This window comes from Rutidosis leptorrhynchoides, chromosome 5 (genome assembly GCF_046630445.1).
Source record: "Rutidosis leptorrhynchoides isolate AG116_Rl617_1_P2 chromosome 5, CSIRO_AGI_Rlap_v1, whole genome shotgun sequence".
Classification (NCBI taxonomy): domain Eukaryota; kingdom Viridiplantae; phylum Streptophyta; class Magnoliopsida; order Asterales; family Asteraceae; genus Rutidosis; species Rutidosis leptorrhynchoides.
This window is the reverse complement of record NC_092337.1, coordinates 137,776,019-137,848,107: the sequence shown is the minus strand read 5'-3', so window position 1 is coordinate 137,848,107 and position 72,089 is coordinate 137,776,019. Positions and strand designations below refer to the sequence as shown.

Here is a 72,089-nt window from a genome sequence, read left to right as displayed (position 1 = left end):
ATGAACCCTATAAATTTTATTACTTAATATATATAAAAGTATATTTTATTATATAAATTTAATATAAAATTTTATTTATTAAAAAATAAATTATATTAGTTACTCAAATAAATCTTTTAAAAATATTTAAAAATATAAAATGACGATATTTAAAGTATATATTAATCATGTATAGACTTTTGAAAATTATTTTGAGTCAAATTTACTTTTGTTGACTTTTGCATACTAGTCTCGAGCATTAGGATTGTGGTACACTATGACTTGACCTAATTTGTTAGACAAATATTGACCAACACATAAATATATATAATTAATTTAGGTTCGTGAATCCGAGGCCAACCTTGCACTTGCTCAATGACGTTATATGTATTTTTACTACGAAATACAGTATGGTGAGTTTCATTGATCCCCTTTTACTCTTTACATTTTTGGGGCTGAGAATACATGCAAATGCTTTAGTAACTGTTTTACAATAATTATATGCGTGAGTTTCATTTGCCTTTTTACCCTTTATATTTTTGGGACTGAGAATCCATGCGCTTTTATAAATGTTTGACGAAATAGACACAAGTAATTGAAACTACATTCTATGGTTGAATTATCGAAATCGAATATACCCCTTTTTATTAAAGTCTGGTAATCTAAGAATTAGGGAACAGACACCCTAATTGACACGAATCCTAAAGATAGATCTATTGGGCCTAACAAACCCCATCCAAAGTACCGGATGCTTTAGTACTTCGAAATTTATATCATGTCCGAAGGAGGATCCCGGAATGATAGGGGATATTCTTATATGTATCTAGTTAATGTCGGTTACCAGGTGTTCACCATATGAATGATTATTTTTGTCTCTATGCATGGGACGTATATTTATGAGAACTGGAAATGAAATTCTCGTGGTCTATTAAAATGATGGAAATAAATGATTATGATAAACTAACGAACTCACCAACCTTTTGGTTGACACTTTAAAGCATGTTTCTTCTCAGGAGTTAAAGAAATCTTCCGCTGTGCATTTGCTCATTTTAAAGATATTACTTGGAGTCTTTCATAGCATATTTCGAAGAACGTTGCATTCGAGTCATTGAGTTCATCAAAGATTATTATTAAATCAATTTATAGTTGGATAGTGGATATTATGAAATGGTATGCATGCCTGTCAATTTTCGATGTAAAGAAAGATTGTCTTTTAAAAACGAATGCAATGTTTGTAAAATGTATCATATAGAGGTCAAATACCTCCCAATGTAATCAACTATTGTGAATCGTTTATAATGTATATGAACGAGTCCTTTCAGTTGGTATCAGAGTGGTGGTCTTAGCGAACCAGGTCTGCATTAGTGTGTCTAACTGATAAGTCAATAGGATGCATTAGTGAGTCTGGACTTCGACCGTGTCTGCATGTCAAAAGTTTTGCTTATCATTTTGTGTCCAAAATTAACTACTTATCATCCTCAGGAAATTACCTGCTTATCATTTTTAGTCTAAGACACATCTTGCTGCATTGATTGCATGAATAATGTATAGACAAAATTCATATCTTAGCATATCTGCTAAATCATATCTTATCGTATCTGTTACATTAAACTTTGCCTGACATATCCCGCAAAGTCCTCAGTAATCTACGAAATCTTTTGATCTATATATATATATATATATATATATATATATATATATATATATATATATATATATATATATATACACATATTTTATGTAATTAGAATACCATCCGTTAGCCAAAATCATTTCATATCGGAAAAAAAAAATCCTTTATCCAATCGTATGAAATGGAATTCGTCATCAGTTCAAGTCACTCAGATTCCGAAATGGAATCCCATTCAAGCTCCGAAAGCAGTGTGACCGGAATAGATCAACCAATCAGTCATCACCTATTCTGGATGAATTGGGGATGGGTTCGTAGCCTCCTTAATCATTGGAGACAAGAAGAAGGTGATCCCTTCCATCCACCACATTGCCCTCTTGACGAAGAACCTGAAGCACTTACCAGCGAACCTGTCCGAAACACCATTTTCTCACTCATTTCCAGAGTATCTCGTCATGATTATATATTACATCAAATTCTAGATTTTATTTATCCGCTCGTCCGAACCGACAACCACCCCGGTGTAATAGAAGAAGTCAACGAGCTTCGCGCTCGGGTAGTGGCTTTGGAGAATATGGTGCAGAGATTACAAACTCCAGCAGCAGCACCAGCAGAATAACCAGTACCACCATCATCAACGCCAACAGTACCATTACCACCTCCAACCACAACCACGTCGTAAACCTCAACTTCACAATCTGTCCCACGAGCATCAACGTCATACGCACCATGGATACCAAGGAGTACCAACAACAATAACTGGCGAAGTATTAATTCATAACTTCATTGGAGAAACATTCCGCGGTGATTATGTAATCTCTAAAGTTTTAGAGATTATCTAATCTAGCCCTAACCATAAATCAGTTAAGCAAACCAAAATGATAGAAGGAAGAGTAGAAACCCTGACAAAAATGGTGTGTGATTAATAAGCTAAACTTGTTTTACCAACAGCATCAACAGTATCGTCAGCGTCATTAGCATCGTCAGTACAGTCAACATAAGAATCAAGAACACCTATAATATCACAAACTCCGTCAGTTCAAGAATCACTGTGGACATCACTACGAATCAATAACGCGTATATTGCATCAACGAGTAACGAAGAGTTAACTCATTCTCTCTGAAGAAATTATATGTATATTTTATATATATATATATATTTTGAAATAAAAATAAATCTTTCCATGCTAAGCTATTGTGTGTGAATCTTAACTACTCGGTTAATTCATATTACAAATATGTAATAATGTACGTCCTTCGCCCGCAACTTAACCATCATTAACTACAATCTCTGTTTTAATTCAATAAATTCCATCTCATAATAAATCAAGTATATTATTCAAATATATGTTTGATTTTACACTTTCATCATCGATGTACTCGAAACTTTTCAAATAACATCATTCGTACTTTGCGAAATTCACAAGAATTCCACGAACCGAACATCATACATCAACAAATAACGAAGTATTGATTAATAATTTCAATATCATTAAAGAAATACTCCGTAAAAGTTATGTAATTTTTTAAAGCCTTTAGGGATTATTCAATTGTAGTTTCAACCGTAAATCAAATGAGTTTAATTTAACATTAACTCATTAAATCTATGTTACACCTAAAGAAAATATACATATATATATTTTCATAAAGACTGTAATAAAATTCTTTTGTACAAAATATTAATTGTGAAATTTTTTTTTAACGGGTAGGTAATACCCGAGAGATATATAAATTCACAATTAATATGTTACATTCTTCGAATCAGATTCAGCAAATCATCCATTATACTCCCTACTTTCACAACAATATACATTCTTTTATAGAAATCAAAACAACCATACTCATTCAAAATTTAATTACATATTTTGATTTTGAAATCTCAGAATTCAACTCGAGATATGACCAAAATCATCACTCTTAGATCGTTAAATCTTTCACAAGCTATACTTTGACTTCAAAACTGTGTTAGAACATCATATGTATATTAACGATTACAATCTGTGTTCAAAACCCTTAAAAATTCCTGAAGACACTTCAAATAATGAAAAATTGAGATGATGATCCAACCACATATTAACCACAGTCTTGCATCTGAAAAGCTCTCGAAATCAGAGTCATAATTTAACACGTATTCATGTCAGACCCTTTGGCATTTATTAGCAAAAATAACTTTGCGATTCCTTTTCAAATTAGTCAGTTTTGTCACAGCTCCAACAAGTCAACTTCGACTTTTTAGTTGAAACAGTCTTATTATAATCTTGATATAGACGTTGCCCTTTCGTCATCATGACCGGAGAACCTTTTATGTCTCACCACATTAGAAATGAACTTACCAACAACTTCACTGATCTTTGACTTTCCGAGTCATTATATTTATCGAAACCCCATCATTTACTCATCCGCATCTTGTAACAAGAATTGTCATGCCAATTACTGGGAATCATCAATCAGTATTTTGAAATCTTGCAGCATGTCTCCGCCAACGGTTATAGGTGTATATATAACGTCTATCTCCTAGACTTATATACTTTGAATGTGAAGTTTCTGAAAAACACCCTAAACTGCGAACTAGTTCTTCGAAGTTTGGAAAATGCTGATGAAGCAGCAAAAACTGTAAACGACCTTAACAGTCAAAAGTTTGATAATAAAGGATAGTGTGTTGGAAAAGCTCAGAAAAAGAGAAGGTTTGGAACTGGAAAACGGATTAAACAAACCATGAAGGAGGCTATGGACAAATCACAAAGACTAAACCTGTCTTCAAAGAATCCAAATGATTCAGTGTCTGCTAAAATTATTATCAAATACCTTACTCCTGACTCTAAACTCTTGTGAATAATATTCTTCATAATTTTATGATCTTAGATATTCTAAGATATCATCATATCTTTCATTATAAATATCTTCAATGTTTCTGAAGATATCTTCATAACTATTGTTATTCGAAATCATTTATCTCTTTGCGCTATCTGTGTTACATCATAAAAGAAACTATTTTAGTTTCTAAATTCTGAAAAATTCGAATTTAAAATATGTATACTATTGAAGTAGTGTTGGGAACTGAAGCATGAGTTAGTATAATATAATGACACTTGATCAACGTGATTATATTACAGTAAGTTATGCTGAGTTTTTAAATGGAACGTGATGATTCACAGATCATAACATCATCATGTGCCATGTTACACGACTCTTGTATTCTATTTAACCTCTAAAATATTAAGAAAATATTTCTTGATGATTCGGTCTTTTCCAGGGTATTCTGGTAATTTAACAAATTAAGACCGTGCCATTACCATTTCCTTCTTAGAACATTAACAATGTTCATTCTGAAATTTATATCTACGAATTATGGACCATTACAAGCGATGCTTAATCGCAAAAAGAAGAAACGAAAGGACAAAGCTCCAAAATAGAAATCGGAGTATAAATCGCAGCAAATAGGAGGGAGTATTAACTGTGGATGATAATGATTATAGAAGACAGAAGCACGGACTTTGAAGTATAAGGGAAGATATAAAACCCAACAACAACCCAGAAATTACAAACCATATATATCGATGCATATAGCAATATAAAGACACGGGAGAACTAAAAACACAATAAAACCAAGAGTATAGTAGAAGTAAATAGATTCTTCTGGCGGTAGATGAAAAAGAAGAATGACAGATATGAAAGTTAGGAGTATATCAAGAATCAGAACTGGATGGAGCATATTAGCGAGTGCTATAAAGTATGAATTGAGGGAGAAAGAATAAAAGGTGTGAGTTGTGGAAATAAGGAAACGAAGGGGTGGATATATAGTAAAATATCCGACAGAGAAATCAAAACAGATTATCGCATTTAATCAAAGCAGATCCTAACTTCCTTAATTACCGAAGAACCAAATCTTATTACGAAGATTTTCTCTAAATTCCTTGAATTCCGGAAATAAACCGTGACTATGTCATTGGTTAAAAAGAACGTTCATTTACTCATTTCATTCTTTTGTGATAACTTCACTCGTAATCTTCACAAAAATCAAATTGCTTTATCTATATTACTTGATGATAATAAAACTCTAAATTCCAACTCGTATACGTCATGAAAACATACTTATTGTCAGCCATGACCATCCCATTCAAATTTCGGGACGAAATTTCTTTAACGGGTAGGTACTGTGACAACCCGGAAATTTTCAACCAAATTTAAACTTTATCTTTATATTATTCCGACACGATAAGCAAAGTTTGTTAAGTTAAATCTCAAGAATTTTAAATTGTGTTCATACATTCATTATAACCTCGACCAAATTCCGACGATTCACGAACCTTTATATATAAATAAATATGTATATATATGTATATATATATATATATTATTACTTGAGAATATTAATAAAGTATTAAACGTATAATACTTTACATGAACGTATTTGTTTCAATATGTTTATCGATGGAATTAGAAGATAATATCAAATGATTGATTTATCAGATACATTGTGATATGATTACGGGTCTATGTTATGAGGTCCACTGTGATTTAAGAAATCTATTCTTTTTGACAACATTCGGAAAATGGTAAAGTGATTTATAAGTAAGAACGTGGAGTGTAAATAACTTAGATGTTGGATATCGACAAGTTAAGTAACTCGACATTTTTTATTAAAATAATTTCATACATTTATTTAACCTTTGAACTTTATCGCATGCTTCACCAACAGACTGTAATTTAAAAACTTGAAATCTATTATGAATATATATGATTCTACTTTTCTAAAACGTTTTATGATATAACGATTTCCATTATTTTAACCTTTAAACAAAATGATTCTTAAATATATTTAGTTTTGGAAAACAAAATTATCATATTTATTTGATTTAGTTCCAAACGTACAAAAATGTTTTCAGTTTAAAAAGAACATTATTATTAAAACATATATAACTTTTATAAATATCTAGAACCACTTTTGATAACTCATTACTTAACCAGTATGATAAAGATAACGATACTTATATTAAATATATATAACGATTTAAATTAATATTATATATATTTATACGCATATTATACGTACATAGTTTTATACTTTTACTATACTTAAACTTTACCTTTACTTTATTTTTACTTTACTTTAACTTTAATAATTCACTTTAATAATTCATACTTTAATAATTCACTTTAATAATTCATTCTTTAATAATTCACTTTAATAATTCATACTTTAATAATTCACTTTAATAATTCATACTTTAATAATTCACTTTAATAATTCATACTTTAATAATTCACTTTAATAATTCAAAAATCTATTATAAATAGAATTCAATAGGTTTCATTATTTCATAGAAACTTGAAAATATTTTTCTCTAAACTCTCTCAATCGATTTACATATATATATTTACTCCGTATTGTTTCAAGATATTATTAGTATACATAAAATATTGCGACGGAGTGATGTCCGAGTGATTTCGAAATTGTTTTTCGAGCGGGATAGAGCTAAGGAAATTATGGGTTATAGCTATGAAGGTTATGGGTATGGTTCGGGAGTAATGCTCGTGAGTCAAACTAGTGTTTATCATCTCCGTTGCGTCTACGTACCTTTCCTGCAATATTGAATCTCAATATTGATACGTGAGTACTCATAATTTAACTTTTACATACTAATAGTGTATCCCTGACTAGTGCTCGAGTATATAGGATTATGCATCTTTGTACTTTTAATATTGACTTTAGTTAGGTTATGTTAAATCCTGAATTAGTTATATATGCGACTGAGATAAGGTATAAGATATGCATGTCGTTGGAAAGCTAGCGAAAATTTAAGAATTTTTCATTTGCATATCGAATGATTTCGATGAACGGATTTGAAGTTATAGTCCATTGAATTTTTGTATTATTATTAAAAATGATTATTATTATCGTCGTTATTATCGTCGTTCTAGTTTTATCTTATTATTATTATTATTATTATTATTATTATTATTATTATTATTATTATTATTATTATTATTTTTATTATTATTATTATTATTATTATTATTATTATTATTATTATTATTATTATTATTATTATTATTATTATTATTATTATTATTATTATTATTATTATTAATATCTTTATCAATAAAAGAATTTATCATTAAAAATTGTTATTTTTATTATTATTACTATCGTTATTATCGTTAAAGTTATAATTAGTATTATTATTATCCAATTATTATTATTATTATTATTATTATTATTATTATTATTATTGGTATTATTATTATTATTATTATTATCATTATTAATATATATATCATTATTTAAAAATGGTTATTGTTATTGTTATTATTATTATTATTACTATATTATCATTAAGATAATTATTAGTATTATCGTTAATAATGTTATAGTAACTATCATTATTAATATTAGTGTAATTAAAACAAATATTTGTAACACCTAATTATTTTGATTACTATTATTATCATTATTATGAACACGATATAAAAGACGATTAAAAGCTATTAAACGAAATGATTAGAAAATAATGAGTAAGAGTATCATGATGAAATTAAAATATTATAAGATATTGATTTAGATAAAATTATCGTTCTTATTATTTTTATCATTACTATTATTATTAAAAGTATCGTTAGTATTAAAACTATCATTTTAACAAAAATTGTTATTTTAATAGAAATATCATTGTTACTATAAAATATCATTATTATTATTATTTTAAATAGAATTATTATTTTAAAGATAATATTAAAAATTATCGTAAATATTAAAGTTATCATAATTAGAATTATCGTTTTATCATAATGTCATCTTAGTAATTATAAATATTGATATTTTTATAATAATAATTATTATTACAAAATAATACAACTTTTACTTACTATCATTATAGATATTATTTAATCAAATAAATATGTAATACAAACATATTTTACTACGTGTAATAACTTACTTTAATAATACATATCATATTATCTTTATGATATTAAATGAACCCTATAAATTTTATTACTTAATATATATAAAAGTATATTTTATTATATAAATTTAATATAAAATTTTATTTATTAATAAATAAATTATATTAGTTACTCAAATAAATCTTTTAAAAATATTTAAAAATATAAAATGACGATATTTAAACTATATATTAATCATGTATAGACTTTTGAAAATTATTTTGAGTCAAATTTACTTTTGTTGACTTTTGCATACTAGTCTCGAGCATTAGGATTGTGGTACACTATGACTTGACCTAATTTGTTAGACAAATATTGACCAACACATAAATATATATAATTAATTTAGGTTCATGAATCCGAGGCCAACCTTACACTTGCTCAATGACGTTATATGTATTTTTACTACGAAATACAGTATGGTGAGTTTCATTGATCCCCTTTTACTCTTTACATTTTTGGGGCTGAGAATACATGCAAATGCTTTAGTAACTGTTTTACAATAATTATATGCGTGAGTTTCATTTGCCTTTTTACCCTTTATATTTTTGGGACTGAGAATACATGCGCTTTTATAAATGTTTGACAAAATAGACACAAGTAATTGAAACTACATTCTATGGTTGAACTATCGAAATCGAATATGCCCCTTTTTATTAAAGTCTGGTAATCTAAGAATTAGGGAACAGACACCCTAATTGACGCGAATCCTAAAGGTAGATCTATTGGGCCTAACAAACCCCATCCAAAGTACCGGATGCTTTAGTACTTCGAAATTTATATCATGTCCGAAGGAGGATCCCGGAATGATAGGGGATATTCTTATATGTATCTAGTTAATGTCGGTTACCAGGTGTTCACGATATGAATGATTATTTTTATCTCTATGCATGGGACGTATATTTATGAGAACTGGAAATGAAATTCTCGTGGTCTATTAAAATGATGGAAATAAATGATTATGATAAACTAATGAACTCACCAACCTTTTGGTTGACACTTTAAAGCATGTTTATTCTCAGGTGTTAAAGAAATCTTCCGCTGTGCATTTGCTCATTTTAAAGATATTACTTGGAGTCTTTCATAGCATATTTCGAAGAACGTTGCATTCGAGTCATTGAGTTCATCAAAGATTATTATTAAATCAATTTATAGTTGGATAGTGGATATTATGAAATGGTATGCATGCCTGTCAATTTTCGATGTAAAGAAAGATTGTCTTTTAAAAACGAATGCAATGTTTGTAAAATGTATCATATAGAGGTCAAATACCTCGCAATGTAATCAACTATTGTGAATCGTTTATAATGTATATGAACGGGTCCTTTCATACTATGGCAAAATACTAAGTTTAAAACTAATTACGAACGATAAAAATACAAATATTACGAATAAACGATTAAAATATACAATTTATAAAAAGAAATAAAAAGTAATAAAATTACAATTTTATAAAAATATTATTTTTATATTTTTATTTTATAAAAGTATTAATTTTATAAATAATAAAACTAATTGAAACTTAAAAATAAAAATTTAATTTAAACTAAACTAAATTATTATTAAAATAAACCCTAATTAAGTAATTAATTAATAATAATTATTATTAACTTAACCCTAATCCGTACCAGCTATGTTTCAGACCTGTCAGACAGGGTCATGCGATCGCATGACTTTATAACTGAATCCTCATGCGATCGCATGAGGGTCAGGTTCAGTTCACATGCAGGTTCAGATCGACAGGTTCAGTTTCTATTTTTTTTTTTATTTTTTTTTCTTTTACGTTTTACTTTTTTTTCAAAATATTACAAAATATTTATAAAATTTAGAATAAACTTATATTTTAAAATCTGAAAATAAAAATATTTTTTATTTTATAAATAAAGTTTTAAATATATATATATATATATATATATATATATATATATATATATATATATATATATATATATATATATATATATTTAACACTTATTATAAATACAAAATATTTTTATGAAATAAGAAATAATATATTTTTACAAAAATATAGTTTTACTAAAATATAGCGTAAAAATATAGCGTTTCGCCGAGTCCCCGGCAGCGGCGCCAAAAACTTGATGTGTGCGAGGTGTAGTACGAAATAGTATTATTTTTAATATGAAATATGGCGTAATATGATACGAGTTTTATTTATTTATATAGATGGGATATACCTAAACCTTGCTACAACACTTATAGGCAGTGTACATAATCGTACAGTAGTGTAGTTTTTAGTAAGTCTGGTTCGTTCCACAGGGAGCTAGCCAAGTTTAACGCTATATTTTTTAACAACTATATTTATATAAAATATATATAATTATATATATTAACATTATTATAAAAGGGAATTTTTACCGTTTAATGACCGGTTTGTTGATTTTAATTAAAGCGTAAAGATAAATGATAATAGGATAAATGACAGAATTTAAATTGCGATAAATTGCAGTAATTAAAATGACTGTAGATAAAAGTACGATGAAATATGATATAAAAGTATTATACTTATTTAAACTTCCGTAATCATGATGTTTGACGTTTTGATTTTAATTAATTGTTACCCGGGTTAATTGTCCTTTGTCTTGGTTTATTTGATACCTATTTGGTTTTTGTCCATAATAGTCCATCGGTCATAATTATAAAATGCTCGTCAAATTAACCTTATTCCCGAAGTCAAATATTCCAACTAATTAGGAATTCGAACTGTAACAAGGTTTTAATACTTTGTTTAATGATTACACCAGGTTATCGACTACGTATAATCCAAGGTTTTAATACTTTGTTAACAATTACACCAATTATCTTTGTATGTAATTCACCCCTGTTTTAATGAGATATGAATATTAATTTACCCACTTGATCAGAATAAATAATCAATTACCCAACCCGAATAATTAATTAAATGATTGTAAAAGATGTCGTATAAACGTCACTAAATAGAACATACATAAATAATTATTAGATTAACTAATTTGAAGATAGGTTCGACAGGTTCCAATGAGTTGTCGTTCAATTAGACAATACCCCCTATCTATTAATAGTCAATAGTCCAATGTCCACAAGTGTCGGTCTTTTGTCCAAACCTTAATTATGGTACAAAATCTAATAACCCCGTCTTAATATTTAGTCTAACATCACGATTACTTTGGCTCAAATAAGCATAATAATAACTTAGTTACGAGACATTAATTTAAAAAGGAAGAACATAGCTTACAGTGGTGATTAATCGTGTAGCGTTACACGGACAGAATTTCGACTTTAAAACCCGTAAAACATTCCTTACAATAACCCAATTATTATTAAACCTAATTTTAAAATTAAAATTAAAAATATAATTATGATTACAGAGGAAGAAGAAGAAGAAAAAGGTATATATTACTCGTCCAATTCGCTGGCCTTTTATAGATGTGAGCTGATTTTGGGAGCCATGCGATCGCATGGGTTCCCTTTGTTATTTCCATGCGATCGCATGGACAGGCTGGCCAGCGAACATTCCTTTGTTTTCTAGTTTTGCCAACGTTTTATTATATAATATTATATATATATATAATATTAAGAATTATTTATATATTATATTATATTCATGTGCATAGTTGACTTGTCATTTTAGCTCCGTTGTGTCGCGCGTTGATAGTTGGTTCATGTCCCGGTTCCGGATTTTCGAACGTCCTTTCGTACGCGGAGATATCTTGTACTTTGCGTTTCGCGGCTTGTACTCTTGTAATTTTTAGACGTTTCTCATCAATAATTCGAACCACTTGGATTGTACTTTGTACTTTTTAGCTTTTTGGTCATTTGCGTCTTCAAATCTTCGTTTTCTTCTTTTGTCTTCGCACTTATTTATTTAAACGAATATTACATAAAAATAGAACAATTACAACTAAAAGCTTTACATATTGGAAGGATATTGTGCCTAAATATATGTTCATTTGGAGCACTATCACACGCCCTTAACATATCTTTCAAGGTTTGATTAGTACGTTCGGTTTGACCATCCGTTTGAGGATGATACGCCGTGCTCATGTTCAACCTCGTACCCATATCTTCATGAAACTTTTTTCAAAATTGAGATGTAAAACGGGTGTCTCGATCCGAAACAATAGACACGGGAACACCATGTCTCGCTGCCACTTCTCTAAGGAACAACTTTGAAAGTGCCTCCGACGTAATTGCTTTACGAATCGGAAGGAGCAAGGCACTCTTCGTCAATCGATCGACAATCACCCAAATAGTATCATATTGGGTCCTTTGCCGTCTTCGGCATCTTTGTAATAAAGTCCATGGTAATATGCTACCACTTCCACTTCGGGATTTCTAATGGTTACAATTTACCATAAGGTTTTTGATGTTCGGATTTTACTTGTAAACACGTAACGCATTGTTCAACATACTTCACCACATCGCGTTTCATTCTGGGCCACCAATACTCTTTCTTCAAATCAAGGTACATTTTCGTTGCACCCGGATGAATGGAATACTTTGACTTGTGCGCTTCATCAAGAAGAACCTTTTGGTAATCGCCCATCTTAGGTACCCACACTCGTCCTTGTAAGGACAACAAACCATGCGGGCCTAAGGTGATAGACTCTGTTTTCCCCATGATTTGTTCTTCACGCTTGTTGTTAACAAAAGCTTCGATTTGTATCTCATGAAGCTTTACAAGAAAATCGTTAGTAATAGTCATGCGTAATGACCCTACTCGTATCGCCGAATGTTGATTCTTTCGGCTCAACACATCCGCGACCACATTCGCCTTACCCGAATGGTAAAGTATCTCACAATCATAATCCTTTACCACATCGATCCACCTACGTTGACGATAATTCAGATCTCGTTGGTCAAAGAGATGCTTTAAACTCTTGTGATCCGAATAAATCGTACACTTGACACCATACAAGTAGTGGCATCAAATTTTCAAAGCATAGACCACCGCCGCTAATTCGAGATCATGCATCGGGTAATTCTTTTCATGTTCCTTTAATTTCCTAGAGGCGTAAGCGATAACTTTACCCCGTTGCATTAGAACACACCTGATCCCATTTAATGAGGCATCACAATAAACTGTCATATCTTCTACACCTTTTGGCAACACCAAAACCGGAGCTCGACACAATTTCTCTTTCAACAATTGGAAAGCAATCTCTTGCTCATTTTCCCAATTAAACCTCGCGTTCTTCCTCGTCAACTTTGTCAATGGAGAGGCGATCTTAGAAAAGTCTTGGATAAACCGACGATAATAATCGGCCAATCCGAGAAAACTTCGGATTTCCGTAGGTGTAGTCGGTTGTTCCCAACTCTTTAACGTCTCTATCTTCCCCGGATCTACTTAAATGCCTTCTTTATTCACAATATGGCCAAGGAATTGCACTTCCCTTAGCCAAAATTCACACTTGGAGAATTTAGCATACAACTTCTCCTTTCGCAACGTCTTCAACACCTCGCGAAAATGGTGTTCTTGTTCCTTCATACTTTTGGAATAGACAAATGTGTCGTCAATGAACACAATTACTGACTTGTCCAACATAGATTGGCACACTCGGTTCATAAAATCCATGAATGCCACAGGCGCATTCGTAAGACCGAAGGGCATAACTACAAATTTAAAATGCCCGTAACGAGTTCGAAAGGCCGTTTTCTCAATATCTTCTTCACGGACCCGCATTTGGTGATAATCGGACCGTAAGTCAATTTTAGAGAAGTAAGTCGCACCTTGGAGTTGGTCAAACAAATCGTCAATCTGAGGTAATGGATAACGATTTTTGATCGTCACCTTGTTCAACTCCCGATAGTCAATGCACATCCGCATACTACCATCCTTCTTCTTCATGAATAAAACCGGAGCGCCCCATGGCGAAGCACTCGGTCAGATGAAACCCTTTTCAAGCAACTCTTGGGTTTGGTTCAACAACTCTTGTATTTTCGTTGGTGCTAAATGATAAGGAGTTTTAGCAATGGGGCTAGCCCCCGGAACCAACTCAATGCGAAATTCAACTTGTCTCTCCACCAGAACACCCGGTAACTCATCCGGAAAAACGTGTTCGAATTCATTAACCACCGGAATTTCATGAATGGATGGTGGTTCTTCACGAATGCCAACTACATGTGCAAGAAAAACCATGCCACCACTATTAAGGAAACGACTCGCCCGTGCATAAGTGCATAAGGGTACGAGTCTCCTTCGCTTATCGCCATGAATAATTAACTCTCCCCTACTTGGGGCCTTTACATGAATAAACTTTTCATAGCATGCAATATCGGCTCTATAATCGAGCCAATCCATACCCACAACAATATCAAATTCGCCCAAAGTCATCGTGATAAGATCGATTTTAAAGGTTTCAGCACCAAACACAACATTACAATCTTTACACACATCAACCCCTAGCACCGTCTTACCATCCGCTATTTCAACTTCTACTGGATGACTTAACTTAGCTAGCGGTTTATTAAGCTTAGACACAAATCGTGGAGACACAAACGATAAATTAGCACCACTATCAAATAGTATCCTTTTCGGATTAGAATTAATCATGAAAGTACCCGAGACAACTTCATTGGATTGTTTGGCTTCATCGTTGGTCATCAAGTAGTTTCTTCCCCTAGTCGTACTCGTCGCCTTCTCAAAGCTTCCTCACTTGGTCACCTAACAATTCACGACATTCCGACTTCTGGTGTCCCGCTTTTCACACTTCTGACGCTTTCGGACACGCCTTTGCTTTTCTTGTTGGAGTAACTAGATGCTTCAAATTTTCTTTTACTCGACACATAACCAACCGCACTCGGAGCTTGCACTTCAAACCCTTTCGCAAATGCCAAGAGCTTAGAAAAATTCTCAACATGACCAATACTAATCTTACCCTTCAAGTCATCTCTAAGGGTCGCATGAAAATCTTCCATCAATAATTGGTCATTCCCCACATACTCAGGGCAAAAACGCGCTTTGGCGAGAAAGTTGGTTTTAGGAGTTTTTAGGTCCAAAGACCCTTGACACATGTTTCTTAACTCGTTCCGCAATTTAGAAAGATCCTCTTGCGTACGATACTCAAGGAAAAACTCTTTCTTGAACTCCTCCCAAGACAACCCTACAAAAGCCGCTTCACCCACCATGTCAATTTTACCATCAAGCCAATCTTTAGCATTGCCCCTCATCAAACAAGTGGCAAGCCTTGTATTCTTTTCGGGTGGGCATTCGTTAGTGCGAAAACAACCTTCAACATCGGAGATCCAAGTCGTACTCTTCATGGGGTCGGGATCCCCGGAAAAGTGAGGAGGCTTAGTCGCCATAAAATTTTTGTAGCTAAACACCATCTCGCCCCCATTTTGAGGTCTAGGAAACCTCCTTTTAACTTCTTCTTTCACGGTATCAGCCATTTGTTCTCGAATCAAATCGACCAGTGTTCCGAAACCGACTCTTCGAGTATTTGTTTAACCTTCCGGGAGAAAACCGAGACGTAGTTTTCTAGAGCGGCCTCTCTTTTGGTGGTCATTTCGTCCACTTCCTCATGTTGAGGACCACCACCGTTGATTGTCTCCGTTCCATTTTTCGTCTTCATTGTAAAGATCGAAACGGATTAGACATCACCAACAAAACAATATATATATATATATATATATATATATATATATATATATATATATATATATATATATATATATATATATATATATACACACACACATATACATATCACCGCACGCACATCACACCTAGCTCAATACTTGTCGCACGTCCTTGCTTGACTTAACTTGCAACCGTGATAGTGGTCGCGAATCACTATTACGTTCGCACACCGTGCCACTCTCAAACGTACCACAACCATCTTGCTCGATGTTCAAAACAATAAAGCACGATTAGTAACATCATAACATTAGCATAGTTAGTCCACCTATTCACCAGGGCACTAAACAAAACTCGTACCAACCCGTAATCCTACAAGTCCCGCATATAAAATAGCCACACAAAAGTCTAAGTCTAGGCGCCTATCTCAAGTCACCTAAATCCCTTAGACCATGCTCTGATACCACTTGTAACGACCCAAGCCGTTATATTAAGAAAAACGTACATTTTTTTTAAATATAACATGTCGTCATACTCGTCAAACCATCACATCATGTTAAATTGTTACAAGTTCAAAAGGCGCATACAACATAGTTTAAAGTTTACATTAACATTCGGGTTCAAATGATCCATTTTACAATTCCCAAAAAATATAAGTTTTGACCAATTAGTTTAAGTTCCAAACATCACTAGAGCATGGGTTTGGGGTTAAACTACCCAAACATTAGGTCAAATTTCCAAAAGAATTCCACAAGGCACTAAAGGAGAAAAGCCTAGTCCACAACTTTACCCTTACCACGATTCGCTCGCGCATCTAAAAATGTAAACAACGAGAGGGTAAGCTAAAGCTTAGTGAGTAAAATAAATATGTACATGCATATACAATTTACCTACTCGCATCCACGACTCATGCAATGCATATAATCTCATACCATTTCATAACAGGGGCTGGTATCGTCAAATCGTACAACTAGCAACATCATTAGCATAATAATCATAATAATAATGAAATGCTAAACATCAACAAGTATAAACCATGGTTGACCAAAATCGCAAGGGAATGACCTCGCAAACGATTCATCGGTGTTCATAACAACCGTTAGCGCCCAAAAAGGGCTATGGTATGCTAACCCCGAGGTGTCCCAAAAATGGCTATGGTATCACCCCAAGTATACAAAAAACAGATATCGTAACACTTAATCAACGTGTGAGTAAAACAAGGTTATTACTCACAACCATGTGCACAAACACGGCTATGTGCACAATTAATACGGGCAAATAAATCATATACATACATACATACATAGATATTCCACACACCTTATCGTCTTGGTGATATTTCCAACAACAACTCGCAACCTTCAAAGCAAGTCACCTAATACAATTAATGCCCAATTAATTCATATAACAAGTTGGACTATTTACCAACTAACCTTACTAGTGCATTTATGACCCAAAAAGGGTATTTATGACCCACTTGCACTAGAATCACTCAATCGAGGTCAAAGTCCACAACTAATCACTAAAAGCTATTGATTAAGGTTCTAAGACTTTCATTAATACAAGTCTAGGGTATTTTCATACCCAATTTATCCCACTAGATCAAACTTACCCATTTGACCCATTTTAAAGTAAAGACCCACAATTTGGTCAAACTCGAACCCCATTAACAAATCTTTGCCTAACACATAAGTGTGTTAGTGATTCAACAACATAATTAACCCTACAACTTCAAATCACATGGCTAAACCCTAGATTACAAACCTTAGGGTTTCCATACATCAAGTTCACCCCAAATTCGCCCATTTAACCCTAAAATGGGTCTTACAAGCTACACATAAACAAACCCTAGCTATAAATCAAATTGAACTTGAAACTCGAAGTTAAAACTTACCAACACTATCAAAACATAGCTAGAGATGTAGAGAACAACTTTAAAACTTGGACTCGGGCAAGATCTGGTCTCCTTCTTCCCCAAAATGAGCTCTCTCTCTAAAATTCTAGCTCTCTCTCTAGAATGAAAGTGTGTAGGTGAAAGAGTAAGAAATGGGATAAGGATAAGCTTTGGATCAGTTCTTATAGCGTCAAACCGTCCACAAAGTGAAAAGACCAAAACACCCTCAAAAGTGCTCATTAAAAATGAATTAAAAGATCTGGGCACCTGTCGTGTTTCGCGGCGGAGTGTCGCGATCCGCGATGCACTCAAACGCGATACATACTTCCAAAATGCAATAGGTTGATCAAGGATGGGGGGGTTTTTGAGTTGTCGCATTTCAATCATACATGTCGCGTTCCGCGACACACCAAAACGCGATACACCCCTTCGATACGCGACAGATTACCAGATTTCACCCCAAACACAATTTCCAACCATTTTAAGTCATATGTAACTATGTAGATGCGTTTTAAAGATCAAATTACATACCCTTGGACTACGTGAGACGCTCCATGCGATGTAACTAGAAAAATGGGTGTTACATACGGGCTATAAAATAATTATTATACTTTTTTTCTATTTTTCATTATCGCTATTTAAATACCAATATAAACTGAAAATTACATTTTTCACAGTTTTTTACACAATCGTGCAACGCACGTGTATATATATATATATATATATATATATATATATATATATATATATATATATATATATATATATATATATATATATATATATATATATATATATATATATATATATATATATATATATATATATATATATATATATATATATATATATATATATATATATATATGGGCAAGATCAATGGGGAAGTAACCAATCGGGGGGAAGCAAATTTTTTTCGTTTCTTTTGGAATTTTCTTTTCCATGCATCAAGATCACACAAAAATATGAACATTTAAAAAAGACACTTCGTGATGAATGTTATTATTTAGATTGGAAAACGATCGACAAAAATAACATTCAAGATAATATTGATCGTGAAGAATGTTAACATTTTTTTTCATGTTTTGTGAAGTAAAATTTAGCCCGATTTAGAGTTTAGGGTTTAGAGACTAAACCCAAAACCCCAAACCCTTAACCCTATATTTTAAACCGTTCGTGTTAAAAACTCAATCTAAATCCTAAATCTAAACCCTAAACTCTAAATTTCTAAACCCTAATATCTAAACCCTATAAACCCTAATATCTAAAACCTCAACATACGCTCGAAAAACACGATAATTGTTATATATTACTTCTTCGAGCGTTTTCCTGCTAAAATAAAACATTTATCACAAAAAGTCTTTATTAGATGTTCATAGTTTCATCCAATCTATATTGTTCGTGAACAAAGTTTTTTCAAAAAACGAAGAAAAATTTTTTGCTTCCCCCCAATTAGTTACCTCCCCCTTGATCCTACCATTATATATATATATATATATATATATATATATATATATATATATATATATATAGTCTAATAAACATCTAAAATGATGACATCATCATTAAGCTTAATTACTCTTTACTTTTCATAATGATGATGTCATAATGATGATGTCATAATAATATATTAATTTAATTAAAAAAATAATACAAAAATTTTTATAAAAGAAAATATTAATCTCTCCTAAATTGTAATTTTATTTTTCTAAAAAAATAAAAGGCATTTATTATTATTATTATTATTATTATTATTATTATTATTATTATTATTATTATTATTATTATTATCATCATTAAAAATATAAATATAAATATTCAACTTTGAGCGAACTTTGTGTTTGTAAAATCAACAAGTTTCTTAATCGGAATTCGTGATTCCACGGGGCAATAAACTAAATGACTTAAACATTTACATTCAGTTAATACGTAAAACATATTATTAAACTGTTTCGTTTAAAAACTCGTATTTTCACGGGTCATTTCACAAGTGTATATATATATATATATACATATATATATATATACATATATATATATATATATATATACATATATATATATACATATATATATATACATACATATATATAGTAGAGGGATCAAATGAGAACTTTTTGTATGTGAGAACTCTGAAAACTCACGCAGCCGAACAAAAAAACATCATGGACGAACAAAAACTGTTTGATTCGAACAATTTTGGTTTTTCCCTAATTTTACTGGAAAAGGGTAATTTCGTCATTTTACATGTGTCTAACCTATATATACTTTGATGTTTAAATCGTTTAATACAAAAATTAGGGTTCTATGTTTTTTCCCAATTCTACGAGTTCATTCTTTTACGATTCAATATTAGGGTTCTATCGTTCAAATTGAATTTCATTTTTACATTCTTTATCTTTTTTAGGTCATTTGATTACATTATTCAAGTTCTCTGTTCTGAATTTTAAAAAAAATTGATAGGAAACAATGTCGATCGGTGATAAAAATGTTCAAGTTGATGACTTGATTCATCGTAATGATCAGTTTCATGTCAAAGATGATTTTGTTGTTAACGACGGCGATGACGATGAACAATCTCATATTTCCTGACGTCATTGTTGAATTTGATCATATCAAGATCTTCGAACATCATAATACTGGCGGAGAATATACGTTTACATGTTTTAATTAAAAATCATTCTTTATTTATTTGAGAAATTCCTACTGTTAGAAGCAATATCTTTTTTCATAACTAGATGCAAGATGATGCATCTATGCATTCTAGTTATGTATGCATCTTTATTTATTGTTTTTTTTGCACACGTGTGTTCTACATGATGCATTTAGTGTTTTCTACATTTAATGAATCTGTGTTTCTACATCTCTGATGTACATGTACAAATGTGTTCTACATCTGTGATGTACATGTGTATGTTCTAAGCCATTTAGGCATATAGATTTACATGTATCTGTTGTAAGTTATTGTTATGCTTTTACAATTTTGTGGTATAAAATATTTGTTCTACATATATTTTTTTCGATGCACCTTTATGCATCTTTTTTGATGGATTATATTTATATTTATGTTTTTTTATACTTTTTCACATGTGTTGATGTACCCAAAAGTTTCTGTGTTGGTTCTGAGGAAATTTCGTCTTCTGGTATAAAATCGTGGACACCTAACGTAGACGAATCTCTTTTACCATCTATCGGAATGGTTTTTGATTCTATAGATTTAGCATATAATTTCTACAAGGAGTATGCAATTAGTGGTGGGTTTGAGGTAAGGAAGTCTTCATCAAAGAGAGGGTTTGATGAATTTGGTAATAGTCTAGTCAGATATAAGTATTTTCTATGTAGCAAGCAAGGATCTAATCAAGAGATTTTGCATAAACCTGAGGATGTTTCAGCTACTGATGATATATTTGATATGAATGTGGATTGTTTTGCGGAAGTTAATACATTAACGTCTGTTGATGATAATGTTGGTTATAGAGTTAAACAAACGCTGCCTATTCGAGTAGATAATAACAAAAAGAAGAAGAAAATAAATAGGCCATCACATAGGACAGGATGTCTTGCTTCTATTGGTATTGTGTTGAAGAGATACAATAAATTTGTCATTCAAAAGTTTGTGAAAGCTCATAACCATATATTGGTTCATCCTCATCACATAAAACATTTAAAATCTTAAAGACGATTAAATAATTCTCAAAAATCGTTTTTATTCAAGTTGAATCTAGCTGGGATTGGTCCTTGTAGAGGTTATCGAATTTTGGGGAAAGTGAAAGGTGGTGATGAAGATGTTGGATGTTCGAAGGTTGATTGTAAGAATTGGAAAAGAGATGTTATTAAGTATATAGGAGAGGGAGATGGTGAAATGTTTATTCAACGGTTAGAAAATAAGAAAAAGAGTTTAAAAAACTTTTCATTTGAATATTTTACGGTGTTCAATAATGATAAGTGGGAGTTAGCTGGAGCATTTTGGGCTGATCAAGCTTCAAAAGAAAATTACAAAGTTTTTGGAGATGTAGTTTCATTTGATTCAACCTATCGAACAAACAAGTACTGTTTTTATACTTTTTTATCATTATATTGTTATTTTATTTTTTCATTTATTATATACATTACTAAAATAAATGTAATTGTTATTTTTTTGTTGTGGTTTGTTGCAGATATGATATGAAGTTCATACCATTTACTGGTATTGATAACCATAAGAAGTATGTTACTTTTGGTGCTGCGTTATTAGCAAAAGAAGATGCGGATTCGTATAAGTGGTTATGTGGAGCTTTTAAGAAAGCATTCCCCGAAGGACCGCAAATAATATTGACCGATCAAGATCCCTCCATGATAGTTGCTATTGAAGCTGTTTTCAAGAAAGCAAGACACAGACTTTGTATATGGCATGTAACTGAGAAAATTACAAACAAGGTAACATTATTTTATTTATCTAATTAATGCATATAAACATATCACATTAAATGCATGATTTGCAAATTTTAGTTAATGCATATTTTTTGCATTATGTATTGATTCTGTTTTGTAAACGATGTCTGTTTGTGACCCTTTCCTGTCTCTTTAGTAAACAGGTCAATGATCAAAAGTAAGGTTAAATCCATCAAAAGTTCGGTCAATGCCGGTCAATAATTTAAAATTCAGTAATAATCCGTCATAAGTTGGTCAAATCTTTCAAAATAGACGTAGGATAGTGTTCTTTTTTGTATAATTCCTATCTCTTTAATAAACAGGTCAATGGTCAAAAGTTAGGTCAAATCCATCAAAAGTTTGGTCAACGCTGGTCAATAATCGAAAATTCAGTAATATTCCATCATAAGTCGGCCAAATCTATCAAAATAGATATAGGTTAGTGTTATTATTTGTATAATGTTGAATGATTATAAATTTGAACAAATTGTATTTCTACATTTGTTATGTTCTGCATTCTTATTTTTTCTATGTGACAACCCGAATATTTCCAACCAAATTTAAACTTTAATCTTTATATGTTTCCGACACGATAAGCAATATTTGTTAAGTTAAATTGCAAGAATTTTAAACTATGTTCATACATTCATTCAACCTCGACCAAGTTCCAACGATTCACGAACCATTAAAAGAATATGATTATATATGTATATGAGTATATATATTATAACTTGAAACGTAAACAAAATATTAGATTAAATACTTTATATGATTGTATCTGTTTCAAAATGTTTATCAATGGAATTAGAAGATAAGATCAAATGATTGAATTATCAGATATATTGAATTATGATTACAAGTCTCTGTTGAAAGGCCCACGTTGATTTGAGAAATCTTTCCATTTTAACAATATTCGAAAAATGGTAAAGTGATTTATAAATAAGAATAAATTGTCAATCATTGAGAACTAGACAAAGGATAGTGGAAGATTGAATCTCATAAAGACTCGATTGATCTATTTAGTTTCAAACGTACAAAAACGTTTTCAATTTAAAAAGAACTTTATTATTAAAACGTATATAACTTTTATAAATATCTAGAATCACTTTTTACAACTCATTACTTAACTAGTATGATAAAGATAACGATATTTATATTTTATTTTATTAAATATATATAACAATTTAAATTAATATTATATATATTTATACGCGTATTATACGTACATAATTTTATACTTTTACTATACTTAAACTTTACCTTTACTTTATTTTTACTTTACTTTAACTTTAATAATTCATTTTAATAATTCATACTTTAATAATTCACTTTAATAATTCATACTTTAATAATTCACTTTAATAATTCATACTTTAATAATTTACTTTAATAATTCATACTTTAATAATTCACTTTAATAATTCAAAAATCTATTATAAATAGAATTCAATAGGTTTCATTATTTCATAGAAACTTGAAAATATTTTTCTCTAAACTCTCTCAATCGATGTACATATATATTTACTCCGTATTATTTCAAGATATTATTAGTATACATAAAATATTACGACGGAGTACTGTCCGAGTGATTTCGAAATTGTTTTTCGAGTAGGATAGGATTAAGGAAATTATGGGTTATAGCTATGGAGGTGATTGAGTATGGTTCATGGGTATGCTCGTGAGGTCAATATAGTGTTTATCATTTCCGTTGCGTCAACGTACCTTTCCTGCAATATTGAATCTCAATATTGATACGTGAGTACTCATAATTTAACTTTTACATACTAATAGTGTATCCCTGACTAGTGCTCGAGTATTTAGGATTATGAATGCTTGTATTTTTGATATTGCCCTTAGACAGGTTAGGTTGAATATTGAATTAGTTACACTTGCGATTGAGATAAGGTATAAGATATGCATGTCCTTGGAAAGCTAGCGAAAAATTAAGAACTTTTCCTTTAGATATCGAATGGTTTCGATGAACGGATTAGAAGTTATAATCAATTGAATTTTCGATATTTTTATTAAAAATGATTATTATTATCGTCGTTTTTTTATCGTCGTTCTAGTTTTATCTTATTATTATCATTATTATTATCTTTATCAATAAAAGGGATTTATCATTAAAAATTGTTATTTTTTTTATTATTACTATCGTTATTATCGTTAAAGTTATAATTAGTATTATTATTATTATCCAATTATTATTATTATTATTATTATTATTAGTATTATTATTATTATTATCATTATTAATATATATATCATTATTTAAAAATGGTTATTGTTATTGTTATTATTATTATTATTACTATATTATCATTAAGATAATTATTAGTATTATCGTTAATAATGTTATAGTAACTATCATTATTAATATAAGTGTAATTAAAACAAATATTGGTAACACCTAATTATTTTGATTACTATTATTATCATTATTATAAACACGATATAAAAGACGATTAAAAGCTATTAAACAAAACGATTAGGAAATAATGAGTAAGAGTATCATGATGAAATTAAAATATTATAAGATATTGATTTAGGTAAAATTACCGTTCTTATTATTTTTATCATTACTATTATTATTAAAAGTATCGTTAGTATTAAAACTATCATTTTAACAAAAATTATCATTTTAATAGAAATATCATTGTTACTATAAAATATCATTATTATTATTATTTTAAATAGAATTATTATTTTAAAGATAATATTAAAAATTATCGTAAATATTAAAGTTATCATAATTAGAATTAACGTTTTATTATAATGTCATCTTAGTAATTATAAATATTGATATTTTTATAATAATATATTTTTTATAATAATAATTATTATTACAAAATAATACAACTTTTACTTACTATCATTATAGATATTATTTTATCAAATAAATATGTGATACAAACATATTTTACTACGTGTAATAACTTACTTTAATAATACCTATCATATTATCTTTATGATACTAAATGAACCCTATAAATTTTATTACTTAATATATATAAAAGTATATTTTATTACATAAATTTAATATAAAATTTTATTTATTAATAAATAAATTATATTATTACTCTAATAAATCTTTTAAAAATATTTAAAAATATAAAACGACGATATTTAAACTATATATTAATCATGTATAGATTTTTGGAAATTATTTTGAGTCAAATTTACTTTTGTTGACTTTTGCATATTAGTCTCGAGCATTAGGATTGTGGTACACTATGACTTGACCTAATTTGTTAGACAAATATTGAACAACACATAATTATATATAATTAATTTAGGTTCGTGAATCCGAGGCCAACCTTGCACTTGTTCAATGACGTTATATGTATTTTTACTACAAAATACAGTATGGTGAGTTTCATTTGCCTTTTTACCCTTTATATTTTTGGGACTGAGAATACATGCGCTTTTATAAATGTTTGACGAAATAGACACAAGTAATTGAAACTACATTCTATGGTTGAATTATCAAAATCGAATATGTCCCTTTTTATTAAAGTCTGGTAATCTAAGAATTAGGGAACAGACACCCTAATTGACGCGAATCCTAAAGATAGATCTATTGGGCCTAACAAACCCCATCCAAAGTACCGGATGCTTTAGTACTTCGAAATTTATATCATGTCCGAAGGAGGATCCCGGAAAGATAGGGGATATTCTTATATGTATCTAGTTAATGTCGGTTACCAGGTGTTCACCATATGAATGATTATTTTTGTCTCTATGCATGGGACGTATATTTATGAGAACTGGGAATGAAATTCTTGTGGTCTATTAAAATGATGAAAATAAATGATTATGATAAACTAATGAACTCACCAACCTTTTGGTTGACACTTTAAAGCATGTTTATTCTCAGGTGTTAAAGAAATCTTCCGCTGTGCATTTGCTCATTTTAAAGATATTACTTGGAGTCTTTCATAGCATATTTCGAAGAACGTTGCATTCGAGTCATTGAGTTCATCAAAATTATTATTAAATCAATTTATAGTTGGATAGTGGATATTATGAAATGGTATGCATGCCTGTCAATTTTCAATGTAAAGAAAGTTTGTCTTTTAAAAACGAATGCAATGTTTGTAAAATGTATCATATAGAGGTCAAATACCTCGCAATGTTGTAATGACCCGCACTTTTTCGATCATTCTATACTTGTAAGATTAATATTTACATAAATTAAACCTTACCAACATGATAAGCAATCCAAATTGTTGAGATTTATGTTTTTGAAAAGAGTTTTACACAACGTTTGACCGTCTAGTTTGACCGATAATATCATGAACTATATAACATATGATAATTATACGTTTGTGTATATATATGTATATATACATATTTAACATGATCTAAGAATGTTTTAATATCTCATTTTGTATTAATAACAATAAGCTATATGTATATTTTGAAACTACTAACTTAAGTTTTCAAAACGATAACCATACGCAACGTTATTTGACTTAAATACTTATGACCTATAATGTTTATACATATATCGTATAAGTAATGAATTTAATCACTTTTAAGAACTTAAATACATAAAACCATATAAGTGTATTCACAAAAGATAGCTATGTTTGAATCCTCATTCCATTTTTCACAAAATTTCTATACGTATATCTAGAGTATATGTACTCGTATCATACGCAGCTTCTAGATGTATTTACTATTGGTATATACCAATAAAAATCTGCTCCTTAGCAGCCTTAAATGATTAAGAAACATGTGGAACCAACCATTTGTCAAGTAGCATGAATTATTTAGCAAGAAAACAAAGTTAGGTATCATTTTTTTCCTTTATAACCTAAAAACGTTTTTATGCATGCACACCATTTCTTCACCCCATTTTCTCATACTTACACTTCCATTTCTCTCTCAAAATACTCTTAACTTCATACTTGATCATCTCCAAGCATTTTCTCCATCATTTAGCTTCAAAAACAATACTTAAATCTCATAAGAAAACCTTACAAAAACACTTCAAGAAATCCTTCCAAGAACACAAACTTACTTCCAATCTTTCATCCAATTCCATCACCCTTTTGGTTCTAGGTTCTTACTCCTCTTTTACAGAAACCTTGTCCAAGGAACTTGAGGTAGTATCTATGTTCATAACCTTATTCGATTCATATATATATAGCTATCATATTTTGTGGTATACAATTTTAACAACAAGAACATAGTTTGAATGTTTTCAAACTTTTTTGCAAACTAAATAGATCCTTCTAACTTAACTTTTAAAATACTTCAAGACCTATAATATAACTTAAATATATGCTAATTTAACAAGGTATAACTTGGTTTTTCAAAGAACACCTTAAAAACTGTTTTTACGACGTCGGAGTGTAACCGGGGGCTGTTTTGGGTTGGATAATTAAAAACCATCTTAAACTTTGAATTGAAGGTTTATGTTCTGGAAAAATGATTTTTACTATGAATATGGTAACATATAAAAATTTCATGATTTAATTCAAAGTATAAGTATTTTTAGAAAAATAATCATTTAAGGTTGCCTACATAAAGGAAAAGGTTTAACTTCATAAGTTTCACTAAAGTTTCACCTATGCCGTGTGATTTTGAATACAAACTAAGATATTTACAGTTCATAGTCTTAAAGAGGAACTCGATCCAAGGAGATGGCAAGTTGAATCAACGAAAACGGAGTTGTAACGAAGAAACTATGACCGAAACAAAATTGGCTATCCAAGACTAGTTTAACTTCGGGACTAATTGGAGAAAATTAAAATAAATCACATCTTTTTAAGATAACATGATATTTTATATATATGTACTCATAATTCAATTTTATATGGTTCAGGATCACCCGTAAACAACACGAGAAGATTAATCATAAGATCCCATGTTTGTACGCAACACGTCATTTGACAACACCGGTACTTTATGTACGCAACACGTCATTTAACAACACCGGTACCGTGGGTCAAGATTAATCTCGACCAATACATATACGTTGGGGGTTTTATTTATTTCATTGGGGGTTTATTAAACATCTAAATATGAACCATTAAAATTGAATTACTAACAACGAACTGCTAACTACGGACTAAGGAATTATAAAAAGTATTAAAAGTATAACAAGTATATATATGTGACGTTGTTTAAAAAGAAAAGGTATTGATATATTATATATGGATAGGTTCGTGATATCAACCGGGAGACCAAGTCAAAATATATATATCTTCAAGACGAAAGTGAGTATATAGTCCCACTTTTAAACTCTAAATATTTCGGGATGAGAATACATGTATTTTATGTTTTACATTATGGACACAAGTAACTGAAAAATATATTCTACGTTGAGTTGTACCACTGGCATACTTCCCTGTAGCTTGGTAACTAATATTTACAGCGGTATTGTAAACGCGAATCCTGTTGATAGATCTATCGGGCTTGACAACCCCAATCGGACTGGACGACCAGTATTCAACGGTTGCACAGTACTTCGTTTCGTGACTACACTTGGTACAGTGTAGTAAGATTTCATATTAAAGGGAATATGCGACGTGATTAATTGTTAAGTATGGTTACCAAGTGCTCAACCACTTAGAATATTTTTATTAAACTGTTTATATACGAAATCTTGTGGTCTATATATATATTGCTGCCGGCACTAAACCTATATCTCACCAACTTTATGTTGACATTTTAAACATGTTTATTCTCAGGTGATAATTAGAAGTTTCCGCTGCATTATGTTGAATTTGAGCAGGATCTTGCGTACGCATATTTGTGTCAAAAATAAGACTGCATATCCAAGAACTTGTGTTGTAAAATATGCTAGAAATCGTGTTGTTATCATCATTTGTAAAGTTTGTAAGTCGAAGATTATCGCTAAACGATAATCATCTTTATTTTGTCCAAAGCTTGTATCAAAAATAAGAATCATGGTTTGTAATGTATAATATATGCAGTTTTTCTTTTAAAAATGTCGCATATAGAGGTCAATACCTCGCAATGAAATCATACGTTATCTAACACGTTCTTACGGTTAAGGACGGGTTATGACATGTGGTATCAGAGCGGTGGTCTTAGCGAACCAGGTTTGCATTAGTGTGTCTAACTGATAAGTCGTTAGGATACATTAGTAAGTCTGGACTTTGACCGGGTCTGATTTAAAAACCATTGCTTATCATTGTTGGTTAAAATTTATATGTAAATATTATGTAGTACTAATGGGTTAGTTGTTGTGTGATAGATGTCGGGCTCAAAACTTGTTATCACATTCAGCGACTCCGAACCAGAATCTTCAGATGGTGTTCCAGTCATTAACCTATCCGATGACGAAAATAATATCTTTGGGGAAGACTCACAAATTCCGGATGAACCGACTATAGAGAACCCGGAAAGTGAACCCGAGGAGGAAAGTGAACCCGAGGAGGAAAGTGAACCCGAGGAGGAAAGTGAACCCGAGGAGGAAAGTGAACCCGAGGAAGAAATACAGGAAATTACAAAAGAAGAGTTCGAACTAGGAAAGAAACGAAAGGCTAATGAATTAGAAAATTCAAATCCTGAGTTTAATAAGGATGATGTGGCACCAACTCCACTAGACACTACCACCCCTATTCCCGCTATTCCTATTCGTTCTATCCCGGCATCCAGTTCTTCAGTCCCACAGCCAAAATATAGGCAGACAGCCAGGATAAGCGTTAAGCGATTCTTTGAACCTAAACGTCCTAGAAAATAGACCAAATGATGCGCTGCCGTATTAAACCATGGGATCATATAATGTTTTGTATAATATTATTAGTGTGGTTTGCTTAATGTTCGATGTAAGATAAGCATATGTAAAATAGTGAAGTGTGAAATGCAATAATTTTCCATGGTTAAGTATTATTTAGATGGTAGTAATTGATTCTGTACTAAGCTATTAAGTATGGACATTAACGGGTAGGTACTACCCTAGATATAATTATAAAACGCTAATAAGAAGAAAAGGCTTTTATAATAATACCTGGTTCATATTATTAATAAGCTATAATGTACTGTAAATATACACTACATCTATAATATTCCATGTGAATAATTATTTTCTTTTCATTCTTATAGAAGAATATGGCGCGATTGAACCGAATGACGGAACAAGAAATCCAGGAACTCATCAATCAGCGAGTGAACGACAGAATGTTATGGGTCGAGGCTGCAAGAGGTGCTGCAATTAACCCAAATCCTCGTGTGGGGTGCACTTACAAAACTTTTCAAGCTTGCAAGCCCTCGTCATTCAGTGGAACAGAAGGACCGATCGGTTTAACCCGGTGGATAGAAAAGATGGAAACTGTGTTCAAAATCAGTGGTTGTGTTGAAAAGGACATGACCAAATACGCATCGTGCACTTTACAAGATAGTGCACTCACGTGGTGGAAAAATTATGTGAAGGCTGTAGGAGGAGATGTAGCTTATGATACTCCGTGGGAAGAATTCAAAACAATGTTAATCAACGAATATTGTCCAAGGAACGAGGTTAGGAAGTTGGAAGATGAGTTACGAAGTCTGAAGGTTATTGGTACTGAAATCACCAACTACAATCAGCGATTCATGGAATTAGTTTTGCTATGTCCTGAATTGGTTCCAACCGAAGAACGGAAGATTGAAATGTACAAAGATGGTTTGCCCAAAAAGGTCAAGGCAAATGTTACAGCATCGAAACCTAAGACAATTCATGAAGCTATAACCATGGCAAACGAGCTAATGGATCAGGTCATCATGGATAAGAAAGTATCCAATACTGATGTGAAGGTATCAGGTAACAAAAGAAAGTGGAATGGAAATTATGATCGAGGTAACCAACAACAATCTTTTAAGAAACAAGAAAACACGCAAGGTACGGGTAGTGGCTTAAGCTTTGGTTATAAAGGACAAAATCCTTTATGCAACCGATGCCACAAACATCACTCTGGTTACTGTAATGTGGTATGCAACAAATGTAATCGAAAGGGTCATCTTGCTGAAGATTGTAGGGCTCTCGTTACAAATACAAATGGTACCAAGACTCCTGCCACCAATGCAAATAGAACTGCTTTGGCTACCATTACTTGTTTTGGGTGTGGAAAACAAGGTCACTATAAGAGCCAGTGCCCGAATCCAGATAAGAATATCAGACCTGCACGTGGAAGAGCATTTGTTATTAATGCTAGAGAGGCATGTGAAGACCCGGAGCTTGTTACGGGTACGTTTACCATTAATAACTTATCCGCATCTATTATATTTAATACTGGTGCTGATAGAAGTTACGTGTGTAGAGACTTTCACGCTAAATTGAATTGTTCATCATTACCTCTCGATGCTAAGTACATGATTGAGTTAGCTAATGGTAAACTAATTAAAGCCGATAAAATTTGCCGTGATTGTAAAATAAATTTAGCCGGAGAAACGTTTAAAATTGACTTGATACCCGTAGAATTAGAAAGTTTTGATGTAATAGTCGGCATGGACTGGATGTCCAAAATAGGAGCTGAAGTTGTGTGCGCCAAGAAGGCAATTCGCATTCCTCGTAAGGATAAAACGCCAGTAATGATTTATGGAGAGAAGGGTAACTCAAAGCTAAAACTCATTAGTTATTTGAAAGCTCAAAAGTGCTTGAAGAAAGGGTGCTATGCTATCTTAGCACATGTTAATAAAGTCGAAACAAAGGAAAAAGTGAAGAGCATCAATGACGTGCCTGTGGCAAGAGATTTTCCTGAAGTCTTTCCGGAAAAGTTGCCGGGATTACCTCCATTTAGATCTGTAGAATTTCAAATAGATTTAGTACCAGGAGCTGCACCAGTGGCTCGTGCTCCATATAGACTTGCACCGTCCGAGTTAAAAGAACTTCAGAGTCAGTTAAAAGAATTACTGGATCATGGATTCATACGACCAAGTACTTCACCGTGGGGAGCTCCGATTCTATTTGTTAAAAAGAAAGATGGATCTTTTAGGATGTGTATAGATTATCGTGAATTAAATAAGTTAACTATCAAGAATCGGTATCCACTACCGATAATTGACGACTTATTTGATCAACTCCAAGGATCATGTGTGTACTCAAAAATTGACTTAAGGTCGGGCTATCATCAATTACGTGTCAAAGAAGAGGACATTCCGAAAACTGCTTTTCGGACACGTTATGGTCATTACGAATTTTTGGTCATGCCGTTTGGGTTGACAAATGCGCCAGCTGTATTCATGGACCTCATGAATCGAGTTTGTAGTCCATATTTAGATAAGTTTGTTATCGTTTTCATTGATGATATTCTTATCTATTCCAAGAGTGAGCAAGAGCATGAGCAGCATTTAAGGTTGATATTAGAGTTGTTGAGAAAAGAACAGCTATATGCTAAATTTTCTAAATGTGCTTTCTGGTTGAAAGAAGTGCAATTTCTTGGGCACGTTGTTAGTAGCAAAGGAATTCAGGTTGATCCAGCAAAAATTGAAAATGGGAGACTCCTAAGACACCAACGCAGATACGCCAATTTTTGGGTTTAGCCGGTTATTATAGAAGGTTTATTCAAGATTTTTCCCGAATAGCTAAGCCGTTGACAGCGTTAACGCAAAAAGGGAAGAAATATGAATGGACTTCTGAGCAGGAGAGTGCATTTCAATTACTAAAGAAGAAGTTAACTACGGCGCCTATTTTATCGTTACCAGAAGGGAACGATGATTTTGAAATATATTGTGACGCTTCGCGACAAGGTTTTGGTTGCGTTCTTATGCAACGAAAGAAAGTTATTGCATACGCATCCCGACAATTGAAGATTCACGAGCGGAATTATACGACGCATGATCTAGAACTGGGAGCAGTCGTGTTTGCATTGAAGATATGGAGACACTACTTGTATGGGGTTAAATGCACTGTGTTTACTGATCATAAAAGCCTTCAACATATTTTTGATCAGAAACAGCTGAACATGAGACAACGTAGGTGGGTCGAGTTAATAAACGACTATGATTGTGAAATTCGTTATCATCCCGGGAAGGCGAACGTGGTGGCCGATGCTTTAAGCAGAAAGGAACGAGAACCAATTCGAGTACGAGCGATGAACATAAAAATTCGCATGAATCTCAACTCACAAATCAAAGAAGTTCAACGAGAAGCACTTACTAAAGAAAATATAGGAAATGAAATAATGAAGAAGTATGAGAAGCAACTCGTTATGCGGGAAGATGGAATTCGATATTTTGCAAATCATATTTGGGTACCGAAGTTGGGTGGATTAAGGAAGTTGATATTAAATGAGGCACATAAGACAAGATACTCGATACATCCTGGAGTTGGAAAGATGTACCAAGATCTTAAGACACATTATTAGTGGCCTAATTTAAAGACAGACGTTGCAACATATGTTGGGGAATGTTTAACTTGTTCCAAAGTCAAAGCTGAACACCAGAAGCCGTCAGGGTTACTTCAACAACCAGAAATCCCAGAATGGAAATGGGATGGTATTACCATGGATTTCATCACGAAGTTACCAAAGACTGCCTGGGGATACGACACCATTTGGGTGATTGTTGATCATCTCACCAAGTCTGCACACTTCTTGCCTATAAAGGAAACGGATAGAATGGAGAAACTATTACGATTGTATATAAAGGAAGTTGTTTCAAGGCATGGAATACCTATTTCCATTATATCCGATCGTGATAGTAGATTTACATCAAAGTTCTGGCAATCACTACAGGAGGCCCTAGGAACTCGTTTGGATATGAGTACCACGTATCATCCGCAAACCGACGGGCAGAGTGAAAGAACGATTCAGACTCTTGAAGACATGCTCAGGGCATGTGTGATCGATTTTGGAAACGGATGGGATAAATATCTACCATTAGCAGAATTCTCGTATAATAATAGTTATCATGCGAGCATTAAAGCTGCGCCATTCGAAGCATTGTACGGAAGGAAGTGTAGATCTCCTATTTGTTGGAATGAAGTAGGAGATCGACAATTAACTGGTCCCGAGATCATACACGAAACGACTGAGAAGATAGTACAAATCAAGGAGAGATTGAAAACAGCCCGTAGTCGCCAAAAGAGCTACGCCGATGTTCGAAGGAAACCATTAGAGTTTCAGATCGGTGACATGGTTATGTTAAAGGTGTCACCTTGGAAAGGTGTAATACGTTTTGGAAAAAGGGGTAAACTAAACCCAAGGTATGTAGGCCCGTTCAAGATCATCGAACGCATTGGACCGGTAGCTTATCGACTTGAGTTACCGCAACAACTCACCGGAGTACATAATACCTTTCACGTCTCAAACCTTAAGAAGTGTCTTGCAAAGGAAGACCTCACCATTCCTCTTGAAGAAATCCATGTCGACAAGAAACTACAATTCATCGAAGAACCAATCGAAATCATGGATCGTGAAGTTAAACGGCTCAAGCAGAGCAACATACCGATCGTTAAGGTTCGTTGGAATGCTCGAAGGGGTCCCGAGTTTACTTGGGAACGAGAGGATCAAATGAAACAAAAGTATCCACACTTGTTTCCCGATGACGTAAAATAGGTACAATTTTAAAATTTCGGGACGAAATTTATTTAATGGGTAGGTACTGTAATGACCCGCACTTTTTCGATCATTCTATACTTGTAAGATTAATATTTACATAAATTAAACCTTACCAACATGATAAGCAATCCAAATTGTTGAGATTTATGTTTTTGAAAAGAGTTTTACACAACGTTTGACCGTCTAGTTTGACCGATAATATCACGAACTATATAACATATGATAATTATACGTTTGTGTATATATATGTATATATACATATTTAACATGATCTAAGAATGTTTTAATATCTCATTTTGTATTAATAACAATAAGTTATATGTATATTTTGAAACTACTAACTTAAGTTTTCAAAACGATAACCATACGCAACGTTATTTGACTTAAATACTTATGACCTATAATGTTTATACATATATCGTATAAGTAATGAATTTAATCACTTTTAAGAACTTAAATACATAAAACCATATAAGTGTATTCACAAAAGATAGCTATGTTTGAATCCTCATTCCATTTTTCACAAAATTTCTATACGTATATCTAGAGTATATGTACTCGTATCATACGCAGCTTCTAGATGTATTTACTATTGGTATATACCAATAAAAATCTGCTCCTTAGCAGCCTTAAATGATTAAGAAACATGTGGAACCAACCATTTGTCAAGTAGCATGAATTATTTAGCAAGAAAACAAAGTTAGGTATCTTTTTTTTCCTTTATAACCTAAAAACGTTTTTATGCATGCACACCATTTCTTCACCCCATTTTCTCATACTTACACTTCCATTTCTCTCTCAAAATACTCTTAACTTCATACTTGATCATCTCCAAGCATTTTCTCCATCATTTAGCTTCAAAAACAACACTTAAATCTCATAAGAAAACCTTACAAAAACACTTCAAGAAATCCTTCCAAGAACACAAACTTACTTCCAATCTTTCATCCAATTCCATCACCCTTTTGGTTCTAGGTTCTTACTCCTCTTTTACAGAAACCTTGTCCAAGGAACTTGAGGTAGTATCTATGTTCATAACCTTATTCGATTCATATATATATAGCTATCATATTTTGTGGTATACAATTTTAACAACAAGAACATAGTTTGAATGTTTTCAAACTTGTTTGCAAACTAAATAGATCCTTCTAACTTAACTTTTAAAATACTTCAAGACCTGTAATATAACTTAAATATATGCTAATTTAACAAGGTATAACTTGGTTTTTCAAAGAACACCTTAAAAACTGTTTTTACGACGTCGGAGTGTAACCGGGGGCTGTTTTGGGTTGGATAATTAAAAACTATCTTAAACTTTGAATTGAAGGTTTATGTTCTGGAAAAATGATTTTTACTATGAATATGGTAACATATAAAAATTTCATGATTTAATTCAAAGTATAAGTATTTTTAGAAAAATAATCATTTAAGGTTGCCTACATAAAGGAAAAGGTTTAACTTCATAAGTTTCACTAAAGTTTCACCTATGCCGTGTGATTTTGAATACAAACTAAGATATTTACAGTTCATAGTCTTAAAGAGGAACTCGATCCAAGGAGATGGCAAGTTGAATCAACGAAAATGGAGTTGTAACGAAGAAACTATGACCGAAACAAAATTGGCTATCCAAGACTAGTTTAACTTCGGGACTAATTGGAGAAAATTAAAATAAATCACATCTTTTTAAGATAACATGATATTTTATATATATGTACTCATAATTCAATTTTATATGGTTCAGGATCACCCGTAAACAACACGAGAAGATTAATCATAAGATCCCATGTTTGTACGCAACACGTCATTTGACAACACCGGTACTTTATGTACGCAACACGTCATTTGACAACACCGGTACCGTGGGTCAAGATTAATCTCGACCAATACATATACGTTGGGGGTTTTATTTATTTCGTTGGGGGTTTATTAAACATCTAAATATGAACCATTAAAATTGAATTACTAACAACGAACTGCTAACTACGGACTAAGGAATTATAAAAAGTATTAAAAGTATAACAAGTATATATATGTGACGTTGTTTAAAAAGAAAAGGTATTGATATATTATATATGGATAGGTTCGTGATATCAACCGGGAGACCAAGTCAAAATATATATATCTTCAAGACGAAAGTGAGTATATAGTCCCACTTTTAAACTCTAAATATTTCGGGATGAGAATACATGTATTTTATGTTTTACGTTATGGACACAAGTAACTGAAAAATATATTCTACGTTGAGTTGTACCACTGGCATACTTCCCTGTAGCTTGGTAACTAATATTTACAGCGGTATTGTAAACGCGAATCCTGTTGATAGATCTATCGGGCTTTACAACCCCAATCGGACTGGACGACCAGTATTCAACGGTTGCACAGTACTTCGTTTCGTGACTACACTTGGTACAGTGTAGTAAGATTTCATATTAAAGGGAATATGTGACGTGATTAATTGTTAAGTATGGTTACCAAGTGCTCAACCACTTAGAATATTTTTATTAAACTGTTTATATACGAAATCTTGTGGTCTATATATATATTGCTGTCGGCACTAAACCTATATCTCACCAACTTTATGTTGACGTTTTAAACATGTTTATTCTCAGGTGATAATTAGAAGTTTCCGCTGCATTATGTTGAATTTGAGCAGGATCTTGCGTACGCATATTTGTGTCAAAAATAAGACTGCATATCCAAGAACTTGTGTTGTAAAATATGCTAGAAATCGTGTTGTTATCATCATTTGTAAAGTTTGTAGGTCGAAGATTATCGCTAAACGATAATCATCTTTATTTTGTCCAAAGCTTGTATCAAAAATAAGAATCATGGTTTGTAATGTATAATATATGCAGTTTTTCTTTTAAAAATGTCGCATATAGAGGTCAATACCTCGCAATGAAATCATACGTTATCTAACACGTTCTTACGGTTAAGGACGGGTTATGACAAATGTAATCAACTATTGTGAATCGTTTATAATGTATATGAACGGGTCCTTTCAGTTGGTATCAGAGCGGTGGTCTTAGCGAACCATGTCTGCATTAGTGTGTCTAACTGATAAGTCGTTAGGATGCATTAGTGAGTCTGGACTTCGACCGTGTCTGCATGTCAAAAGTTTTGCTTATCATTTTTAGTCGGAAATCATCTACTTATCATTCTTAGGAAATTACCTGCTTATCATTACTAGTTTAGACACGTCTTGCTACATTAATTGCATGAGTAGTGTATAGACAAAATTCATATCTTAGCGTATCTGCTAAATCATATATTATCGTATCTGTTACTTTAAACTTTACCTGACATATCCCGTAAATTCCTCCGTAATCTACGAAATCTTTTGTTCTATATCTATGGATATTCTATGTAATTAGAATACCATCCGATAACCGAAAATCATTTCATATCGAAAAAAATCCTTATTCAATCATACGAAATGGAATTCATCATTAATTCAAGTTCCTCGGATTCCGAAATGGAATCTCACTCCAGCTCTGAAAGCAGTGTGACCGGAATGGATCAACCAATCAGCCATCATCTATTCTGGATGAATTGGGGATAGGTTCATAGCCTCCTCAATCATTGGAGACAAGAAGAAGGTGATCCCTTCCATCCACCCCATTGCCCTCTTAACGAAGAACCTGAAGCACTTACCGGCGAACCAATCCGAAACACCATTTTCTCTCTCATTTCCAGAGTATCTTGTCACGATTATATACTACATCAAATTCTAGATTATATTTATCCGCTCGTCCGAACCGACAATCACCCCGGTATAATAGAAGAAGTCAACGAGCTTCGCGCTCGGGTAGTGACTTTGGAGAATATGGTGCAAAGATTACAAACACCAGCAGCAGCACCAGCAGCATAACCAGTACCACCATCATCAACGCCAACAGTACCATTACCACCTCCAACCACAACTGCGTCGTAAACCTCAACTTCACAATCTGTCCCATGAGCATCAACGTCATATGCACCATAGATATCAAGGAGTACCAACAACAATAACTGACGAAGTATTAATTCATAACTTCATTGGAGAAACATTCCGCGCCGATTTTGTAATCTCTAAAGTCTTAGAGATTATATAATCTAGCCCTAACCATAAATCAGTTAAACGATTCAAAATGATAGAAGGAAGAGTAGAAACCCTGACAAAAATGGTGTGTGATTAACAAGCTAAACTTGCTTTACCAACAGCATCAACAGTACCGTTAGCGTTACCAGCATCGTCAGTACAGTCAACATCCGAATCAACAACACCGATAACATCACAAACTCCGTCAATTCAAGAATCACTGTGGACATCATTACGAATCAATAACGTGTATATTGTATCAACGAGTTATGAAGAATTAACTCATTCCCTCTGAAGAAATTATATGTATATTATATATTATATATATATATATATATATATATATATATATATATATATATATATATATATATATATATATATATATATATATATTTTTTGAAATAAATCTTTCCGTGCTAAGCTATTGTGTGTGAATCTTAACTACTCGGTTAATTCATATTACAAATATGCAATAATGTACGTCCTTTGGCCGCAACTTAACCATCGTTAACTACAATCTCTGTCGCAATTCAACAAATTCCAATTCATAATAAATCAAGTATATATTTGATTGTACACTTTCATCATCGATGTACTCGAAACTTTTCAGATAACATCATTCGTACTTTGCGAAATTCACAAGAATTCCACGAACCGAACATCATACATCAACAAATAACGAAGTATTGATTCATAATTTCAATGTCATTAAAGAAATACTGCGTAAAAGTTATGTACTTTTTAAAGCCTTTAGGGATTATTCAATTCTAGTTTCAACCGTAAATCAAATGAATTTAATTTAACATTAACTCATTAAATCTATATTACATCTGAAGAAAATATACATATATATATTTTCATAAAGACTGTAATAAAATTCTTTTGTACAAAATATTAATTGTGAAAAAAAAATTTTAACGGGTAGGTAATACCCGAGAGATATATAAATAAACAATTAATATGTTACATTCTTCGAATCTGATTAAGCAAATCATCCATTATACTCCATACTTTCACAACAATATACATTCTTTTATAGAAATCAAAACAACCATACTCATTCAAAATTTAATTACATATTCTGATTTTGAAATCTCAAAATTCAACTTGAGATAAGACTAAAATCATCACTCTTAGATCCTTACATCTTTCACAAGCTATATTTTGACTTCAAAACTGTGTTAGAACATCAAATGTATGTTAACGATTACAATCTGTGTTCAAACCCTTCGAAAATTTCTTAAGACACTTCGAATGATGAGCAATCGATATGATGATCCAACCACATGTTACCTACAGTTATGTACCCGAAAAACTCTTGAAACCAAAGTAAAAGTTTAAACAACGTATCCGCGTCAGATTCTTTGGCATTTATTAGGAAAAATAACTTTGCGACTCCTATTCAAAGTAGCCAGTTTTGTCACAGCTCCAGCAAGTCAACTTCGACTTTTCAGTCAGACTAACCTTATTATAACCTTGAGATATACACCATCGTTACCAGGGAACCTTTTACATTCCACCACATTATTAGCAGATGTACCAACAACTTCATTACCCTTTGACTTTAGCCTCTCCAAAAAGTCATTATAATTATTCATTGAAACCCCATCATTTACTCATTCGCATCTTGTAATGAGAATTGCCATACGAATCATTGGGAATTAGCAATCAGTATTTTGAAATCTCGCAGGAAGTTTATGCCAACAGGTATATGTGTATATATAATGTCTATCTTCTGGACTTAATTTGAATGTGAAGTTTCTGAAAAACACTCCGAACTATGAATTGGTTCTCCGAAAATGGAAAAAAAAAAAATGCTGATGAAGCAGCGAAAACTATAAACGACTTTAAAGGATAAAAGCTGGATTATAATGATGAAGTGTGCTGGAAAAGCGCAGAAAAAGAGAAGTTTTGGAACTGGAAAACGGATTGAGCAAAGTAGGAAGGAGGTTGTGGACAAATTACAAAGACTGGACCTAACTTGAAAGGATCCAAATGATTCAGTACCTGCTGAAGTCATTAACGAATACCTTGCTCCTGACTCTAAACCCCTGCGGACAATATTCTTCATCATCCTCTGATATTAGAAATTCTAAAATATCATCATATCTTTCATTATAAATATCCTCCATATTTCTGAAGATATTTTCTTAATTTTTCTTATTTGAAATCATTTACCTCTTCGTGCTATCTGTATTACATCATAAAAGAAACTATTTTAGTTTCTAAATTCTGAAACATTCAAGTTTAAAATAGGAATATTTTGAAGTAATGTTGGGAACTAAAGCATGAATTAGTATAATATAATGACACTTGATCAATGTGATTATATTACAGTAAGTCATGCTGAGTTTCTAAATGGAACGTGATGATTCACAGATCATAACATCATCATGTGCCATGTTATACGACTCTTGTATTCTATTTAACCTCTAAAATATCAAGAAAATATTTCTTGATGATTCGGCCTTTTCCAAGGTATTCTAGTAATTTGACAAGTCAAGATCGTGCCATCACAATTTCCTTCCTAGAACATTAACAATGTTCATTCCGAAATTCATATCTGTGAATTCTGGACCATTACAAGCGGTGCTTAATCGCAAGAAGAAGAAACCAAAGGACAAAACTTCGAAATAGAAATTGGGGTATAAATTGCAGCAAATAAAAGAGAGCATTAACTGTGAATGATAATGATTATAGAAGACAGAAGCAGAGACTTTGAAATATAAGGGAACATATAAATCCCAACGACAAACCAGAAATTATAAATCATATATATCGATGCATATAGTAATATAAAGACACGGGAGAACTAGAAACACTATAAACCTAAGAGTATAGTAGAAGTAAATAGATTCTTCCGGCGGTAGATGAAAAAGAAGAATGACCGATATGAAAGTTAGAAGTATATCAAGAATCAGAACTGGATGGAGCATATTGATGAATACTTTAAAATATGAGTTGAGGGGGAAAGAATAGAAGGTGATGAAACATGACTAGGAACTTAGAAATCAACAGATTTAACTCACACAATGGCGGTATAAGTGAATCAAACCCTCTAGTGAATAGGTTAAGTTTTTTTTTTTGATTAATTTAGTCAAACCACAACTAAATCAAGTGTGATTAGATCAACACCTAGAGCTATTATTCACCACCTGGGTGATTTGGACTGAGAGAGAATCGGAGGAGCTCACAAGATCTGAGTGTGTGTAACAAATGAGAGGCTTAACCTAAAATGAAGAATATAAGACTTTATATACCCCTGCTGTTGACTCACCCATACGATTCATTCATCACACGTACGAGTTGGCTTCATCAGCCGTACGGGTGATCACTCACTCGTGTCTTCTCATTTAGGTTGTAATTGTGACATAGCTCAGTATCAATCGTGAGTATGAGCCTGCCAGCCGTACTAGTGAGGCTTCACTCGTACGTCTGACTAAGTCTAACATAGTCAAACATCTAAATCTTGTTCCTGCAGTTCCTGTAACCACATACAAACACGGATAGGATAATAACGAGCAATCATGGTGGCCTGTAAACTGTTGTACCTGCAATGGACGTGGGTAGATGTCTAGGGAGTTGCATAAAATGCATCAACATAAGGTGTGAGTTGTAAGGAAACGAAGGAGGTGAATTTATAAGAAAATCTCCGACAGAACAATTAAAATGGACGATCGCATTTAAAGCGGATCCTAATTTCCTTGATTACTGGAGAGTCAAATCTTATTAAGAAGATTTTCTTCAAATCCCTTGAAATCTGGGAATCAATCATATCTACGTCAAATGATAAGATGAATCTACACTTACTCATTTCACTCTTCTATGTTAGCTTCATTCGTACTCTTCATATAAATGGATTGTTTATCCAAATTATTCGCTGATGAGAAAACTCTAATTTTCAGCCCGTATGCATCATGAAAACATACTTATTATCATTCACGACCTTTCCACTCAAATTTCGGGACGAAATTTCTTTAACGGGTAGGTACTGTGACAACCCGAATATTTCCAACCAAATTTAAACTTTAATCTTTATATGTTTCCGACACGATAAGTAATATTTGTTAAGTTAAATTGCAAGAATTTTAAACTATGTTCATACATTCATTCAACCTCGACCAAGTTCCAACGATTCACGAACCATTAAACGAATATGATTATATATGTATATGTGTATATATATTATAACTTGAAACGTAAACAAAATATTAGATTAAATACTTTATATGATTGTATCTGTTTCAAAATGTTTATCAATGGAATTAGAAGATAAGATCAAATGATTGAATTATCATATATATTGAATTATGATTACAAGTCTCTGTTGAAAGGCCCACGTTGATTTGAGAAATCTTTCCATTTTAACAATATTCGAAAAATGGTAAAGTGATTTATAAATAAGAATAAATTGTCAATCATTGAGAACTAGACAAAGGATAGTGGAAGATTGAATCTCATAAAGACTCGATTGATCTATTTAGTTTCAAACGTACAAAAACGTTTTCAATTTAAAAAGAACTTTATTATTAAAACGTATATAACTTTTATAAATATCTAGAATCACTTTTTACAACTCATTACTTAACTAGTATGATAAAGATAACGATATTTATATTTTATTTTATTAAATATATATAACAATTTAAATTAATATTATATATATTTATACACGTATTATACGTACATAATTTTATACTTTTACTATACTTACACTTTACCTTTACTTTATTTTTACTTTACTTTAACTTTAATAATTCACTTTAATAATTCATACTTTAATAATTCACTTTAATAATTCATACTTTAATAATTCACTTAAATAATTCATACTTTAATAATTCACTTTAATAATTCACTTTAATAATTCAAAAATCTATTATAAATAGAATTCAATAGGTTTCATTATTTCATAGAAACTTGAAAATATTTTTCTCTAAACTCTCTCAATCGATGTACATATATATTTACTCCGTATTATTTCAAGATATTATTAGTATACATAAAATATTACGACGGAGTGCTGTCCGAGTGATTTCGAAATTGTTTTTCGAGTAGGATAGGATTAAGGAAATTATGGGTTATAGCTATGGAGGTGATTGAGTATGGTTCATGGGTATGCTCGTGAGGTCAATATAGTGTTTATCATTTCCGTTGCGTCTACGTACCTTTCCTGCAATATTGAATCTCAATATTGATACGTGAGTACTCGTAATTTAACTTTTACATACTAATAGTGTATCCCTGACTAGTGCTCGAGTATTTAGGATTATGCATGCTTGTATTTTTGATATTGCCCTTAGACTGGTTAGGTTGAATATTGAATTAGTTACACTTGCGGTTGAGATAAGGTATAAGATATGCATGTCCTTGGAAAGCTAGCGAAAAATTAAGAACTTTTCCTTTAGATATCGAATGGTTTCGATGAACGGATTAGAAGTTATAATCAATTGAATTTTCGATATTTTTATTAAAAATGATTATTATTATCGTCGTTTTTTTATCGTCGTTCTAGTTTTATCTTATTATTATCATTATTATTATCTTCATCAATAAAAGGGATTTATCATTAAAAATTGTTATTTTTTTTTATTATTGCTATCGTTATTATCGTTAAAGTTATAATTAGTATTATTATTATTATCCAATTATTATTATTATTATTATTATTAGTATTATTATTATTATTATCATTATTAATATATATATCATTATTTAAAAATGGTTATTGTTATTGTTATTATTATTATTATTACTATATTATCATTAAGATAATTATTAGTATTATCGTTAATAATGTTATAGTAACTATCATTATTAATATAAGTGTAATTAAAACAAATATTGGTGACACCTAATTATTTTGATTACTATTATTATCTTTATTATAAACACGATATAAAAGACGATTAAAAGCTATTAAACGAAACGATTAGGAAATAATGAGTAAGAGTATCATGATGAAATTAAAATATTATAAGATATTGATTTAGGTAAAATTACCGTTCTTATTATTTTTATCATTACTATTATTATTAAAAGTATCGTTAGTATTAAAACTATCATTTTAACAAAAATTATCATTTTAATAGAAATGTCATTGTTACTATAAAATATCATTATTATTATTATTTTAAATAGAATTATTATTTTAAAGATAATATTAAAAATTATCGTAAATATTAAAGTTATCATAATTAGAATTAACGTTTTATCATAATGTCATCTTAGTAATTATAAATATTGATATTTTTATAATAATATATTTTTTATAATAATAATTATTATTACAAAATAATACAACTTTTACTTACTATCATTATAGATATTATTTTATCAAATAAATATGTGATACAAACATATTTTACTACGTGTAATAACTTACTTTAATAATACCTATCATATTATCTTTATGATACTAAATGAACCCTATAAATTTTATTACTTAATATATATTAAAGTATATTTTATTACATAAATTTAATATAAAATTTTATTTATTAATAAATAAATTATATTATTACTCTAATAAATCTTTTAAAAATATTTAAAAATATAAAACGACGATATTTAAACTATATATTAATCATGTATAGATTTTTGGAAATTATTTTGAGTCAAATTTACTTTTGTTGACTTTTGCATATTAGTCTCGAGCATTAGGATTGTGGTACACTATGACTTGACCTAATTAGTTAGACAAATATTGAACAACACATAATTATATATAATTAATTTAGGTTCGTGAATCCGAGGCCAACCTTGCACTTGTTCAATGACGTTATATGTATTTTTACTACGAAATACAGTATGGTGAGTTTCATTTGCCTTTTTACCCTTTATATTTTTGGGACTGAGAATACATGCGCTTTTATAAATGTTTGACGAAATAGACACAAGTAATTGAAACTACATTCTATGGTTGAATTATCAAAATCGAATATGTCCCTTTTTATTAAAGTCTGGTAATCTAAGAATTAGGGAACAGACACCCTAATTGACGCGAATCCTAAAGATAGATCTATTGGGCCTAACAAACCCCATCCAAAGTACCGGATGCTTTAGTACTTCAAAATTTATATCATGTCCAAAGGAGGATCCCGGAATGATAGGGGATATTCTTATATGTATCTAGTTAATGTCGGTTACCAGGTGTTCACCATATGAATGATTATTTTTGTCTCTATGCATGGGACGTATATTTATGAGAACTGGGAATGAAATTCTTGTGGTCTATTAAAATGATGAAAATAAATGATTATGATAAACTAATGAACTCACCAACCTTTTGGTTGACACTTTAAAGCATGTTTATTCTCAGGTGTTAAAGAAATCTTCCGCTGTGCATTTGCTCATTTTAAAGATATTACTTGGAGTCTTTCATAGCATATTTCGAAGAACGTTGCATTCGAGTCATTGAGTTCATCAAAGATTATTATTAAATCAATTTATAGTTGGATAGTGGATATTATGAAATGGTATGCATGCCTGTCAATTTTCAATGTAAAGAAAGTTTGTCTTTTAAAAACGAATGCAATGTTTGTAAAATGTATCATATAGAGGTCAAATACCTCGCAATGTAATCAACTATTGTGAATCGTTTATAATGTATATGAACGGGTCCTTTCATTCTACATTTAAAATTGTTCGAATTTACAAAATTGTTCTAATTTAAAAATTGTTCGAATATGAAATATTTGTTCGAATATGAAATATTATACTTTTAACATGTAAAATGTAGAACTGTTTATTGTAGAAGGTAAAGAATTTTAAAAAATTGTTCGAATATAAAAAAAGTGTTCGAATATAAAAAATTGTTAGAATTTGAAAAATTGTTCGAATTGAATTATTATTCTTTTAACATGTATAATGTAGAAGAGCAGTTTATTGTAGAAGTTAAAAAAATGTTTGTATACAAATAATGTAGAAGTTTAAAAGTTGTTCGAATTTAAGAAATTGTTCGAATTTAAAAAATTGTTCGAAATTAAAAAATTGTTCGAATTGAAGAATTTGTTCTTTTATCAGATGCAAGTCAATGCATCTGATATATAATAATTAATTTGTTACCATCTTTTTTAATTTTGGATGCAAGAGAACTTTTAGTCTTTTTTGTGTAATTTAGTAATGTTTAGATATTTTTTTTTGTATATATCAGATTGGTGCTGCTGTTTCAAATGTGAGTTTTAAAGATTCTATTTCTCAAATTGTCTGGACTGACAAGTTAGACCCTGATGATTTTGATAAAAGATGGTTCTCAATTGTGGCTCGTTATAAATTAGTAGATAAATAGTGGTTAAATGAAATGTTTAAACTTAGGAGAAAATGGATACCAGCCTATTTTAGATATTGGGATATGTCAGGGTTAATGCGCACTTCTTCCCGTTCTGAGAGTGAAAACCACATGTTTCAACAATTGATGAGCAATAGTTCAACCTTATTTGAGTTTATCAGTTTTTTCGAAACTGCTATGCAGATTCAATGACAAGTGCAGTCTAAAAACGATCACGATTCACGATACACTATCCCTAAAGTTGTTACTGATTATGAGATCGAACAACATGTTTGCAATTGTATACTAGGAAAAATTTTGGTGAAGTACAGGGTCAAATCAAAGCTGCATCGAGATATTGTATGAATTATCAAGTTGATCATAAAAATAGTTTTACAGTAATGGATAGAAGTGTTACAAATAATGGGTTAGCAAATAATCTTGATAAAGCTGGTAATCCTCGGGCATTTGATGAATACATTCCAGCAGTTAGTGTGGTAAAGTATTCAGAAAAATCAAAAGAAGTATCATGTGATTGTAGATTATTTGAAAGAATAGGTTACTTTTGTCGACATATTTTATATGTGCTAAGGATGACAAATGTTAAAGTAATCCCAAACAAGTATGTTATGAAAAGATGGTGTATTGATGCTATTACTTTAAAAGATCCCAACACGTATTTTGATTCTAATCAAGTTGGATCTTCCGAAGAGTTTGGTGTTCAAATGAAGGAGATTTACGAAATGATTCATCATGTGATAGGGCTATATAAGGATGATCCTGAAAAATTAAGTTCACTCAAAGATACAATTCGAGGGTTGAAAGATAAAGCTATAGAGGAAATGGGAAATGATCATACATTGAGTAAAGACGAATTTATTGAGGGTTTGGTTGGTATACCAAAACCTGATAAAGTGTCAGTTTATTGCCCTAATAATTTGAGAAGTAAAGGTTGTGGCAAAAGAATTACAAATGTTCGAGAAGAAGCTATCAAACAACAAACCGTCAATCACGAAAGTTGCAGTTACTGTAACGAAGTTGGGCATAACAGTAGAGGTTGTAAAGTTAGGAAGCAGAAGATTTTGGAAAAAAAGTTGAAGACCGGGAGAGAATGGAGCAAGAGATGAATGCACATAGATGAATAAATGTAATATACAGCATATTATTTTTTATTTTTTTTTATTGATAAATGTTGAAAAAATTAATTTTTTTCATTATAAATTTGTGCAGAATAGAAATTGTAAAAAAGAAATAATATACTTGTTTTTGTTTAGAATGTTCTAATTTTTTTGCATTATGTATTGATTCTGTTTTGTAAACGATGTCTGTTTGTGACCCTTTCCTGTCTCTTTTAGTAAACAGGTCAATGATCAAAAGTAAGGTTAAATCCATCAAAAGTTCGGTCAATGCCGGTCAATAATTTAAAATTCAGTAATAATCCGTCATAAGTTAGTCAAATCTTTCAAAATAGACGTAGGATAGTGTTCTTTTTTGTATAATTCCTGTCTCTTTAATAAACAGGTCAATGGTCAAAAGTTAGGTCAAATCCAACAAAAGTTTGGTCAACGCTGGTCAATAATCGAAAATTCAGTAATAATCCGTCATAAGTCGGTCAAGTATATCAAAATAGATATAGGTTAGTGTTATTTATTTGTATAATGTTGAATGATTATAAATTTGTAGAACTTAAACTCGAAAAATTTATTATGTTCTACTTTTATTATGATCCACAAGTATATTCTACATTTTTGTAGATGTTAAACAGTTAGATGTGAGTCCGATGTCAATGATTAATACAAGAATTTGAACATTATTTAAATTCAAAAAATATATTTTAGATTAGAACAAATTGTAATTCTACATTGTTATGTTCTATATTCTTATTTTCTACATTTAAAATTGTTCGAATTTACAAAATTGTTAGAATTTAACAATTGTTCGAATATGAAATATTGTTCGAATTCAATTATTATACTTTTAACATGTAGAAATGTACAACAGTTTATTGTAGAAGTTGTAGAATTTTAAAAAATTGTTCGAATATAAACAAGTGTTCGAATATAAAAATTTGTTAGGATTTTAAAAAATGTTCGTATTTAAAAAATTGTTCGTATATAAAAAAGTGTTCGAATATAAAATTGTTCGAATTTGAAAAAAATTTCGAATTTAAAAAATTGTTCCAATTCAATTATTATTCTTTTAATGTAGAAGAACAATTTATTGTAGAAGTTGTAGGATCTAAAATAATGTTCGTATGTAAAAAATTGTTACAATTTGAAAAATTATTTGAATATAAAAAATTGTTTGAATATAAAATATAGTTCGAATTTTACCGATCAAGATCCCTCCATGATAGTTTATTGTAGAAATTGTAGGATCTAAAAAAATGTTCGTATGTAAAAAATTATTAGAATTTGAAAAATTGTTCGAATATAAAAAATTGTTTGAATATAAAATATTTTTCGAAGGTTGACCGATTAAGATCCTTCCATCATAGTTTATTGTAGAAGTTGTCGAATCTAAAAAAATGTTCGTATGTAAAAAAATTTTAGAATTTGAAAAATTGTTCGAATATAAAAATTGTTCGAATGTGAAAAATTGTTCGAATTTTAAAAACTCACCCTTAAAGTTAGGTGAGGAGTCATAATCATCTTCATGTCTTTCTATTAACTCACCCTTAAAGTTAGGTGAGGAGTCATAATCATCTACATTTCTTTCTCTTCCAGCTAAGTTGCTCTCTCCAATCCAGGTAATTTCTTGCTTGAACTCTGTAAAAAATCCTATTGTACTGTACAAACAACTTCTTAAGCAATCGTGATATTAATATATACATCAACACTAAGTTAATGTTGTTTAGGGTTTTATTTTATAGAAACCTTTTTACAAAAGTAAATGCATTATGCATTAAGTTTGTATGATGCTGCAAAATTATTTGACACAAACTTTAAATTACTAGTATGCATTAAGTTTTTCTAACTCTATGGTCACCTATTTTTTTATTTTCTTTATTTATTCAACATTATTTTGACTTAGATTTACAATTGTGCAAACACTGTTATGTTTTTGTGTTTTATAAGCCTGATACTGTAGAAAAAATCGCCTCATTTTATTTTAAAATAAACTTAAACTTAGTGTTGTAGTTTGTCAATGTTACTCTAATAAGTTGTGGTAGTTTGTCAATGTTAGTGTTGTAACATGACAGAGCTTAGGTTGTGCAATTTGCTTCCTAAATTTCATACTTTACATATTAGTTTTATTCAACTATATAACATAGATGCATGTATTAACAATCAGTCAAAATGTCTTTCTACAACAATCATGGCAAATATTTGAAAATTTTGCAGTACTCTCAATCATTCAAAATGTCTTTCTACAACAATCATGGCAATAACAAAAGTCAATGGGAAAAGGGTTCATCATCAAAGTTCTCGGATGTAAGCAAAGATAAGCTTCAGATTAAAGAGGAGTCGGACAACAGCTATGAAGTTAAAGAAATTACGGAAGAAGAGTTTGATATTACTGTTAATGCGAAAAAATACGATTGGACGTCTTTGGGACCTGAAGAGTTCAATAATTCTGAAAATTCTTCTGACAGCGATGACGATTCTTCGAAAAACAATGAAGATTCTTCAGACACCGAGGAAGATTCTTCTGATGCTCTCAACCAAATTGGTCATGTCAAAAAATGGATCAAAATTCCTAGAGGAAAGTTGTTGGTTAGTCATTATTAGTCACATTCTTTATTATTTTACCTTTTCTTCAAATTTAAAGTACTTCTACATTATGTTTTTGAACATTGTTATTATTCATATGTAGCGTCTTCCGCCAAAATTTGTTAACATTCCTGAGTTGAAAAAAGGATGCCTTTACAAGTGCTTTGATATTGACGGGAATGAGCATGTGTGGAGTCTAATACAGGAGAAACACAAAAAGAAAACCCAACTTGGCCGTTTCAACCGGATGGGAGGAGTTCGTTAAAGTGAACAAATATAAAAAAGGAGACGAACTTCTCATTGAATTCCGTTGTGACAAAGGCGTCTTTCTTATTCATCAGGAAATGAAGTACAATGTTCCACCTCAAGTTTAGCTATATCACGTTTCGAAAGGCAATGTAACATACCTCACTTTAGAATATCTAATGCCTTTCCTATTCATGTCTTTCTGTCAAGAACTTGTAGTATGTTAATTATGTTTGGGATAATTTGTGAAGTTTTTTGTACTTTTATGTCCCTACTTAGCAGTTGTGCTTTGTAAAACAATGTATAAAATTATGGAATGTTATGCTACATTTGTTTGTGTCAATTCTATATTTCTTTTAGTTTGTATTATTTTTGAAACAACTTATAATTACTATTGTCATGCATACCCTTCAGTATTTAGGGTTACAGAGTCTAGGATCAGAGGTCAGTGTTAGTTCATCACGGGGTGGGGTCATCTTGGTTTGTGGTATGATGATTGGTGGTTTGTGGTATGATGATTGGTGGTTTGGGTGGAGTCATCTTGGTTTGTGGTATGAGGATTTTAACTTTCTAAGGTCAAACTTGTATTTCTGATAATATTTATATGTTGCAGGGTGATGATTTTTATGGGGTGATGATGATTCTAGGGTGGTTTGTTATCATTATAAGTAGTGTAGGGTTTTAGGCTTGAAACAGATGTGGTATTTTAGAGTTTAGAGTGATGGTTGACTAGGTTGGACTTAAAAAGTAAAAGTGTTTTTTTTTTTGTTTGAATGGTGTACTAAGTTTGTTTTATGATATGTGATGATATGCATATTGCAGTTTGGTCAAAGGATCTTTAAATCTACAATGTTGACCAGGTTGGACTTTTGGTCAATGTTACAGGATTTATGGTGCTTCTAAAGGATTATTAAGATTTTAAGTGCTCCTTGATGATTAATTGTATATGTGGTATTGTAAAGCTTGTAGCCCATTTTATTATGCTTACTCTGATTTTATCTCAACCAAAGTATGTTTTGCTGCATTTCATGATTTTTTTTTATGGTATTATTATGATTTAAGTGTGATAGTGCACCAGCAGGATAGGTTTTTGATGCTTTTTTGTATGCAGGGACTTTCAGTGTAAATATGCTACAGGTTCAAAAGTTTTGCATTGCTGATCCTAGGAGGCATATTCAAGTTTTTTGCATTTTCAGTCCTTTGTTAGTTAATATAGTTTGGTAAACTGACATAGTTAGTTCTTGTATAGTTGGATACCGTTAAACACTTCAAAAATTGTTCGTGTTAAAAAAATCATTCTTAACTCTAACTCTAAACCCAAATAATTTAAAATTCAGTAATAATCCGTCATAAGTTAGTCAAATCTTTAAAAATAGACGTAGGATAGTGTATGTGATATTCATAACAAAATTGTTTTTTGTTGCGAAAATATAAAATGTTAAAATGTTATCTTAATACAAATGAAAAATGTAGATGCTAAAGAAGAATGCGTAAAGCAAAGTTATAAAGATAAACGCAATACTAACTAAGCTGCAATAATTTACACTGGGAACATGTTTAGGACTACAAGTAAAGGATTATAAAAAGTAGGCTGGTATATGAAATGTCCCGTTCTTATTGATTAAAAACGTTCCATATTAATTGATTTCGTTGCGAGGTTTTGACCTCTATATGAGACGTTTTTCAAAGACTGCATTCATTTTTAAAACAAACCATAACCTTTATTTCATAGATAAAGGTTTTAAAAAGCTTTACGTAGATTATCAAATAATGATAATCTAAAATATCCTGTTTACACACGACCATTACATAATGGTTTACAATACAAATATGTTACAACAAAATAAGTTTCTTGAATGCAGTTTTTACACAATATCATACAAGCATGGACTCCAAATCTCGTCCTTATTTAACTATGCGACAGCGGAAGCTCTTAATAATCACCTGAGAATAAACATGCTTAAAACGTCAACAAAAATGTTGGTGAGTTATAGGTTTAACCTATATATATCAAATCATAATAATAGACCACAAGATTTCATATATCAATACACATCCCATACATAGAGATAAAAATTATTCATATGGTGAACACCTGGTAACCGACATTAACAAGATGCATATATAAGAATATCCCCATCATTCCGGGACACCCTTCGGATATGATATAAATTTCGAAGTACTAAAGCATCCGGTACTTTGGATGGGGCTTGTTGGGCCCGATAGATCTATCTTTAGGATTCGCGTCAATTAGGGTGTCTGTTCCCTAATTTTTAGATTACCAGACTTAATAAAAAGGGGCATATTCGATTTCGATAATTCAACCATAGAATGTAGTTTCACGTACTTGTGTCTATTTTGTAAATCATTTATAAAACCTGCATGTATTCTCATCCCAAAAATATTAGATTTTAAAAGTGGGACTATAACTCACTTTCACAGATTTTTACTTCGTCGGGAAGTAAGACTTGGCCACTGGTTGATTCACGAACCTATAACAATATATACATATATATCAAAGTATGTTCAAAATATATTTACAACACTTTTAATATATTTTGATGTTTTAAGTTTATTAAGTCAGCTGTCCTCGTTAGTAACCTACAACTAGTTGTCCACAGTAAGATGTACAGAAATAAATCGATAAATATTATCTTGAATCAATCCACGACCCAGTGTATACGTATCTCAGTATTGATCACAACTCAAACTATATATATTTTGGAATCAACCTCAACCCTGTATAGCTAACTCCAACATTCACATATAGAGTGTCTATGGTTGTTCCGAAATATATATAGATGTGTCGACATGATAGGTCGAAACATTGTATATGTGTCTATGGTATCTCAAGATTACATAATATACAATACAAGTTGATTAAGTTATGGTTGGAATAGATTTGTTACCAATTTTCACGTAGCTAAAATGAGAAAAATTATCCAATCTTGTTTTACCCATAACTTCTTCATTTTAAATCCGTTTTGAGTGAATCAAATTGCTATGGTTTCATATTGAACTCTATTTTATGAATCTAAACAGAAAAGTATAGGTTTATAGTCGGAAAAATAATTTACAAGTCGTTTTTGTAAAGGTAGTCATTTCAGTCGAAAGAACGACGTCTAGATGACCATTTTAGAAAACATACTTCCACTTTGAGTTTAACCATAATTTTTGGATATAGTTTTATGTTCATAATAGAAATCATTTTCTCAGAATAACAACTTTTAAATCAAAGTTTATCATAGTTTTTAATTAACTAACCCAAAACAGCCCGCGGTGTTACTACGACGGCGTAAATCCGGTTTTACGGTGTTTTTCGTGTTTCCAGGTTTTAAATCATTAAGTTAGCATATCATATAGATATAGAACATGTGTTTAGTTGATTTTAAAAGTCAAGTTAGAAGGATTAACTTTTGTTTGCGAACAAGTTTAGAATTAACTAAACTATGTTCTAGTGATTACAAGTTTAAACCTTCGAATAAGATAGCTTTATATGTATGAATCGAATGATGTTATGAACATCATTACTACCTTAAGTTCCTTGGATAAACCTACTGGAAAAGAGAAAAATGGATCTAGCTTCAATGGATCCTTGGATGGCTCGAAGTTCTTGAAGCAGAATCATGACACGAAAACAAGTTCAAGTAAGATCATCACTTGAAATAAGATTGTTATAGTTATAGAAATTGAACCAAAGTTTGAATATGATTATTACCTTGTATTAGAATGATAACCTACTGTAAGAAACAAAGATTTCTTGAGGTTGGATGATCACCTTACAAGATTGGAAGTGAGCTAGCAAACTTGAAAGTATTCTTGATTTTATGAAACTAGAACTTTTGGAATTTATGAAGAACACTTAGAACTTGAAGATAGAACTTGAGAGAGATCAATTAGATGAAGAAAATTGAAGAATGAAAGTGTTTGTAGGTGTTTTTGGTCGTTGATGTATGGATTAGATATAAAGGATATGTAATTTTGTTTTCATGTAAATAAGTCATGAATGATTACTCATATTTTTGTAATTTTATGAGATATTTCATGCTAGTTGTCAAATGATGGTTCTCACATGTGTTAGGTGACTCACATGGGCTGCTAAGAGCTGATCATTGGAGTGTATATACCAATAGTACATACATCTAAAAGCTGTGTATTGTACGAGTACGAATACGGGTGCATACGAGTAGAATTGTTGATGAAACTGAACGAGGATGTAATTGTAAACATTTTTGTTAAGTAGAAGTATTTTGATAAGTGTATTGAAGTCTTTCAAAAATGTATAAATACATATTAAAACACTACATGTATATACATTTTAACTGAGTCGTTAAGTCATCGTTAGTCGTTACATGTAAATGTTGTTTTGAAACCTTTAGGTTAACGATCTTGTTAAATGTTGTTAACCCAATGTTTATAATATCAAAAGAGATTTTAATTTATTATATTATCATGATATTATGATGTACGAATATCTCTTAATATGATATATATACATTAAATGTCGTTACAACGATAATCGTTACATATATGTCTCGTTTAAAAATCATTAAGTTAGTAGTCTTGTTTTTACATATGTAGTTCATTGTTAATATACTTAATGATATGTTTACTTATCATAGTATCATGTTAACTATATATATATCCATATATATGTCATCATATAGTTTTTACAAGTTTTAACGTTCGTGAATCACCGGTCAACTTGGGTGGTCAATTGTCTATATGAAACATATTTCAATTAATCAAGTCTTAACAAGTTTGATTGCTTAACATGTTGGAAACATTTAATCATGTAAATATCAATCTCAATTAATATATATAAACATGGAAAAGTTCGGGTCACTACAGTACCTACCCGTTAAATAAATTTCGTCCCGAAATTTTAAGCTGTTGAAGGTGTTGGCGAATCTTCTGGAAATAGATGCGGGTATTTCTTCTTCATCTGATCTTCACGCTCCCAGGTGAACTCGGGTCCTCTACGAGCATTCCATCGAACCTTAACAATTGGTATCTTGTTTTGCTTAAGTCTTTTAACCTCACGATCCATTATTTCGACGGGTTCTTCGATGAATTGAAGTTTTTCGTTGATTTGGATTTCATCTAACGGAATAGTGAGATCTTCTTTAGCAAAACATTTCTTCAAATTCGAGACGTGGAAAGTGTTATGTACAGCCGCGAGTTGTTGAGGTAACTCAAGTCGGTAAGCTACTGGTCCGACACGATCAATAATCTTGAATGGTCCAATATACCTTGGATTTAATTTCCCTCGTTTACCAAATCGAACAACGCCTTTCCAAGGTGCAACTTTAAGCATGACCATCTCTCCAATTTCAAATTCTATATCTTTTCTTTTAATGTCAGCGTAGCTCTTTTGTCGACTTTGGGCGGTTTTCAACCGTTGTTGAATTTGGATGATCTTCTCGGTAGTTTCTTGTATAATCTCCGGACCCGTAATCTGTCTATCCCCCACTTCACTCCAACAAATCGGAGACCTGCACTTTCTACCATAAAGTGCTTCAAACGGCGCCATCTCAATGCTTGAATGGTAGCTGTTGTTGTAGGAAAATTCTGCTAACGGTAGATGTCGATCCCAACTGTTTCCGAAATCAATAACACATGCTCGTAGCATGTCCTCAAGCGTTTTTATCGTCCTTTCACTCTGCCCATTAGTTTGTGGATGATAGGCAGTACTCATGTCTAGACAAGTTCCTAATGCTTGCTGTAATGTCTGCCAGAATCTTGAAATAAATCTGCCATCCCTATCAGAGATAATAGAGATTGGTATTCCATGTCTGGAGACGACTTCCTTCAAATACAGTCGTGCTAACTTCTCCATCTTGTCATCTTCTCTTATTGGCAGGAAGTGTGCTGATTTGGTGAGACGATCAACTATTACCCAAATAGTATCAAAACCACTTGCAGTCCTTGGCAATTTAGTGATGAAATCCATGGTAATGTTTTCCCATTTCCGTTCCGGGATTTCGGGTTGTTGAAGTAGACCTGATGGTTTCTGATGCTCAGCTTTGACCTTAGAACACATCAAACATTCTCCTACGTATTTAGCAACATCGGCTTTCATACCCGGCCACCAAAAATATTTCCTGAGATCCTTGTACATCTTCCCCGTTCCAGGATGTATTGAGTATCTGGTTTATGAGCTTCTATAAGTACCATTTCTCTCATATCTCCAAATTTTGGTACCCAAATCCTTTCAGCCCTATACCGGGTTCCGTCTTCCCGAATATTAAGATGCTTCTCCGATCCTTTGGGTATTTCATCCTTTAAATTTCCCTCTTTTAAAACTCCTTGTTGCGCCTCCTTTATTTGAGTAGTAAGGTTATTATGAATCATTATATTCATAGATTTTACTCGAATGGGTTCTCTGTCCTTCCTGCTCAAGGCATCGGCTACCACATTTGCCTTCCCCGGGTGGTAACGAATCTCAAAGTCGTAATCATTCAATAATTCAATCCACCTACGCTGCCTCATATTCAGTTGTTTCTGGTTAAATATGTGTTGAAGACTTTTGTGGTCGGTATATATAATACTTTTGACCCCATATAAGTAGTGCCTCCAATTCTTTAATGCAAAAACAACCGCGCCTAATTCCAAATCATGCGTCGTATAATTTTGTTCGTGAATCTTCAATTGTCTAGACGCATAAGCAATCACCTTCGTTCGTTGCATTAATACACAACCGAGACCTTGCTTTGATGCATCACAATAAATCACAAAATCATCATTCCCTTCAGGCAATGACAATATAGGTGCCGTAGTTAGCTTTTTCTTCAATAACTGAAACGCTTTCTCTTGTTCATCATTCCATTCAAATTTATTCCCTTTATGCGTTAATGCAGTCAAGGGTTTTGCTATTCTGGAAAAGTCTTGGATGAACCTTCTGTAGTAACCAGCTAGTCCTAAAAACTGGCGTATGTGTTTCGGAGTTTTCGGGGTTTCCCACTTTTCAACAGTTTCTATCTTTGCCGGATCCACCTTAATACCTTCTTTGTTCACTATGTGACCGAGGAATTGAACTTCTTCCAACCAAAATGCACACTTTGAAAACTTAGCGTACAATTCTTCCTTCCTCAATACTTCTAACACCTTTCTCAAATGTTCACCGTGTTCTTGGTCATTCTTTGAGTAAATAAGTATGTCATCAATGAAAACAATGACAAACTTGTCAAGGTATGGTCCACACACTCGGTTCATAAGGTCCATGAACACAGCTGGTGCATTAGTTAAACCAAACGGCATGACCATAAACTCGTAATGACCGTAACGTGTTCTGAAAGCAGTCTTTGGAATATCATCTTCTTTCACCCGCATTTGATGATACCCGGAACGTAAGTCAATCTTTGAATAAACAGACGAGCCTTGTAGTTGATCAAATAAGTCATCGATTCTCGGTAGTGGGTAGCGGTTCTTGATGGTAAGTTTGTTCAACTCTCGGTAGTCGATACACAACCTGAATGTACCATCTTTCTTCTTGACAACCAAAAAAGGAGCTCCCCATGGTGATGTGCTTGGTCGAATGAAACCATGCTCTAAAAGTTCTTGTAATTGGCTTTGCAGTTCTTTCATCTCGCTGGGTGCGAGTCTGTAAGGAGCATGAGCTACTGGTGCAGCTCCTGGTACAAGATCTATTTGAAATTCAACGGATCGATGTGGGGGTAATCCCGGTAATTCTTTCGGAATTACATCGGGAAATTCTTTTGCAATGGGAACATCATTGATGCTCTTTTCTTCAGTTTGTACTTTCTCGACGTGTGCTAGAACAGCATAGCAACCTTTTCTTATTAGTTTTTGTGCCTTCAAATTACTAATAAGATGTAGCTTCGTGTTGCCCTTTTCTCCGTACACCATTAAGGGTTTTCCTTTTTCTCGTATAATGCGAATTGCATTTTTGTAACAAACGATCTCCGCTTTCACTTCTTTCAACCAGTCCATACCGATTATCACATCAAAACTCCCTAACTCTACTGGTATCAAATCAATCTTAAATGTTTCGCTAACCAGTTTAATTTCTCGATTCCGACATATATTATCTGCTGAAATTAATTTACCATTTGCTAATTCGAGTAAAAATTTACTATCCAAAGGCGTCAATGGACAACTTAATTTAGCACAAAAATCTCTACTCATATAGCTTCTATCTGCACCCGAATCAAATAAAACGTAAGCAGATTTATTGTCAATAAGAAACGTACCCGTAACAAGCTCCGGGTCTTCCTGTGCCTCTGCCGCATTAATATTGAAAACTCTTCCACGGCCTTGTCCATTCGTGTTCTCCTGGTTCGGGCAATTTCTAATAATGTGGCCCGGTTTTCCACATTTATAACAAACTACATTGGCATAACTTGCTCCGACACTACTTGCTCCGCCATTACTCGTTCCGACACCATTTGTTCCTTTCGTTCTATTAACCCCTGGTCCGTAGACCTCACACTTCACCGCGCTATGACCATTTCTTTTACACTTGTTGCAAAATTTGGTGCAGAACCCCGAGTGATACTTTTCACACCTTTGGCATAGCTGCTTCTGATTGTTGTTGTTGTTGCGGTTATTATTGTTATTGGGATGATTGTTGTAGTTGCTGTTGCTGTTGTTGTTGTTGTTGTTATTGTTGGACCGTTTGTTGTAGTTGCGATTGATGTTGCGATTGTTGGGATAATTGTTGCGATTATTGTTGTAATTGCTGTTGTTGTTGTATTGGTGATTCTTATCACCGTTTTCCTCCCACTTTCTTTTGACTTGCTTCACATTGGCCTCTTCAGCAGTCTGTTCTTTAATTCTTTCTTCAATCTGGTTCACTAGTTTGTGAGCCATTTTACATGCCTGTTGTATAGAGGCGGGCTCGTGTGAACTTATATCTTCTTGGATTCTTTCCGGTAATCCTTTCACAAATGCGTCGATCTTCTCTTCCTCATCTTCGAATGATCCCGGACACAATAGGCACAATTCTGTGAATCGTCTTTCGTACGTGGTAATATCAAATCCTTGGGTTTGTAACCCTCTAAGTTCTGTCTTGAGCTTATTGACCTCGGTTCTGGGACGGTACTTCTCGTTCATCAAGTGCTTGAATGCTGACCACGGTAGTGCGTACGCATCGTCTTGTCCCACTTGCTCTAGATAGGTATTCCACCATGTTAACGCAGAACCTGTGAAGGTATGCGTAGCGTACTTCACTTTGTCCTCTTCAGTACACTTACTTATGGCAAACACCGATTCGACCTTCTCGGTCCACCGTTTCAATCCGATCGGTCCTTCGGTTCCATCAAATTCCAAAGGTTTGCAGGCAGTGAATTCTTTGTAGGTGCATCCTACACGATTTCCTGTACTGCTAGATCCAAGGTTATTGTTGGTATGTAGCGCAGCCTGTACTGCGGCTATGTTTGAAGCTAGAAAAGTACGGAATTCCTCTTCATTCATATTCACGGTGTGTCGAGTAGTCGGTGCCATTTCCTTCAAAATAGTCAATTGGAACAAGTTAATCATACAGAATATTAAGAGTAGTTAATAGTATTTCGTAGCATAATATGAACTCATTTATAAAAGCTTTTTCTTCATATTAGCGTTTTATAAGTTTAAATTCGGGTAGTACCTACCCGTTAAGTTCATACTTAGTAGCTAATATACAATTCAACTACTACAATTCTATATGAAAAACTGATTATAATAATATTTCGCGTTCAAACTTTTATACAATATTTTACAAACTTACAATACCGCTTATTTTACATAAAGCATGAAATATAGCACACAATAACTTTGATACAAGATAGTTGTGAAGATAATTCTAGCTAGTACACAAGTTGTTCAGCAAAGGCAATAAAGACACGTAATTCATACGTCCAGAAACAAGTCATGCATTCTGGTTTTACTAGGACTACTTCCCATCCTTGGTCTTGTGCAACATAACCGTTATGGCCGTTGATAAGACAGCGTGTTGTAACGTCATCAAAGGGACGAGGGTTACGTAATGTCCAACAGTCCCGTAATAATCTAAAAATCTCATTTCTTACCCCAATTACCCACTCCGTCACTTGTGGAAACGTTTTGTTTAATAGTTGTAGCCCGATGTTCTTGTTCTCACTTTGGTGAGAAGCGAACATTACTAATCCGTAAGCATAACATGCTTCTTTATGTTGCATGCTAGCCACTTTTTCTAAATCACGAAGTCCAATATTCGGATATATTGAGTCAAAATAATTTCTTAACCCGTTGCGTAAAATAGCATTTGGGTTCCCCGCAATATATGTGTCAAAGTAAACACATCGTAACTTATGGGTTTCCCAATGTGATATCCCCCATCTTTCAAACGAAAGTCTCTTATAAACCAAGACATTCTTGGAACGTTCTTCGAATGTCTTACAAACTGATCTCGCCTTAAATAGTTGTGCCGAGGAATTCTGGCCAACTCTAGACAAGATTTCATCAATCATGTCTCCGGGTAGGTCTCTTAAAATATTGGGTTATCTATCCATTTTGTGTTTTTAAACTGTAAAATAGACAAGAGTTAGATTCATAAAAAAATACTTATTAATACAAGCAATTTTTACATATATCATAAAGCATAAGAATACTATATTACATATATTACACCACACGAATACAACTATCTTATTCCGACTCGCTCGTTTCTTCTTCTTCGGTTTTGGTTCGTTTTGCCAAGTTTCTAGGGATATATGATGTTCCCCTAATACGAGCCGTCGTTGTCCACATTGGTTTAGAAAAACCTGGTGGTTTAGAGGTTCCCGGGTCATTGTTACAACTTAAGAACTTCGGGGGTTGACGATACATATAAAGTTCATCGGGGTTGGAATTAGATTTCTCTATTTTTATGCCCTTTCCCTTATTATTTTCTTTTGCCTTTTTAAATTCAGTTGAGGTAATTTCTATAACATCATTGGAATTCTCGTCGGAATCCAATTCATCGGAGAATTGGTAATCCTCCCAATATTTTGCTTCCTTGGCGGAAACACCATTGACCATAATTAACCTTGGTCAGTTGGTTGAGGATTCTCTTTTACTTAACCGTTTTATTATTTCCCCCACCGGTTCCGATTCTTCTTCCGGTTCCGATTCTTCGTCCGGTTCCGATTCTTCTTCCGGTTCCGACTCTTCTTCCGGTTCCTCTTCGGGAACTTGTGAATCAGTCCATGAATCATTCCAATTTACATTTGACTCTTCATTATTATTAGGTGAGTCAATGGGACTTGTTCTAGAGGTAGACATCTATCACATAATATCAAATACGTTAAGAGATTAATATATCACATAATATTCATATGTTAAAAATATATAGTTTCCAACAAAAATGTTAAGCAATCATTTTTAAAGAAAACACGGTCGAAGTCCAGAATCACTAATGCATCCTAACAAACTCGATAAGACACACTAATGCAAATTTTCTGGTTCTCTAAGACCAACGCTCGGATACCAACTGAAATGTCCCGTTCTTATTGATTAAAAACGTTCCATATTAATTGATTTCGTTGCGAGGTTTTGACCTCTATATGAGACGTTTTTCAAAGACTGCATTCATTTTTAAAACAAACCATAACCTTTATTTCATAGATAAAGGTTTTAAAAAGCTTTACGTAGATTATCAAATAATGATAATCTAAAATATCCTGTTTACACACGACCATTACATAATGGTTTACAATACAAATATGTTACAACAAAAAATAAGTTTCTTGAATGCAGTTTTTACACAATATCATACAAGCATGGACTCCAAATCTCGTCCTTATTTAACTATGCGACAGCGGAAGCTCTTAATAATCACCTGAGAATAAACATGCTTAAAACGTCAACAAAAATGTTGGTGAGTTATAGGTTTAACCTATATATATCAAATCATAATAATAGACCACAAGATTTTATATTTCAATACACATCCCATACATAGAGATAAAAATTATTCATATGGTGAACACCTGGTAACTAACATTAACAAGATGCATATATAAGAATATCCCCATCATTCTGGGACACCCTTCGGATATGATATAAATTTCGAAGTACTAAAGCATCCGGTACTTTGGATGGGGCTTGTTGGGCCCGATAGATCTATCTTTAGGATTCGCGTCAATTAGGGTGTCTGTTCCCTAATTCTTAGATTACCAGACTTAATAAAAAGGGGCATATTCGATTTCGATAATTCAACCATAGAATGTAGTTTCACGTACTTGTGTCTATTTTGTAAATCATTTATAAAACCTGCATGTATTCTCATCCCAAAAATATTAGATTTTAAAAGTGGGACTATAACTCACTTTCACAGATTTTTACTTCGTCGGGAAGTAAGACTTGGCCACTGGTTGATTCACGAACCTATAACAATATATACATATATATCAAAGTATGTTCAAAATATATTTACAACACTTTTAATATATTTTGATGTTTTAAGTTTATTAAGTCAGCTGTCCTCGTTAGTAACCTACAACTAGTTGTCCACAGTAAGATGTACAGAAATAAATCGATAAATATTATCTTGAATCAATCCACGACCCAGTGTATACGTATCTCAGTATTGATCACAACTCAAACTATATATATTTTGGAATCAACCTCAACCCTGTATAGCTAACTCCAACATTCACATATAGAGTGTCTATGTTTGTTCCGAAATATATATAGATGTGTCGACATGATAGGTCGAAACATTGTATACGTGTCTATGGTATCTCAAGATTACATAATATACAATACAAGTTGATTAAGTTATGGTTGGAATAGATTTGTTACCAATTTTCACGTAGCTAAAATGAGAAAAATTATCCAATCTTGTTTTACCCATAACTTCTTCATTTTAAATCCGTTTTGAGTGAATCAAATTGGTATGGTTTCATATTGAACTCTATTTTATGAATCTAAACAGAAAAGTATAGGTTTATAGTCGGAAAAATAAGTTACAAGTCGTTTTTGTAAAGGTAGTCATTTCAGTCGAAAGAACGACGTCTAGATGACCATTTTAGAAAACATACTTCCACTTTGAGTTTAACCATAATTTTTGGATATAGTTTTATGTTCATAATAAAAATCATTTTCTCTGAATAACAACTTTTAAATCAAAGTTTATCATAGTTTTTAATTAACTAACCCAAAACAGCCCGCGGTGTTACTACGACGGCGTAAATCCGGTTTTACGGTGTTTTTCGTGTTTCCAGGTTTTAAATCATTAAGTTAGCATATCATATAGATATAGAACATGTGTTTAGTTGATTTTAAAAGTCAAGTTAGAAGGATTAACTTTTGTTTGCGAACAAGTTTAGAATTAACTAAACTATGTTCTAGTGATTACAAGTTTAAACCTTCGAATAAGATAGCTTTATATGTATGAATCGAATGATGTTATGAACATCATTACTACCTTAAGTTCCTTGGATAAACCTACTGGAAAAGAGAAAAATGGATCTAGCTTCAATGGATCCTTGGATGGCTCGAAGTTCTTGAAGCAGAATCATGACACGAAAACAAGTTCAAGTAAGATCATCACTTGAAATAAGATTGTTATAGTTATAGAAATTGAACCAAAGTTTGAATATGATTATTACCTTGTATTAGAATGATAACCTACTGTAAGAAACAAAGATTTCTTGAGGTTGGATGATCACCTTACAAGATTGGAAGTGAGCTAGCAAACTTGAAAGTATTCTTGATTTTATGAAACTAGAACTTTTGGAATTTATGAAGAACACTTAGAACTTGAAGATAGAACTTGAGAGAGATCAATTAGATGAAGAAAATTGAAGAATGAAAGTGTTTTTAGGTGTTTTTGGTCGTTGGTGTATGGATTAGATATAAAGGATATGTAATTTTGTTTTCATGTAAATAAGTCATGAATGATTACTCATATTTTTGTAATTTTATGAGATATTTCATGCTAGTTGTCAAATGATGGTTCCCACATGTGTTAGGTGACTCACATGGGCTGCTAAGAGCTGATCATTGGAGTGTATATACCAATAGTACATACATCTAAAAGCTGTGTATTGTACGAGTACGAATACGGGTGCATACGAGTAGAATTGTTGATGAAACTGAACGAGGATGTAATTGTAAGCATTTTTGTTAAGTAGAAGTATTTTGATAAGTGTATTGAAGTCTTTCAAAAATGTATAAATACATATTAAAACACTACATGTATATACATTTTAACTGAGTCGTTAAGTCATCGTTAGTCGTTACATGTAAATGTTGTTTTGAAACCTTTAGGTTAACGATCTTGTTAAATGTTGTTAACCCAATGTTTATAATATCAAAAGAGATTTTAATTTATTATATTATCATGATATTATGATGTACGAATATCTCTTAATATGATATATATACATTAAATGTCGTTACAACGATAATCGTTACATATATGTCTCGTTTAAAAATCATTAAGTTAGTAGTCTTGTTTTTACATATGTAGTTCATTGTTAATATACTTAATGATATGTTTACTTATCATAGTATCATGTTAACTATATATATATCCATATATATGTCATCATATAGTTTTTATAAGTTTTAACGTTCGTGAATCACCGGTCAACTTGGGTGGTCAATTGTCTATATGAAACATATTTCAATTAATCAAGTCTTAACAAGTTTGATTGCTTAACATGTTGGAAACATTTAATCATGTAAATATCAATCTCAATTAATATATATAAACATGGAAAAGTTCGGGTCACTACAGTATACTTGCAGTGTTACAAAAAATATGCAAATGTTTAATATGCAAATGTTTTTTTGGTGTCGCCTTCTAATTATGCACCCCCCCAAAAAACCCAGCTATTGTCGTCAACTGTTGTACCTAGTGACGATTTCATCTACACAAAAGATACACTATTTGCAACATCAAAAGAGTTTTAAACCTAAACAGATGATTACAACGGGTGATACTCATCCAACACAATGAAGAACTTGAAGAGCTCCCGGGAAAAGCCAAGCATGCACCTATCTCCTACATGATACCGATTCTCTGCCACAAACTCAAGCCATCCAGTAGAAACTAACAAATTCTTATCGTCGACACCTGTTGTCTGCCTCAAACCCACAAATGTCTTTTTCAGTTGAGATCGAGACACGGGTAGCTGCAGTTTGTCTTCAGCTCTGGGATTTTATTAAGATCCTCAAACAATTCCTAAACAATATTTGCATTATATTTGTTACATCATTCAAAATATATAACTTGTAAAAACATAAAATATAGAATGGATTAAGTATTCCGACACTTAGATTTGCTCTTGTTTGATGGTAGATATAAATATAACTATAAATTGTGAATAAAAATTTTGTGTCGTATTAGAGGCGCTCACGTTATTGATTCAATTGAAGTCAATGTCGAACGAAATCAAGAGGTATATTATTGATAATGCTAAAAACGAACATATATTTCATAGCATTATTCCTCAAGAAAGACAAGCTTTTAGTTGCAATTGTCCTATTTACAAGTGATATTCGTTTAAATAATAAAAGGTGAAGACAAAAGACAGATTCGACGAATTGAAGACGCAAACGACCAAAAAGCTCAAAAGTACAAAATACAATCAAAGAGGTTCCAATTATTGATAAGAAACGTCTCAAAATTACAAGAGTACAAGATTCAAAACGCAAAGTATAAGATATTAAATTGTACGCAAGGACGTTCGAAAATCCGGAACCGGGACCAGAGTCAACTCTCAACGCTCGACGCAACGGACTAAAAATTACAAGTCAACTATGCACATAAATATAATATAATATTTAAATAATTACTAAAATTATTTATATATTATATTTATTTATATAATCCGTCGACAAGCTAGGAGCCAAGGCTTGGTGAGCCGTAAAAACAAACTCCGCGACTCGCGGAGTTTGAAGAAGGAAAGGGCCGCGAGTCGCGGAGATTCCCTGGACTCAAATCCCTATAAAACCCAATGAATTCTGATCATTTTTAATATCATATATCCATCCTCTCTATATCTATACGTAAATATTTATATTTATATTTTAATTTTAATTTTAATCCTAATAATAAGGGTATGTTAGCGAATGTTGTAAGGGTGTAAGTCGAAATTCTGTCCGTATAACGCTACGCTATTTTTAATCATTGTAAGTTATGTTCAACCTTTTTAATTTAATGTCTCTTAGCTAAGTTATTATTATGCTTATTTAAAATGAAGTAATCATGATGTTGGGCTAATTACTAAAATTGGGTAATTGGGCTTTGTACCATAATTGGGGTTTGGACAAAAGAACGACACTTGTGGAAATTAGACTATGGGCTATTAATGGGCTTTATATTTGTTTAACTAAATGATAGTTTGTTAATTTTAATATAAAGATTTACAATTGGACGTCCCTATAAATAACCATATACACTCAATCGGACACGATGGGTGGGATATTTATATGTACGAATAATCGTTCATTTAACCGGACACGGGAATGGATTAATAGTCACTAGAATTATTAAAACGGGGGTGAAATTATGTACAAGGACACTTGGCATAATTGTTAACAAAGTATTAAAACCTTGGGTTACACGCAGTCGATAACCTGGTGTAATTATTAAACAAAGTATTAAAATCTTGTTACAGTTTAAGTCCCCAATTAGTTGGAATATTTAACTTCGGGTATAAGGATAATTTGACGAGGATACTCGCACTTTATATTTATGACTGATGGACTGTTATGGACAAAAACCAGACGGACATATTAAATAATCCAGGACAAAGGACAATTAACCCATGGGCATAAAACTAAAATCAACGCGTCAAACATCATGATTATGGAAGTTTAAATAAGCATAATTCTTTTATTTCATATTTAATTTCCTTTATTTTATATTTAATTGCACTTCTAATTATCGCACTTTTATTTATTGTTATTGTATTTAATTGCACTTTTAATTATCATACTTTTTAATTATCGTAAGTTTATTTTATCGCACTTTTATTTATCGCAATTTTATTATCGTTATTTACTTTACGCTTTAAATTAAGTCTTGTATTTATTTTTAATATTTTACATTTTGTTTTAACTGCGACTAAAGTTTTTAAAATCGACAAACCGGTCATTAAACGGTAAAAACCCCCTTTATAATAATAATATTACTTATATATATATTTGTATTTTTATAAATTAAACTAATATAGCGTTAAGCTTTGGTTAAAGATTTTTTTTCCCTGTGGAATGAACCGGACTTACTAAAAACTACACTACTGTACGATTAGGTACACTGCCTATAAGTGTTGTAGCAAGGTTTAAGTATATCCATTCTCTAAATAAATAAATATCTTGTGTAAAATTGTATCGTATTTAATAAGTTTTTCCTGTAAAAATATAAGCTATTTTATATACACCTCGCATAACATCAAGTATTTTTGGCGCCGCTGCCGGGGAACACCTAGCTTAAAAGCCGGAAGCGCAACGCTAATATAAAAAAAAAAATTTATTTTTAGTTTACTAATATAAAAAAATACGCTTTTGTAAAAATACATTTTAAATATTCAAAAATATAAAAAGAAAAACAAAAATATAAATATTTTTAAGAGTTTGTTAAATATTTAAGTTTTGTAAAGTTTCTTTATTTTTATTTTATAAAAAATATAAGTTTTATTTAAATATTTTGTGTTTATTTAAAATATAAAAAAAAATTTAAAAAAACCGGAAAAAAATATAAATATATATAAATCTATTTTTTTAGATTGTTATAAAGTATTTTATTTCTATCTTAGTTTTTAAAGATAAGTTTTATTTAAATTATATAAATATTTAAATTAAATTAAAAACAGAAAAATAAATATATATATATATATATATATATATATATATATATATATATATATATATATATATATATATATATATATATATATATATAAATAAAAAACAGAAACCGAACGATTTTAGCCTGGTACACGTTTGAAAATACAAACCCCGCGACTTGCGGGGGTTTTTAACTGGAAACACCGTGACTCGCGGAGCCATCTGACACGGGTTACACAGAACCCTAATCCTGCATTTATTACGGGTTTTTATTATTATTATTTAAATTAAACCCTAATTAGGGTATTGTTATTATATAATTTAGTTTTTATTTTTATTTTGTATTTTTAGTTAAATTAGTGTAATTAATTATAAAATTAATAGTTTTATAAAATAAATAATATAAAAATAATATTTTTATAAAAATTGTACTTTTTACAACTTTTAGTATATTTTTATATTTTGTCCCTTTTTATTTGTTTTAGCATAATATTTGTATTTTTCGCTCATTTTTAGTTTTAAAACATAGTTTTTGCCATAGTTATTTTTATTTCTAGATTTTTAGGCTTTGCCGTAAAACCCCTTAAGTGCTTTTTCTTTAGACTAAGATTTAGGTGCTTTAGAATTTTGCGACGCCTTTTTAAGTTTTAGTTTCTTTTTAAGTTATTGCCATTTGGGATATAGTTTTACTTGTAAGCTTTAATAGTTTTAGACGCAATTTTTAGTTTTTAGTTTTTAGTTCCTTTTTAAGTTTCAACGCGCTACTTTCTTATTTTTATTTTTCGACGCCTTTTACCTATGTATCAATTATCACTCCAATTAGTAATCTCAATTTGTGATTAATATTTTTGGGTTATTGATAGTAATAAGGTTGGGTTAGTCTAGTGTTTTTAAGTTCTATAAATCATTTTTTTTATTATTTCTTATTTTTCGACGCCTTTTATTTTTCAACCCTTTTCTTTTTCGACGCGCTCTTTTTCTTTCTTATTTCTCGCTATTCTAGTTTTTAGGACTTAGAATTTTCTCTACTTCTTATCTAAATTTCTTAAAATTACGAAAATTTATTTAAAGTGGTTAAATTGATAGACATCAAAATTTTCTGGTTCGTAGTAATAGTTGAATTTGTACGTAGACCGGGTTATTGGAGCCAAACAGTCCTCAATTATATTGAGACCAAACGAATCCTGCCCCTCTGCTGCATCTTTTGGCTATTCGAAACGTGGGCAAAATCAGAAAAGTCTATTAATTGGATAACTTATATAATTTTTCTTTCCTTTTAAAAACTAATAGGATATTCAGTGAATGCACCGAGCAAGACGTTCACCACCTTTTGTACGTTCACCACCTGTAACTAGATCAAGACATCTAGCAAATATTACCGCCATTAATTTTTCTTTAGAATCGTCATCCAGTCGACCAAGTACTCCAGTTCAAATTTCCAATAATCCATTTTTTGAACCCGACCTCACAATTGAGAATCCGGAGAATATTCAGGGACAATTCACACCAATCATTCAAACAGAGATTGTTGAGGAACGAACCATTAAATCAGAATCCTCTAGTGATTCCGATTCAACAAATTCAATTATGGAGAATCTGGAACCATTAAGTATGGAAGACCGAATGAGAGCTAAACGCACTGGCCAAGGTCACGTAATTACTCATCCAGACATTAATGCGCCAGATTATGAAATCAAAGGACAAATTCTACATATGGTGACTAATCAATGCCAATTTAGTGGTGCGCCGAAGGAAGATCCAAACGAACATCTTCGTACCTTTAATAGGATCTGCACACTATTTAAAATAAGAGAAGTTGAGGATGAACAGATATATCTCATGTTATTTCCCTGGGCTTTAAAGGGAGAAGCCAAAGATTGTTTGGAATCGTTACCTGAAGGGGCGATTGATACATGGGACGTTTTAGTTGAAAAATTTCTTAAACAATTCTTTCCTGCATCTAAAGCCGTAAGACTTCAAGGAGAAATTGTTACGTTCACACAGAAACCGAATGAAACTCTATATGAGGCATGGATAAGATTTGGAAAGTTATTAAGAGGATGTCTGCAACATGGTTTAGACACCTGTCAAATAGTACAAATATTCTACCAAGGATGCGACATCACTACAAGGAAAGACATCGATATAGCAGCTGGTGGTTCTATTATGAAGAAAACCGAAACTGATGCTTACAAAATTATTGATAACACTGCTTCCCACTCACATGAGTGGCACCAAGAAAAAGATATCGTTAGATCATCTAAAGCAGCTAGAGCCGATTCTAGCCATGACTTAGATTCCATTTCTGCAAAGATAGATGCTGTCGAGAGACGAATGGAAAAGATGACTAAAGATATCCACTCAATACGAATTAGTTGTGAGCAGTGTGGAGGACCACATTTGACAAAAGATTGTCTCAGTATTGAACTAACAATGGAACAAAGAGAGAATGTTTCATATCTAAACCAAAGGCCTGAAAATAATTATCAGAATAATTATCAACCGCCAAGACCGATCTACAATCAAAACCAGAATTATAATCGAAATATTCCATACAACAACCAACAAGGTCCTAGCAATCAACAAGTATCCAATAATACTTACAACCAGCAAAGACCTAATTTTCAAAACAAACCACCACAACCCGATGATAAAAAGCCGAATTTAGAAGATATGATGACAAAGCTAGTTGAAACTCAAACGCAGTTTTTCACATCTCAGAAACAAACCAATGAACAAAATGCTCAAGCATTTAGAAATTAACAAGCTTCTATTCAAAATTTGGAACAAGGAGTAAGTAACCTAGCAAGGTTAATAGGTGAAAGAAAACCGGGAAGTTTACCTAGTGATACAAATGCTAATCCCCGGAATGAAACAGCTAAATCCATTACCACAAGAAGTGGTACAACACTTAAACCACCTGAAATACCTGTAACTTCTGATGAAGCTATTCCTACTCCACAAGAACCACAACCTGATCAAGATAAGGAAAAAAAACCGGTAGTTGAAAAGGTTAATGAAGATAACATAGTTAAGGCTAAACCTTATGTTAAACCATACCAACCACCACT

General features: G+C 31.8%; 1 protein-coding gene across 1 annotated transcript; it reads left to right on the top strand.

Moving 5' to 3' along the window:
* Window positions 1–21,070: 21,070 nt before the first annotated feature.
* On the top strand, window positions 21,071–48,426 carry LOC139849051 (protein FAR1-RELATED SEQUENCE 5-like). The gene is made up of 6 exons (XM_071838726.1): window positions 21,071–21,636; window positions 21,769–22,071; window positions 22,182–22,440; window positions 22,758–22,826; window positions 47,186–47,280; window positions 47,610–48,426. Exons 1-6 carry the CDS (start codon window positions 21,071–21,073, stop codon window positions 48,424–48,426), a joined length of 2,109 nt encoding a protein of 702 aa, XP_071694827.1.
* Window positions 48,427–72,089: the final 23,663 nt, after the last annotated feature.

Excerpts from the sequence above, each read along its gene's own strand:
- LOC139849051 (XM_071838726.1), top strand. The coding sequence starts at position 21,071 with ATGGATTATATTTATATTTATGTTTTTTTATACTTTTTCACATGTGTT. Across the intron at positions 22,827-47,185 it reads GGTCAATAATCGAAAATTCA|ATTGGTGCTGCTGTTTCAAA; the intron begins GTAATATTCCAT and ends TGTATATATCAG. Across the intron at positions 47,281-47,609 it reads GATGATTTTGATAAAAGATG|GAAAAATTTTGGTGAAGTAC; the intron begins GTTCTCAATTGT and ends ATTGTATACTAG.